Here is a 71,730-nt window from a genome sequence, read left to right on the forward strand (position 1 = left end):
GGCCAGCACAGGGGCGCGCGTGAGGGAAATTGATGGGGCGACATAGGCAGAAGCAACCTTGTCACTTGGGGCGTCCGAGACCACGGGGCCGTCCATGGCGCTAGGCGCTGAGAGGCTTGCCATGGCGCCATGGGGCGCGCCCAAGGGGTCATGGGGCATGGCTGGAAAGCCGCCCATGACAACTTGCGTGTGCGTTTGGGAGCAACACTAATTTAGTGTCATATTTTGAGATTGAAATTTACACCCCTGCAAAAATTTCGAGTGTGCTTTTACTTATTGCAGAATTAGCATTACCATATTGAGTTGTGTATTTCTTGTTGTCAATTTTATTTTAAGGTGTAAAATAGTATTGTTCTGTTATTTTAAGAGGTAATATTATTTGTTTTGTTTTATTTCACTATTTTATGTTTTCTTTTATGTAATTTTGCTGGTGTGTAAAAAATGGCAGTCGCATCCTTCATTATAATTAAGTTGCTACTCATCAATGGAGAACAAGTTGTTTATGAACTCACATTTGTTGTCTTAATTATAGTATCAATTGATATGTAAATGGAGGACCACACTGATTTGCTAAACCAAAATTTGGTATTCTTATCTTATGTGTTGTGCCAAAAAAAAAAATTGTTCTAATTATAATTTTATTGGACCTTTAAATAAATTACTGTTTTATTATGTATAGTATCAACGGTCAAGTACTTAATACCTTATCAGGATTTGACATGCAACGTCGCTAATGTAGTATACTTATCATTTTGAGATTTTGGGGTGAAATGGAAATTTACAATTAACAGTTCCTGGTGAACATGTTATCTTCTTGTATAAAATTTTATTTACTAACATGAATATGTGAGTAGTTTAATTCAAAATTCAAAATTATTTTTACATAAAATTTGGCAGTTTTTATTTTTGTTAGATCGGCCCGACTCAGTCCGGCCCCTTGACACTCTTACTTTACCCTCACCAATGAAAAAAATATTAACACTTGAATTATACCAAGATATACTTAAAAAATAATAAATAGAATTTGGATAATGATTTTTTATTTGCTTATTAGTAATAGGACGATTGCCTTTATCTACAGTTCTACACAATAATAAGATTTACTAATGCAAATAAAAAATTAAAGAATAAAAAGATAAAAGGGTTAAATGTGAACACAAAAAAGTTAAAGGCCGCAGTACTCTTAAGTAATTTCTTCGAATAAAAAGTTGCATATTATGGAAAATCAAAAGCTTACTCATGCAGCTGAATTTTGGAGATTTGACAACTATTACAGTTTACAAATTGCCTTGAACAAAATAATAGTTACTCCCGCAGTATTCCATGTTTGGTTGGAATTTTATTTTCAGTTAAACTATAACTAAGATATTATTTTTGTATCTGAGTAATGTGGATATTAATTTAAGGTATTGGCTGTCCGAGAATAAATAACTAAATGACAAGTATTTTTCTTCAACAATTTTCTCTCGAAATCTTATAAGAAAACACATGCTAAATCAAGAATAATTGTTTTTCGAGTTTAACTATTATGCAACAAAATATGTACGTATTATATCATAGGTATCTTATTTATAATTCAAAGTGAAGAAACAAGCAAGTCAATAAATGAATTCGAATTATTTGTTGTAAAATTTTGCTCAGTATCAGCAACCCTGAAGTATGATTTGATGTTTTATATCGTCTATTACCTCCGTCAATTATTCATCTTTCCAATAGTAAGTATTCATTTCACAACGTTCAAGGCATTGCATATGTGGTTAAATTATGGAGTAAATATTTGATAAGTAAATTACCTGGTCATTGCATGCTACAAAGCTTAAAAATTCACTATCATATTGAATACTTCGAAATTAAATACTACCATTAAATTCATTAAAACAACATAAAAGTAATACTACATAATAAATATTCACTTGCCGAAAAGGAAAAATAGTTCATCAAGAACACTATTTCCAACTTAAAATAACAATGAGACCACTAGGCAAAGGATAAAAACATGGAAAGTTCGCAATAACCGTAAATGACTCATTGTTTGCAGAACTGCACTCCATATATGTAATTGCTTTGATCCTCCAAGCAAGTGCATACCCCTGAAAAATTAAAAAAAGAAAGCTTAAACTTATAATTTAAAAAACAATCAATCTTGAAAGAATAGAAAATTTTGAATTAAAAAGAGTATTACCTGATCTCTAGTAATAAACTGCAAAACAGGGTGGTTAGCCAACCTATCACTCCTTGCATCTACACGTGAGTAGAGACATTTTAAGACAATATTAATAAAAAAACAATACATTTAACTTCAAAATCATTTATTTCAAAAAGAAAATATATGTTTTAAGTATGTAACAATTTTACCAAGCTTTCTCCCAACCAAAATAATAGGATTATCCGGGGCATGATTACTCAAATTTGTAACCCAATGCAATAGAAAAAAATACAAATAAGAATCAAGACCATTATTTACCAAGTTTGTAACCCTGTTAAACATATTCTCATCAATTAGAGAGAAGCACAAGATGATAAACTTAGCCGGTTGAAGGTAGCAAATTGGATAGGAATGTGGTGCATTTGGTGCTTTACTCTCATTTCAATCATATTGAAATCCACAACTCTCTTACTAATGTCCGTCAATTATTCATCTTTCCAATAGTAAGTATTCATTTCACAACGTTCAAGGCATTGCGTATGTGGTTAAATTATGGAGTAAATTGTGGTTAAATTTGGTGCTTTTACTCTCATTATGGACTTCTGGGAGAGAGAGAAAAAATTGTCTCATTTTATCTAGTACTAAAATTATTACGTAACTTTTAACTTTTGGTTTTATTCTTAATGAAAATTCTTACAATCATATAAATATTATGACATGTTACATAAATTTAAACAGACTAAGTAATTTGTCTATTAAGACCTTAATATTACATAACTTTTACCATTATAAGGGTTGAATTCATTAATTATTTAAATTCTAACATTTATTAATGAGAAGTTCTTATAATCATGCAAACATGATATATTTTACGGCTATATATAAGTAATAATAGATCTATAATCATATAAATTTGATGATACTATATTAAGATCATAGTGTTGCGATAAGGTGAAATCTATATCCGAACATGCAAAACGCTCTACTATCGACAAACTGATCAACCGATAAGACAGAACTCCATTTCATTTCATTTCACTTTGCCTTAATCCATATAATTAGATGTGAAGCATAGTACTAAGGGGTAGTTTGGTACGCGAACAAAATTACCCCGATATTATAATTCTAGGATTATAATCCTAGGACTAATTTATCCCATCTAAAAGATGGGATAAAATAACCCCAAGGTTAATGGGATAAGGTGGGATATTCATCTTTAAGTATTGGCTTCATTTTATCCTTTGTTTGGTAGAGGGCAGGATTAATTTATACCTGCAAAATTAATCCCAAAGTTAGTGTTGGATATCCCAGCTTATACCGTGTACCAAACGGCCCCTAAGAGTTTAATTTATCAGAGAATTAAGTCATAGGATATCAATTTCAAGTCTGAAACTCGACCAAGTATGGAAAATGTCAGAAGATAAATTTACAAATAAATTAATTATAATGCTATGAATCTTAGATTGCCCAAAGTGGTAAAATGATCATACTCTCATCATTTAGTCACTTGACGTAATTAATTACTGAGTTGTTTAATATAATAAGTCAATCCACTATACATTTTGTAATTGTTTGATATGGTTACGTATAGGTGAACAATTTAAGGAAGAATCTTAGTGGCTAAATAAACTTTAAATAATTTTACTAACCCTGACTAAAATCTAAGCAACAGACCTTAAAATGGCTATCCGTGCACTTCGCCAAATATTTTACTGGAAAGTTTTATTTCTTAATGGACCGAGCTTAGAACCTGTTTGAATTGCTTTTTTAGGTGGCTTTAAATCAAAATAACTTTTAAGCACTTTTAAGGTGTTTGACTAAAAATAAATTTTTAAGCACTTATTTTTAAATCAAAATAATAAAAATAAATCATAAGTCACAAATAAACTTCTAACATTAAGTTCATTAAACCAACATAAATTAATACACAATAAACTTGCCGAAAAGAAAAATAGTTCACTTAGGAACACTTTTCACAACCGAAAATAACGAGACCTATATGGAAAATACCCAATACCCATTTGGTTAAAACCTTGCTATACAAATAAAATGTTATGTCTTCAATTCTCCTGAGCAGGTTTTCAAGTGTCTCATGGTCTGCAGAACTGCACTCCATAAATGCCAGGGCGTTGATGCTCCAAGCAAGTTCATACCCCTGACAATTTTTTTTTAAAAAAAAAAAAATCTTAAAACTTAGATAATTTTAAAAAACAATCAATCTTAAAAAAATTGAATAAAAATAGTATTACCCGCTCTCTCGTAACAAATGGCAAATATCATCCTCTCATTCCTCGCATCTGCACGTGAGTGGAAACGTATTAAGACAACATTTATAATAAAAAAAAACATTTAAGCTCATAATCATTTTAATATTTCAATATATATATATATATAGTATAACAATTTTACCAAGCTCTCTCCTAACCAAAATAAGGAGTATACGGGGCATGCTCATTCGCATATCTAACCCACTGCAACAACAGAACAAAATAGCCAGCAATATATTAGAGTTAAATTTGAACAAAAAATAAATACAAGAATCAAGACCATAACTTACATTGAGTGTTACCCTGCCACAGCTACCCTCATCAATTAGAGAGAAATACACCTTTATAAACTTAAACGGAGGAAGGTAGTTAACTTGTGGTGCAGTTGGTTCAGTTCTTCTCAATTCTATCAAATTGAAATACACATTTCTCCCATTTACTTCCACTTGAATGCTCCACATGTCAAATGTTTTAGTAGCATTCGGTCCCTACGAGGTAAGAATATTGTTAGAAGAATAATAATACAACAAATATGGAGTGCTGCGTATTACAATAAATATATCTCATTTGGGAAAATCCCTCGCAACAAATCATTAGCTGTTCGTGGAAGAATGGGTTCAACCGGTCTTACAACCAAATTTAATCTTCTAGCAGCCAAATCAGTAGGAGGCAAATTAAAATCACCTAACAATATACAGCTTACGACAGCCGCCGGATCTTTATGTTGGCGAAACGTCATCTTTGTAAAACATGCAATAGCTAAGATTAGAGGAATTATAGAAAAGTCGGTTTTAGAAATCCCGCTGTTGCAATGAGTTATCACGCATGAAGCCCTAAGACCGAACTCTACTACACGAAAGACAAGTTGTAAAACACCACCAGCAACTCTAACTTTATCCACCTTGGTAAAAGCGTGACAGTTATCCAGCAGTTGCTAGCCCAGTCGCTTAAAGCGTTCCTCACCCGCTTACAAAATGACTGTTCTGGATTGACAATAAATTCTCTTTACCTTTAAAAAGATATCGAAATGAATGAAAGGGGCAAATTACCCATTTTTCGGCAAAGGGAATTTATTGTCAATCTAGAACAGTCATTCTGTAAGAGGACGAGGAACACTTTAAGCAACTGGGCTAGCAACTGCTCGATAACTATCATGCTTTTACCCAAGGTGGATAAAGTTAGAGTTGTTGCTGGTGTTTTACGCAAGCAGTTATGGCAGTTACAACAGCGTTTATAAGCATCTCTTTGTTAAAATGTGAAAATTGGGAACTCATGGTACAATAGGCTTCACCGACTAGCGAAGTCTCCAACGTATAATTTTTCCATCTAATGGGCAGACTACAAAGCCAGAAAACCACACCAAAAAGAACACATGGAACACCTGTAAAAAGGAGATAAGCCCACCAAGGCAGAAGTTGATCATTATGAGATTGGGGCGGAGATTGGGACTGCATCTCTGCAAGGAAGCTATCTTGAAGGTATCTCATCTTTTTTTTTTTTGGAGAGCAGAAAGAAAAAAGCAATACAAGAAGAAAAGATATGAGTAATGAAACATGTTGAAAGAAAGCACAATTAATATAGAAGAAGGTAGATGCATTAGATACCAACATTAATCTACTAAAAAACAAGACCAAAATCTGAAATTTCCATTTGAAGAAAGATTTAAAAGCTGACATACCTCTGCAATTGTTATTTTTATCATTTTTCATGAACCACAATCTCTTTCCTCTGAATCATAAAGAGTTAAGCTTACAGAATTCTCTTCGGAAAAAGAAAAGAAATAGAAAATAAAGAAAAACAAAAATATTGAAATAAAATCAAAAGTTTCTTTTCAGCACTTGAATTTTGGTGTCCTTTCTATTAAAAAATGGGTGAAAGTCATTTACATCCCTCAACTTTATTTTAAAAATCAAACTCCCGCTTCAACTTTGAATAATAGTCATTCTTCCCCCATTATTCTAATTAATTTTTTTAAATTCCTATTTTACCCTTACATTATCAACTTTTGTCTTCTTCTTTTTTACTTTTTATTAAAATCAAGATATTCTTCATTTTTTTCAATCAATGTAACAAATTTCCTATAAAAATAAATATTATCTTCTAGGTGGAAAACAAAGTGAGAAATATTAATTGAGTATATAAGTTTATAATATTTTATAATGAAATAATTTAGCAGAATAAAAACAATAAATTTTATTAATAACAATCAAAACTCTAATATCTATTTATACAACTGAAAATAATAGGTAATAATAGCTTTATAAATATATTTTAATGTAACTAATACAAAAAAAAAATACAATAGAGACAAATTCTAAAAAAGAATTATTTATACTGTAAATGAATTTTAAAATTATAATTTAAGAAATATTTCATTAATTACATGGAAAGTTCTTAATAACCATTTGATTAACCCTGCTACATAGTTAAAATGCTACTTCTTCAATTTTTCCGAGCAGGTTAGTAAGTGACTCATTGTTTGCAGATTTGCACTCCATATATGTAATTGCTTTGATCCTCCAAGCAAGTGCATATCCCTGACAAATTAAAAAAAAGAAAGCTTAAACTTGTAATTTAAAAAACAATCAATCTTGAAAGAATAGAAAATTTTGAATTAAAAAAGAGTATTACCTAATCTCCAGTAATAAACTGCAAAACAGGGTGGTTAGCCAACCTATCACTCCTTGCATCTACTCGTGAGTACAGACGTTTTAAGACAATATTAATAATAAAACAATACATTTAAGCTCATTGCCACCCAACCTCAAAATCATTTATTTCAAAAAAAAAATGTTTTAAGTATATAGTATATAACAATTTTACCAAGCTTTCTCCCAACCAAAATAATAGGATTATCCGGGGCATAATTACTCAAATGTGTAACCCAATGCAACAGGAAAAAATAGTCAGTAATGACCATATAAGCCACATGAGAATTAAATTTGAATAAAAAATACAAATAAGATCAAGACCATTACTTACCGTGTTTGTAACCCTGTTAAACCTATTCTGATCAATTAGAGAGAAACACAAGATGATAAACTTAGCTGGATGAAGATAGCGAATTGGATAGGAATGTGGTGCATTTGGTGCTTTTACTCTCATTTCATTCATATTGAAATCCACAACTCTCTTGGTTGTTCTCACTCTATTGTTCCACATGTCAAATGTTTTAGTAGCAAACGGTTCCTGCAAGGTAAGAAAATTGTTAGAATAATTATGATACAACAAATATGGAGTACTAGGTATAAAATTAAATATACCTCACTTGGGAGAGAAATTATCTTTTCCAATAAATCAGTAGTTGGTTATGGAAAAGGACTGGGATCAACCGGTCTCTCAAAATCTCCCAACATTATACAACTTACGACCACCTCATCTTTTGTTAGGGTTTAGGGGTTAAAGAATTAGTACAACCTTTAAAAAAATGAAAGAGAAGAGAGAATTTCAGGAGCAATGGATCTTTACTTTGACTTTCCTCTTTAGCATGCACATCCACCTCCTTTCTCGGATAAAAATGTACAAGGCTGAATTTCGCTCATTCACCTCCTTTTACAAGGCTGAATTTGGCTCATCCACCTCCTTTCTCTGATACAAAAATATACAGGGTTTTGTTGAAACACCAAAAATGGCAACCAAGCTTTATGAAGACTTCTGATTTTTTTTTGCTTTAGCTACATTTCCATTTGAAATAAAAATTATTGACCGAATATGGTGGTCATTCTGAAAAGGGTGGTACTCTATTTTGCAGGTGAATTTAAACTTTTTGGTATATCTTGTAATGAAAATTTTATTTTGTTCTGCTTTCATCATTGATTTTTTATCTTCTTAAGTCCACATTTCCTTCATATCATTTCCTTCACATTTCACTTCCAGATTTTCTTGCCCTCAACCCAAAGATCAGTGTAAAATGAGTCTAAACCATCATGTTCGTTTTAGCTCTCTTCCCCCAACAAAACCCCCTCCTCCAAAGTTGTTTCCCGATCCGGCCCCCGAACCAACCGGATTGTATTTTTGTTAAATCGGACCGGCTCAGTCCGGCCCTTGACACTATTACTTTACCCTAACAAATGAATAAAATATTCAAACTTGAATAATACCAAGATATATTTAAAAAATAATAAATAGAATTTGGAAAATGATTTTTTATCTGCTTATTAGTAATAATACAATTGCCTTTATCTAATGAATAATAAGATTTGCTAATGCAAATAAAAAATTAAAGAATGAAAAGATATATTTAACCTTAATGACCATGTCCATTTGAGTTTTCTCGCCATTAGAGGCTTATTGAATGCAATCGTAGGGGTTGTCATGTTTGTAACATGTATCATATCGTGTACTTGTGGCTCAAGGATCCCTTTCAAGGATGATATCCTTTTTTTGCTATATGTGGGTTGTTTGTGTTATGGTTTACGTTCTTTCCTCCTATTTATAGTTTGCCAGTGTGAATTCCCATGGTTACCTAGATTTATTAGACGTATTTTTGGTATGAAGAACAAATGCAAATATATCCAGCAATAAGCTCCCTACCTAATGATTCCTCAGTTCCTTAATTGGTTTTTTTTCTTTTCTTTTTTTGTCTAATCATAATATAATCTAGAGTTCGAAGTATTTTGATGATTTGTTTCAAGTCTATTCTTGAATTGTCTATTATTCTTGCTGCCGATAATTAGTCTCTTTTTGCCCCGTGCTTAACTCTTGAATATTGCATGACAAATATTTGATAAGTGCATGGTGGAAAACCAGGGGCGGAGCCAGCATAGTAATTGTGGGTTCGGCCGAACCCAGTAACTTTTGTTAAAACTTTATATTTGTCTTGAAATATTTATTGAATATGTATAAATTGTTACTTTAGAACTCGGCAACTTAAACGAATTAGAATCCCGAACCCACAAGCTTCAAATCCTGGTTCCGCCTCTGTGGAAAACCGTCCAATAATTAGCATATATTAAAGAGAATTTAAGTAATATGTATCGTCAGTATCTTACCTGTAGATATCCTTTGAATCACCGGATAATGTAAGAAATTATTTATAATGTCGGTGTACAGAACTTAATTATATTAATATACCAGAAAATAGGTGTAGAATACTATATGGTACGTAGTGGAAGAAATTCTTTAGTCTTGAGTATAGATGAATAGGGAAATTAAAGACCCTATATACGTACGAGTATAATAGAAATGGTTGTTTCCTCAACTCTTTAGGCAGTATCAATTTCATAATGTCTCAGTCAGTGTTTCAATTTTGTCATATTAATGACAACATATATAATCACAATGCCGGCATCTTTGTAGTTTTCCACCGAATAAAATCATATTTCTTTTGTGATGCATTCTGGAAACATACATTAAAATTAACCCAAGAAGATTTTTCCGATCAGCTTTTATAACTCTCAGTGTGCATTTGAAAAAGATCACTACAAGAAAGTAGAGATACGACGACATTTATTTGGTGACATTTATTTGGTGACATTTCAAATAAATGTCGGGAAATAAGAAATTTCTTGACATTTATGAACAAATGTCGTAAAAAGAACGACATTTGATGCCAAATGTCATAAGAAGAACGACATCTGGGGCAAAATGTCATTAAAACAACGACATTTAGTCCCAAGTGTTGCTAAAATAACGACATTTGTTAAAAAATGTCATTATTTTTAACGACATTTAGCTGAAATGTCATTAAAACAATGACATTTGATACAAATGTCGAATAATATTATGACATTTGTTGCAAAATGTCGTTGTTTTTAACAACATTTGGCGAAAATGTCGCTAAATAATGACATTTGATATAAATGTCGAATACATTATGACAATTGTTTTAAATATCATATTATTAGTCACTAATTATCGACATTTACACCTAATGTTGGAAAACTAATTTTTTTAAAATTATCCATCATTCTTTATAGGACAAAGGTCAAAAATTTCCCCCGGACAATACAATTTAGAGAAAATTTTATCTTATGTTATATTTTGGCCATTCCATAAAGTTCAAGGACCTATACGGATCATTTGCAAAGTTCAACGACAAATTCATTTAAAATCTACACCCTAAACAATTTATTTAAATCTCAAGAATGATAATTAAGAAGTCACTATATAATATTGTGAATAATCTTTCAAAGAGGACAAATACATGTTAGAGTACATCAATTTTAATTAATGAAATGTGTGAATTATTTTTTTCTTTAATATATCATCACTTAATTATGATTTTTAATTATTTTCTACATACATTATTTGATTTATCCAAACCAAATTTGAATTTAATTGCTTTGTCAATCTGTAGGAAATCTTATATATAGTTAGGAGAGAAACAAAATGATTTGCCTTTAAACTCCATGAATGATCTAGGTTTATTCTATATACCATCTTTGTATGGTGGCGTGATGTAGCTACGTGAATCCACGTTCGAAGGACATTGTACCAAAGTCATATAATTAGGACCACAATATGCATGGTTTTATTCTATTTATGGCATCGAAGGTTGTGTTCTTTTTTGGGCTTCAAATATAATTCTCATTCCTTTTTGACACCTACGTTAGAGATTGAAGGTATTTGCCCCCCTTGAATTACAAATAATCTAAATTTCTGGCAAAGGATAAAAGTTTAAGTCATCTGTAGAAATATGAAGATTGATAGTAACTCAAAAAACGAGCCTAATTGAGAATATTGCGAGGATGTATATCATTATATTGCGAGGATGTATATCATTGGAACATCCTTTTTAAAACTAGCTATAGACAATCGAAATTTACAACTAGGGATGGGCATGATACGGTATTTAAAGCTTCAGTACGGTAATTTTGATTCTCGATTTCTAAAAATACTATACCATTACCATATATATCAAATTAATTCGGTATGATTCGGTTTAAATATGATTTTGGTATTTTGCGTTACTACGGTAAATCAGTAATCATTTGATCCACTTCAACTTACATATTCATATCGTAGAGAATTATGACGTTCTGCTATTTAAGAAACGTCTCAACTATATCGTACTATAACAATTCACACATGTAAACTAGTACTATTTGAACAATTTTAGTTTTGTAATAGTACTAGTTTATATATTTGTTAGTACAATAATACTAATTTTTATGAACTGTATATGTAACTATACTTCGGTATGATATTCGTTATTTTAGTAGTTTCTTTATAAATACCAAATACCATACCGAATGCCAAAAAAAATTAATTGCATACCAAATACCGTATCAAATACCATAATATCAAAACCGCGATATAATTTTTTCGATTTTGGTATGGAAATAGGTATCTACGCACCCCCATTTACAACTAATATTGGAAATTTCTATACATTTCTTTAATTGTTAAACCATTCTTATTTAATTACCACGAGAACTCAAAATTGGTGAATACATATAATATTAGTTGTATATTCAACCAAAGAGTTGGAACTAAAATATGTGATAAAAATAATATATTTAAGATAAATATATATATGTAAGTCATCCAATAAGTCTTGTAAAAGTTATTAAAAAAAAGGAATTAAACTTAGGATGTGAAGGTGCCACATCATACTACTTAAAAAACAAAAAGAACTATTCAGCAAACATACGAATTGAAGACCCATTTCAACAAAAAGAACTATTCAGCAAACATGCGAATTGAAGACCCATTTCAAAGAGACGGGTCTATACATTTTGGCTCAGTCTTTTCTCAAAAATCAGTCCCATTTTGGTTAAAATTGGTTGAGTCCGCCCACTAATACTTTGTGCTACCGAAAAATATGGAGAATTTCAGATATAGAGCGACATATATGGAAGAAAAAATAAATTGGCGGTAAGATTTTGTTGGGTTTCCCTCCTTTTACTTCTTTTTTGCTTAAGATTTTAGGGCTTCCTCCTGTCAATTCATTTTTCGCTGCCCTTGAGGCAAAGAAAATTGGCGGTAAAATTTTAGGGTTCCCTCCTTTCAATTCCAAATATTGGCAATTTTAATACTTGGTATTTTTTCAAAGCTTGGAAAAAACTTTTGGCCGTGTTTGAGGCGAATCTATTCCTCTAATTTAGATCTTTACTAATTTTAAAATAATCCGAACTAATTATACAGAGATTACTGCTGATTGTTACAGAGATTTGTGCGTTGGAACGAAATTTAGAGTTGTTGAAGTACTTATATTGCGTTCACACATTGTGTAATTTCATATGAATCTCCTTCGCACATTCTACTTATAGTATCAGTTAACAGTTTTTCATCGATTTGCAATTTGAAGAAGACAGGGAAAGGAAGAGAGCGCTATTGGAAGAACATTCACATAGTGTTCAAGACTTTTTTGAGGTGTTTGCAGGTTCTTATCTATCCTCTGTTTTGTTTAATCATATTGAGATCTAATTCTTTGTTATTGTAGTATTTAAAATAATAGTATTTTTGTGTTTTAAAAGTATCTTAAAAGTTTTTTCTTTCCTATCGTCTCTTCATATTTGTTTGTAGTCTAACTAGATGGTATATGTGGTCAATTATCCAGCTTTTAGGGAACAGGGGTATTTGGGATATATGAATCTCATGTACTAGTAGCAGTTAGGGGTAGCTTCAAGCCATATAGAGCTTTTTACTTTCTTTAATGAATTTGTTACCATGCACGTCACCTCGGCAATTGAGGTTTTTACGATTTAGGTGAAAACACACCGGCAATTGAGCATAAGGAAGGCCATATGGAACTGTGGCCTGACCAACAGCTTGATGATACTACATTTGAAAGTGAAGATGATATTGAATGGGTTAGGGAAGGAGTACCAGGGATAGAAGTTGACCCGCAAACTCTGGAAATTAATGAAGCATTTGATGAAGATGACGAAATATCTTAGTTCTTATTTCTATTATAGTTATTGTCATTATTTTAATACAGATGCTTATTGAACAGTAATTTGGTGATTTTTACTATGTTATTCAGTTGTTAAAATCTTGCGTGCCTGCATGTCTTATTATTTGACCTGATAGTTATATATTATTTTGAACTTTTAGATAGTAGAAAATATTTTCAATTTGGCAGGATTCATAGTTTTTGAGAAGCATCGTTGAAATGGCAAGAAAAAGACAGAGAAATTCTAGTCAAGACGGGCTTTTATCTAATTCCTCGGAGCAACAAGGACAACAAGTGGAAAGTGGGGCAATGCCTCAACCACCTCAAAATTGGCCACGAAATGAAAGACAACCTATCCAATCTGGTAATTTGTCTAGAAATGATTCACATGATATAGAAAATCTTCCAGGTATTATACTTTTGTGATAATCTTTTCTTCCTCTATAGTATAAAGTAGTTAGATAAGTGATTTTTATAAATAATTAATTCCCCTTCTTTTTATCTTTGATTATTTGCAGATTATAGTGAGAGTGAAGAACAATCTAAGCGGCCTAGGGGTCCCACTATGATGCACTCAGGATGGGGAAAAGACGGTGACAATTTACATGTTGAATTGAATGATCGTGGACAAGTTATTGGTCCAGAAGCAGCTAGATTACATTCAAAACTTGGTGTGATAGCACGAAATGGCATTTTAGCGCCATTGAATCATAGATATTGGAGGCTTGTTCCTGATATGTACAAGGATATAATATGGAGTGATATTAAGGTTCTTAATATAAGCAAAACCTACATACTAAGATGTTTTTATTTTTATATATTTTTCTTGTATAAATGAGTTGTGTGTTACATATATATATGTAGGAAAATACTGATGCAACTGATGATATGAGACGCATTTTGATGATGTCAGTTGGATCTAAATGGAAAGAGTGGAAGCATGAAGCAAAAAGTAATGGCTATGACCCGTATAATACTGATATTGAGCGCTTAGCTCATCGTCCAAAGAGGGTTGCAGAAGATCAGTGGCGTTCATTAGTTCATTATTGGAGTTCAAAAGAAGCAAAGGTATTCCATTAATATCAATAATCATTTTCTGCTGCTCCTTGACTATTATCTCATATATTATTGTGTTTATCTTTTCTAGGAAAAGAGCGAGAGAAACAAAGAAAGTCGAAAAAAGTTAACTATGACACACACATCAGGAAGAAAAAGTCTTGCTCAAATTATAGATGATGTATGACATAATCACTATCTATTTTCTGCAATTTATGTATTAATTCTTGATTCCTTGCATATTTTACGATAATCTCTTACTATTCAACAGATGACAAAAGAGAATACTGGTGTAAAGCCAACTCGTATTGAGGTGTGGAAAAAAACTCACACTAGAGAGAATAAACAACCAGTAAATGACATAGCCGGTGAAGTTATGGTAAATTCTTGTTCTTTATAAATATTAAGGTACTTTAACTCCATTATAAGATTCTATTAACTTTCCGTCAATTTACCTTTCTTTCAAAAAGAAACAAATGGATGATCTTGCTGAGGTGTATCCCGAGTTAAATGTCCCTGGAAGTGCTCGCAATGATATATATTCACAAGTAATGGGACCAGACACTCATGGGATTGTTAGAACTCTAGGAAAAGGAGCAGCTCCAAGTTTAGTTTATGGCCCAGTATATAAACGATCGCAGTTGGAGCAACGAGATTTTGATGCAAGGGTTGAGATAGAAGTTCAAAAAGCTACCGTAGCAATCCAAATTGATATGGATAAAAAGTTGGCTGAAGCAAAACAAAATATGGAAGCAAAAATGGATGAAAGAATGGATGAAAAGGTGAAGGAAAAAGTGAAGGCTGAGATGCAAGCATACGTACAGAGTATCGGTTTTATGAATGGCTCAAACAGTAAATCAATCAGTTATGAAGAGGCAAACAATTTTGTGCTCGGTACACATTTTTTTTCCTCTTTAAATTAACTTTGTCATTTATTTTTCCTTTTAATTATACTAATCTTCCTCTTTGTGATAGCTTTCCCATAACTCAGTTGAAGACCGCCAACAATCATTATCTCCTGTATCAGTTGTTCCAACAAAAAAGGTGCGTTCGCACATATTGTAATTAGTAAACATTGAAGTTTCGAATGTGATTTTCTCGGTGTTGTCATCTCGTGTTTAAAGCAGAGTATGTGTTCCGCTCTTCTAATTCTCTGTTGACTCTTTGAGTTGGGGTGTTCTATGTAAGATCTTTGTTTGCTGTTTTTCATGATGTTCTGCCTTTTTTAGTTGGGTTATGTGTTCTTTTTACCCTTTTTGTTGTCATGTTCTCTTCTACCAATATGTTCGTGCTGTACGAATGAGGCTTTGAGGTTAGCAACTGGTTATGAGTTTCTGATAGATATGATCTTGAACAACCACTTTTAGATCTTTGCTTTAGATTTCTTTACTCTCTGTTTATGATTTTCAACTTCATGCTTGAATATATAGATTTTGCCTGATAAATTGAAGAAACAAAGGGTCAGTTACAGCAAGCTAATTACCTGCTAATTCTCAGTGTATTTCCTTTTTCCTTTTACTCCTTTTAAAAAATTATTTTAATCTCCTTACTATGTGTGTGCTCAAGAGAAAAATGAACTGTGGGTACTCTGCAAGAGTTAGAATTTGACAAGTTTGACTAGCTGTGGATAATTATGTTGACAATCAGTCCACTGCTGTCTCTGATGTTGAACACTCTATTTTTATTCCTTCTTACTTTTAGCATATTATGGTAAAACGCTGTATTTAGATTCCCTTCTGTCAGCCAGTGGAGCTTACTTTTCTGTTTAAGGAATTGAATCCTTGCTTGATGTAATTTGTGGTATGTTGCCGCTAGCTGTATCTTTGTTCGAATTAAGTCTGCATTTGTAGGATTATGCTGCAGTGCAGTTTGGCATTCCTCCAGCTATGTTTTTGCTTTGTCTGCCTTGATTTCCACCTCATTGAAGTGTCTCTTGTTTATGCTTCGGAGGGTACCTCATTGAAGTGTCTCTTGTTTATGCTTCGGAGGGTACCTTTCAATCCATTTAGTTTCCTCCTCCCCTCCCTACACCTGCTGTACCTAAACCCATTCCTGTTTTGCCCCCGTCTGTTATCTGCTTGTGTACGTCCTGCTGCTTGGCCTGCTGTGGCTCCCTGATTTGGTGCTCTTTACTTTTGTCCGCTGCTACTATTACTTGCTGCTGTTTTTCTGTGTCCCTTTTTTCCCTCATTTTGGTCTTCTATTGGATCAAAGGAGTTCCCTGCTGGTTTGAATTCATTTTGTGGCTGTTTGTTCTTTCTATGTGCAATCAGTGGTGCTTCACCCCTGTCCCTTCCTTGCATTTCGGCTACTGCTTTCCCAACTTTATGTGGTTGTATTGGGGGCTCTTGCCTTTCTCGTTCCCATTTTTGCAATCTCCTACATTGCTCTTTGTTATGGCCAAAACTCTTACAATGCTCGCATAGGATTGGTTGCCATTCATAGTCTATTCGTTGCTCTATAATTTCACCCATCTCATTCTCAAACATCACGAACTCTGGAATGAACTGTAAATTTTCCATCAATTTGTCAGTTAAGATTTGGTTTGGTTTGATTTGAGGAAAGTTTAAATGATGAATAATTTTTTATGCTAATCTTCTCAAACTAATTTTTTACTAACACGAAGCTTAATGGGTTTATAGTCAATGTTAATTTCCTGTAAGCAACCAGCAGAGGAACTAACAACTAAGAAGATACATTAGTCGTTATTCTGAAACTTCGGAGTACGAAGTGCAAAATTTTGGCAATTCCTTTGGCTCTGCAGTTTAGTTTGTGCAGGATTCTTTATTATTTATTTCTGTAGTGAAACTTCAAAGTGCATGTAGCATTTGTTTCCAGTAGTTGTTTCTGCAATTTCTATGTATTTTTATGACTGAAGAAACCAAATGGCCAATTCTGTACACAATAACTTAGGCGAACCAATTATTGGTTAACAAAAACTTATGGGAAATAGTGAGGTGTATCACGGACAAGTATTCCAATGGTACTTTGCTACTTTTAGAACATAGTTTTTGCATATTTGCTTCTGAAACTTTTCTTTTAATTTAGTCCCTTATGAACCACAAAGTTCCAATAATGATTACTCTATATGATTAATTCCCATTAGTTTTTAATAAAAGATGACGTGCACTTGTTTGTTAGCTATTTAAAAATTGATGGGTCTATTTTTGGATGGTGTTTTCTGATTTGCCAGAGAATATTTCTTCGCAGGTTAACTTAATCAAGAACACCACAAATAATGGAGTTGACACACAAAAAAAGAAGTGGGTAAGTTTGGAAAAACATGGAAAACACTTTTAAGTTTTTTCCATTTATTACATGCTTTTAATTCTATTTTTCTGTCTGATTCTTTTGCAGCACTTTTGAAGAGTGTGTGATACCAATTATTGGCAAGTGATGCTCGAATTGTGGAAAGATGAATTCCATTTGTCTTGTTGCAGAATTTATTCTAGAAGTTTAGGGAATTAAAGAGAAAGTTTGGCGTAGTTTCATGTTGAAATCACTTTAGCTTTTATGTTTTAGTTAGAATTTGTTTTATTTGAGATAGAACAACAAGTCCTTTGATTTGACAGCGTCTAACTTGCAATGAGACCTTTCTTTGCTATGTCCTTTGAAATACAATTGATTGACTTTTACTATTTCATAATATTTTGTTACGTTGTGTATAAAGGTTGATCTTTATGATTGTTTGATATAAATATTTTCTTTATGATGAAAGCTAAACAGGTGAATTATTATTAATACTTTTGAATATTTGATACCGACATTAGTCTAAATGTCGGAAATTTTACAAAATAGCAAAGCGACATTTAACAAAGATTGAAAATAAATGTCGTAAATTTTTTGTTGACAATTTCACAAAAATGTCAAAAATAGCAAAGCGACATTTAATAAAGGTTATAAATAAATGTCGTAAATTTTTTATTGACATTTAACAAAAATGTCAAAAATACCAACGCGACATTTAATAAAGGTTATAAATAAATGTCGCAAAAGTTTTACCAACATTAGTTTAAATGTCGGCAATTTTAAGTGACGTTTCCAAAATGTCGTAAATAAATGTCGTAAATTTCTTACCGACATTTGCCTAAATGTCGAAAAATTTCCGACACTGAAATATACGACATTTGACACAAATGTAAATTAAATGTCGGGAAATGAATTTGCGACATTTAAGAAGCGTAATACGACATTTATATAATGTCGTCGTATCTCTACTTTGATTCTCAAAAAGTGAAACGTGACAAGTAAAAGTGAACGGAGGGCGTATTTAGTTTCTTTGCTTATACATTTAAATAAAGGAAACAACATTTTACTAAATTTTTCCAGGAAAATAAAATCATGAAAATAGGAGATAATTAGCGAAAGGTAGAAAGACGTACACAGTAGTCGTAGCAAATCATAAACTTAAATATGGATAGGAGAGATCAAAATAAATCTCATTAAAATAGTACACTCCCTACGTGACAAATTAGTTGTAGCGTTTTGCTTCCTGCAAAGTAATAAAACACTTATATTTATGATTTTAACCAACGCGAAACTGAGAAGTGATAAAACACTTGTATTAATCATTATCACTATTAATCAACAAAGAAAGAAAACGGTACAAACTAAGGCAAGTTTCTAAACTTGTCCTTCTATTGGGTAAACACTTCTCCTCATTCTAGCTAAAATGGGCAGTTTGTCAAATTCATAGTCTATTATGATTATTAAGCAACCACATATGACCATCAAAAATACAAAGAAAAAGGGATGATGAACAAATAACCATACTTAGGTGGAAGATTGCAAACTCCTATCCCTACTACAAACACTGAGACCAAAGCTATCGAACCAAAAACACTCATTAAACACTCAAGGTACACACAATGTTCTCTCGGTCATTAGGAAGCTGACAACGCCGAGAATCGACGTCCCTCAACGGCTCCGCCATGCTTCGGTCCTTTATATAGTATAGTAACAAACTTGCAAAATGGATTTGTTCCACATTCCTGCTTCACCCTTGATTGATATTATTTATTTCTACTTTTTTACCACCATTACTACTATCACTAGTTTCTACGAACGCACCACACACGTTAATACCATGTCAATTATTAGCAAGCGCTTTGAATCAAAAGACGCTTTGTAAAATATCAAAATTATATTAGATAGTAATCTAAAGTGAATTTACATAAACTGACAACTCATTTATAGGAAGTTTTGACCCTTAATATCATTATGCATCATAGCATTTCAATCATACCGTCTATCGAAATTTATTCTTTATGATATTTGGAACTTATAAAGGATCGAAGCATGGCGGAGCCGTTGAGGGACGTCGATTCTCGGTGTTGTCAGCTTCCTAATGACCGAGAGAACATTGTGTGTACCTTGAGTGTTTAATGAGTGTTTTTGGTTGCGTGCTTTGCTATGATGCATAATGATTTTAAGGGTCAAAACTTTCTATAAATGAGTTGTCAGTTTATGTAAATTCACTTTAGATTACTATCTAATATAATTTTGATATTTTATAAAGCGTCTTTTGATTCAAAGCGCTTGCTAATAATTGACATGGTATTAACGTGTTTGGTGCGTTCGTAGAAACTAGTGATAGTAGTAATGGTGGTAAAAAAGTAGGAATAAATAATATCAATCGAGAGTTAACTACTATTTAATATAATCTTCCCACATAAATTAAAGATTGGTAGACATAAATAAACGTTAGTGTAAGTTAATAAGATTGGTAAATGATTGATGGGGTAATTGTTAAAAATATTTACCAACTTATGGGGGTTTTTTACAAAATATTAACTTATGGGTTAAATTTTGTATTTAAAAAAGTTGAAACCATGGTTCCAAACCCAAACCATGTTTTTTTGGATGATTTGGGTTCAAACCATGGTTTCAAACCACGACTTAAAATTGATGGCCAAATGCTGGTTTGAAACCATGGTTTCAAAATTGATGGCCAAACGCCTACCAATTAGGCTTTCCGCATAAGACGAAAAGTGTAAGACTGAAGCATTGTAGTAACAAATGAATGAAAAATTTGCGGAGATAAAACAACTATAGAAGAAGATAAAAAGACATGGACATTGATATGTACTAACTATTCACTTTAATTGGAGATTTAAATAATTAGCACATGAACATGAAATGAGTAAAAAAAACGTTTGAAAGATGAAATAGACATTAATACTAATTCATTGTCCATTTAATTAGATAACAATAATAGTGGATTTTCTAGATATTACCTTCAAATCATAAAAGAGAAAATCTGAAAAATAATGAAAAATGGAAGAGAGAGAAAAAAGCAAACAAGATAATTTGATTTCTTGACTTTTAACTTCTCATTAATTGAAAGAAAATGTTTCAACTTCTCATTTGAAAGAAAACATTTTAACTTCTATATTAAGTGAAACTGCGTGTTTAGCCGTTCCTTTCAGAAGGAAGAAAACAATATTTAACGTGGCAATACGTTTGTAAATACTTGGAAAAGACATGAATAAATATATAGTACTAATAATGAGGAAGGAGAAACTTAAGACTTTAGAGCACCTAATTTTCCAAAGATAAAATAAGAAAAAAATTGAGAAAATAGATAAATAGGAATGGTGGCCATAGAGAGGTGTCACATCACCTTGTCTATACCTAGCTTTATAATATATATAGATATAGATTAGGCATAGACAAGGTGATGTGTCATCTCTCTTTGGCCAAGAAACACATTTATCTTTTTTCTCCTTTTTTTCTATTCTTTCCCCTCATTTATGAACGTATTAAAAGATTAAAAAAATAACTCCTTTAACTCTCTTGATTATGTTAATAATGTGTATTAAACTCATTAATTAGTAAAAGCGAAAAAACTTTACTTTCCTCATGTCTAAGGAGTTATGGTTTGGAGATACTATTACGATGAAACTTCTTAGGGAAATCCATATATTTATCTATTTTTTTATATTTTTGCCCTTTTTCTTCTTTACGTCTCTAAATAAAATTGTCTTATAAATATTTATAGAATTTCAGTTACAAAATTTTTATAATAAGTTTTAAATTCTATACACATAATGCCTTGAGTCTCTTGAGTTTCCTATCTTTATTATAATCTTCAAAGTCTAATTAAAGTCTCATGAGTGATGCTATTTATTCATTCCAAAATTTCATTTGGAAGCTTGTGCAGACCTCATGTTTGTTTGGCATTTTAGTGTGTTGCCCTTTCTACAGTTTTTTGTAGGCATCTTTTTGTTAAAAATCATTTTCATCTATGAAAATTCTTAAAACCATCTTGGCTTCGGATGATTTTCAGCAGAAAGATGATTGATGCCATGTACTTGGGGTCATAATTTTGCTCTCAGTTGGGAAATTATGTTATCGGTGCTTGCCGTTCTTTTTACCTTTTCTCTATCACTGTAATTTTGTTTCTATGTAGGAAATATTATTATGATGATATTACCCCCCATCTTGACCCCATTTCATCTATGTGTTGTGTTATTTTAAGGCGCCCGCGCGCGCTGACATATTTTTTGGTTGTTTCACTTAACTTAGTTCAAAGTTGATGCATCAATTCATTTCTATTGTCTCTTCATTTTCTTTCTTAAACATCAATACATTGCCAACTTAAATAGAATTCTCATTTTGCATTTTCATTTAGAACATCGCAGCAGAAAAGCATCTCTATGCAATGATTGATTTCTAGGTTTTTTATGTGAGCATATTACGCTTGATTTCTAAGTATGATTAAAGAAAAAAGGTAACTTAGCTTCTAATAGACGAGGTCTTTTTAAAAGCAAAACGAAATCACCATATTTGTGTATTTTAATGGAAGATGGGAAAACCATTCTTGCTAGAGGAATTAACGTTTTTAAAGAAAGGGTGTTTACAAAATTAATTTAACAACAATGGAAAAATTAGTCAAACTTTAATATTATACAGGTTAAGAGAATTATTATAAAAATAAAATAAAAAAAAGAAATGTAATTAAGCGTAATATTGTAAATCACACGAGAGATTAACATTATGAAGTCAAACCTAAAGGGACTCTGAAATTATCCCTAGATTCTTTGATATTTTAGATTTTTTTTACTTTTGGCAGTTTAATTTGCCGAAGCTAATTGTGGGATTAGGAAACAAATTGTAGGGCGTCAAATTCGAGTCTTTAATCACAGAATATTTATTACTTCCTATGCTACGTAGCCATTGTCCGTTACAATAGATGTTTTAACTGCCTTTTAAATTTTCTCTTCTAGCATATGCCAATTAGAAGAATTTATATCAGTCGAAAAAGGTTGAAAGAGTTTAAAAGAACAAGAGGGAGGACATATCCCACGTTCAAAGATAAAACTATAGTCTTGCAATATGTACTGTTAATGAACGTTAAAGACTTCTAGAGAAAATAAAAATAAATTTTATAAAGCATATACGTGGATTATTTTTTCACGAGTAGGAGAAGGAGAATGAGACGGATATTAAGGAATTTAAAAGGAAAGAAAAAGGAAGGACAATAAAGAAGAATATAAGTGAAGAAATACATAGCGGATATGAATCTAATGGATGACACTTTATGTATTTTGTTTTATTTTCTTCTGGTTTTTAGTTTCTTTAATTTTCATTTCATGTTTCATTTATTTGACTGGAAAAACCTTTTTAGAAAGTGAACTTTTACTATGTATAGAAAGAAAAAAAAATCAAAAACATAGAAAGTTGTCTATTTAGATTAAGAGAATCATGTATTAATGTCCTACCTCTTGCGTATCTACATAAATTTGATAATATAATCTAAGCTCTAATTCTACTAAAAAAAATTAGAGTTGTGATTTTATCAATATGAAGATAATTTTTTTATATAAATGAATTTTTTAATCTATTCTAACTCCACAAATTTGTTAAAAAAAGAAGTTAAGTTTAAGTTTATTTGATAACATTAACAACTGCGCGAAGCGCAGTCGAATTCACTAGTAATTGTCTAAACTTCAGTTATCAGGAGAAAATACAATTTAAGTTACGGTAATATTGCTCTCTTAGCTACTGTTGCTGTGTAAAACTGGAACTACAACACATCAATATTACCTACGAAAGTTAACAAAATGGCCTTAGAGATATCACGAGACAAGAAACAACTAGAAGGACCACAATAACCAAAGTAATTCATTAAATTTGCCCACAGCTTAGTATTTGTTATCTCTTAAGTTGTTAGATTGGAATCCGTTGAATTCATATGCTATATAAGTGTGGTGGGAGGACTAACATAACTTTGAAATCTTGTACCAAAAGCTTTATAAATTGTACACACAATGAATGCTTATACTAAAAGCTATATAACTTGTATACTTTAACTAACTACTTTTTTATTCCACATGGACATATGTCACAGTACTTAATATTTATTCTCTTCTCATGTATATATGTATACACTTGTTTATTTCCTCCGTGCACTTTTACTTGTTCACTTTTGACTTTTCACGTTCTTTAAGAATTAATAAATCCCACGTAGACATATGTTATAGTACTGAATATTTATCCACTTCTCATGTATAGACGTATGCACTTCAATTTTAATTCTTCCACACATATTTATTTCCTCCGTGCACTTTTACTTGTTCACTTTTGACTTTTCACGTTCTTGCTGAATATTTGTTTTCTTCTCCTGTACACATGTATGTACTTCAATTTTAATTCTCCGTCACATATTTATTTCCTCCGTGCACATTTACATGTTCACTTTAGACTTTTCACGGTCTTTAAGAATTAATAAATGAAGTACTCCCTCTGTCCCATATTCCTTGGCTACATTACTTGACTTTTCACGTTCTTTAAGAATTAATAAATGAAGTACTCTCTTCGTCTCATATTACTTGGCCACATTACTATACTTGACTTTTCACATTCTTTAAGAATTAATTAATAAATGAAGTACTCCTTTCGTCCCATATTACTTGGTCACATTACTATACTTGACTTTTCACATTCTTTAAGAATTAATTAATAAATGAAGTACCCCCTTCGTCCCATATTACTTGGCTACATTACTAAAAATATATGTCTATTTTTCTATTCTATATTTTTCTTTATTATTATATACAAACGCCCAAGGTGGACGAACACAACAACAATAAGTTGCACAAAAAGCAAATGAAATTGTACTCTAAGAAAGAACTAACATGGATACATTTCAAAAGTTCAAAATTAATTCTCCTCTTGTGTGTTTACTTTTTAAGTCCCCACGGGTCTGCAGTGTCTCAATTGTCTTTCCATTTCCTTCATTTGGCATATACTCCCTCTGTATCTCAATTTAAGTGTCTACATTTGACTAGACACGGAGTTTAAGAAATAAAGATAGACTTTTGAATCTTGTGGTTTTAAATTAAAAATGTGTATAATATAATAAAATATCCTTTGAATCTTGTGATTATAAATTTGACATGTAGGATATTTGAATTGTCAACTTACTAAATATAAAAAGAGGCGACTATAACCAAAATAAGATAAATTTTACCAACAATTGAGAAATTAAGGGGAAAAATAAGAGGAAAGGAAAAAAATATAGAGACTCACTAAGGAGAATCGCAAAATCATTTGCAAAATACACAAATCATAAAGACTAACTAAAGTGAGTAACCAAATTAATCATGTTGGACCTCGTGCATTGCACGGGCATAGTTTGCTAGTCATATGCTATGAGGCAATTTGAGTATGTAGTGACTCTGTGTCTTTTTTTTTTTTTTTTTTTTTAACACATTGAACAACTAAACAGAAACGGTTTAATTAACAAGAGTTGTAGTGGGATGAATAAGATTCCTTCACCGTTAATCAGAGATCTCAGGTTTGAGCCCTAGGTATGGGTATAATCCTGTTAGGAAGCGTTTTCCCTTAAATGAGTCTTAGGCGGCGTGAATAGGAATTAGTCGGGTACCAATACGAATACCCAATATCGGACATGCAAGGGGCAGAAACAACAAAAAGAAATACAAATGTTATACATGAAGCAATAAATCTAGCTAGTACTAAAGTTTGATTGTTATACTACTATATTAAACTATCGACCTTCCAATTGAATACACTAAACACAGCAATTGGAGAAAAGTTTGATCAAAATGCGACGATTAATATTTTAACAATCAACCACTATACTATATGCCATATTTTTTCTCTTCGTTTTGTCTTAACTTAATTTTGCAAAGAAAAGCTTGTCTTAGTTAGGAGGTAATGGTTATGAAAGTAGTCCAAATTTATCGCTTTTTTACATAGATAGACTATTTCGGTCAAGAACATGTATTAAGGACGAAAATAAACCAATCCTAATACATCAAAGACCATTTTAACCATTTTCTCTAAACATAGGATATAGCATGGGATAAGTTTAATTTTTATTGTTATAAAATGTCACATGATAGTCACGTGTCATGCGACTATGTGGTTTTTATGGTTTTAGCATTACAAAAGCTTCTTCACTATAAACTACAGCCATAATCGAGTTCCATAATATTATCTGTACTGGAAATTGCTTTTTTTCATTATCAAATCCCTTCTACATTGGCTTTAGGTGATATATGTTTTAAGACATTTACAAAAAGTATACGAATGTAGTTCCAATGCAGCGCAGAAGGTATTTATATAGGCATGTATGCCATTAGGGTATTGTTATTCAGCTGGTGCAAGTAGATTTTCGTTTAGGTGAGACAGTTGTGAGGTTTAGATGTCGTAAAGACGATAGTTCTATTATTTAGGTAAAAATTTAAAGATATGTACTTTACCTTAGGGAGCAAGTATACACTAGGGTGCAAACCGCAAAGTGCGAAGAAATCCGAAATGAGAGTTATCTTCCTTGTCAAGTTAAGCAGTCACCATTTTCATCTTTCCCTCTCAAATAAGCAGTATCTCTCCGATTACACTTCCTTTCCACATTTCTAACGCCATTGACATTGGAGATGTAGTTTAGCTAGCCATTTCACAATTAGCCCTAAATTTTTAGTTATAGAAACCGACGCTAATTGGGGAAGAAAGATAGAAATCAGAAGGAGAAGGAAAATGCTAAAACTAAGGTAAATGCTAAAACTGACGTGTTTCTCAATCTCGATCCAACCCTAATTTGAATGTGCCTCATTCGCTTGATGGTACTCAATGGGGTATTGTGGATTCTATAAAGGACATGTTGTTATGTACAAAGAAGCGATTAATGTACTTGTTGGTATGAATTTTGGTGAAAAATCTGTTAGGACTTCAATTTACTGATCCTCTTGGTCAGGAGGAGGATGTCGTATGTAATGTAGTGATTAGCGTGCACCGGTACCTAACTGGTGAGAAAAAATGAAAGAATTCTGACTCTGGTAGTTTAGATTGGAAGAACTTTGTCGAGAGGGACTTCTCTGTCATACCTTTAGTCCTTGCTTTCGTGACTTGGACAACTAGAGTGGTTGGAAACATGTAAAAGATTGTGAATTCAATGAATATTATGGTCATTGGTGGTGTTAGTGTCTTAAAGCCAATCTTTAATAAGAGGCATTTTTTTTCGTACTTGGTGTTAATAGTGTAGTATCTTTCAACAACATAGAGTCTTTAATTTCACATAATAATATTATTGCTATTATTTATATTATTACTGATTAATTCAAGTTAATAGGATGTTAACCATGTGTTTGCAATATAATCCATTGAATGTTATTGTATAAAATTTTATTTACTAACATGAATATGTGAGTAGTTTAATTCAAAATTCTTTCTACATAAAAGTTGACAGTTTTTTTTCCAAGAATTTTTTACCTTTTTTATTTTTCTATAGACTACAATATTATTTAAGCGAAAATTAAATTAAAAATTTGATAATTAATTTTAAAAAATTGGGGCCTCAAATTGTTCGGAGCCTAAAGCGAAGGCTTCACTTGCCTCTCCCTTTAGTCGCCCCCTGAACATGACCACAACAAGCTGCAGTTTGGTTTCCAAACCTATACACCTTTATTGGATGCATCCTATTCCGGTATGTGTATTGGTTAATTGTTTGTTAATAAGTATCTAATATGAAATTTATTATTGTTTTCACCCATTAACTAATGTTTAATTTTTAGACTTACAATTTTAGAAGTCTTGATCTTGGAGTACCACAGTGATCACAAATATGTGTATCCTTATTACTTGGTTAATTGTTTGTTAAAAGCATTCTATATGAAATTTATTATTGTTTTATCTCATTATGACTTGCAAATGTTTAATTTAAAGACTTACTATCTATTTTTTTTTTATTTTTTTTTTATCTTTGGAGTATCATTTTGGTCATGAATAATAGAGGAAACATAACTGTAAATATGTGGGAAATGAGAGAGAGTCCCCATATTGTCGAGACTAGGGGTGTATAAAGTAAACCGATAATTTTTTTTTTTATCTATTATCATATTGTTTAAGATTAAACTTAGAATTTTGAATGTCAATAAGTTTTATATCCTATGGATATATTAGTAACTCATATAAAGTCCAAACCAAAACCAACTCAACACCAATACTAATAAAAGAAATTCAATTTACCACTAGGAATGACAATAATGTTGGATAGCTATTCTTTGTTTTGCATAATTGGTTTAGAGAGTGAAAATACATAACTTAAGTTTTTTTTCTTATCATGTAATTAATACTTATTAGCCGTACTTATTTTAGCATGACTTAGTGTTTTTATATTATGACCATTTCTTTATGGCTTATTAATTAGCTATATTTATTTTAACCGATTTTATTAACTTTTGTTGAATATTTTAATACAATGTCATCACTCTTCTCACATTTTGTGTTATTTTCTTATGAAACACCTTAATTATATAGTTGTGTCTTACTAGGACTAAAGACATATTTGAAGTAAAAGTTATATATTTCGTACCAAGACTATTCCGGAAAAAAACCCGAATAACCCGAGAAAACCCGAGGTTGGAAAACCCGACGCAATTGGTTTGGTTTGGTGTATAAATTTAAAAACCCTACGCAATTGGTTTGGTTTGATGTTTAAAAAATCCGAACCAACCCGGTTCATGTACATCCCCAGTGGAGACTATGTGGAGGATACCTTTTGGCCTTGTTGAAATTAACTTATTTTAGGGTTTAGCCATCGGTCAATAAAGGGACCAAAATCGTACACTTGATGTAATTGAAGATTAAATACACTTAGTCAAATAAACATGGAATTTAACAATACTTTAGGGACCAAATAATCGATAATTTTGAATTTAGGGACATAAGCTCTTTTAAAGTTGATTTTATAATATTTCGACAAATTTATGTCACGTGATACTCACGTGTGATTCGACTCTGTGGTTTAGGGTTTTAGCATTTACAAGAGCTTCTCTACAATACTATCTGTTGTGGGCGAGAGATTGCTTTTTTCATTATCAAAAAAAAAAAAAAATGGGGAAAAAGAAGTTCATTGACAAGAAGAAAGCAGCTACATACCAATTATTCGCCCGTGATTCTTCGGATCCGGCTTACGAATCCGGGTCAACCGGAACCGACAGGGTATTCGTCAGAGTTGACAACAATACCAACTACTCAATCGCCGGCTTTGATGAACCCGACCCGGATGACGACCCGAATTCGATATTCGCGGATGCTCCGGAAGAGGGCTGGGCCGGGTTTGATTCGGGTAATGGAAATCAAATACCAGAGGATGTTAGAAAGGAGATATTGGAATTAGGTTTTCCAGATGATGGGTATAATTATTTAGAGCATTTAAGGGAGATTAAGAATACTGGTGGTGGTTCTGCTTATTATGAAAATCCTAAAGCTAAGCTTAATGAACTTCCTCATGATGTTAAGGTCAGTTAATTGTTGAACTATGTTAATACTTGCTTGGGAGTTAATATTTGGGTTTTGCTGTTACCTAAAAATGTTAACTTTGGTGGGATTATTCTTAATCTGTGGATTAGTATTATTTGTATTATAGGTGAACTAAGGTTCCTGGTGATGTTAAGGTTTGTTAATTCTATGAATTAATGTTCAGCTGTACTATGTTAGCACTTGCTTGGGAGTTAATATTTGGGTTTTGGTTTTTGTTGTTAAAGTTTTGCTTTACTTTTTGTAACTAAAAATGTTGGCTTTGGTTGAGTTGGTGTTATTCTGTGTTATATAATTATATCCAGTCAGTAGTATTTGTGTTATAGATGAGTTTATATGGACTAACATGGCTAGTGAGGATTAATATAGCCGACCCCAACTTGTTTGAGAGTTGTTAAAGCTTTGTTTTTATCTTTTCTGCCTAAAAATGTTGGCTTTGGTCGAATTGGTGTTATTCTGTGTTATATAGAATAGTATTATTTGTATTATAGATGAGTTTAAATGGAAAAACATGGCTAGTGAGGATTAATATAGCCAACCTTGACTTGATTGAGATTGAGGCGTAGTCGTTGTAGTAGTATTGTTTGTGTTATGTAATTAGTATTAAGATGTCAGCTTTGGTTGAATTAGTGTAATTATACAATCAACTACGCCTTAATCCCCATTTTGTTGGCGTTTGGCTTTATAAAACCTTTATAAGTATCCATTCTGGTCTAATTTGAGGTTCAGTGAATAATATACTCATCATAAGAATTACCTTAGCTCAGCCTTTTGGCTTGGATCCGGTGTAGTATACGTTCTTATCAGTAGACTTATTGAAAAAAAGGGAAAACAAAGATTTGATTAATGATTTTTACAGACTGTAGCTCTGTGGCTTTTCTTTTCCAGTTAAAGAATTTTTATGGTTTTGGTAGGCATATGATGCTTCAAAAGTGGAGGTTGCGAAAGTGAATGATGATTCCAATGAGAAGTATGTATACAATGTGGCAGCCAAGACGGTAGGGGTAAGAGTTCAGAAGGCAGTGGATCCTGAAGTAGCTGCTTTGCTAGATGACAGTGATTTGTCACATTTTGGGTCTGATGTGGAGGATTTAGAGTTAGAAGAAGATTTTGTGATTAAGGCAAACCTGCATGATGGGGCAGTTAATGTGGAACTTGACAAGAATGTAAGCTTGCCAGAGAAAGTGGACTCTGACAAAGTGGAAACCTATGATACGGCTGGGAATGTGCAGAGAAATGAGGCTAAATTTGCAACTTTTGAAGAGCAACCACGAGCACGCCGCCCTCTGGATGAACAGTTTGATCTGGTAAGCGGTTTGTTCTCCTATATTTTCCTTTTTTTTTTTCCGTACAAATCTAAAATTATCTTCACGTGAGGTTTTTCTTACTAGCCTGATCAGAACTGACAAGAGAGAAATTACTGCAAAAAAAAAATAAAACTAGCTAAAGAGACCATAAGTATGTTATACAAGGACCTCCGTCCGTGTTAAATGAATTGGTATAAGTTGCCGTTTTTCTGATAATGCGGTTCTGGTCCACCTGTTGCGCACCTCAATTAATTCATTGGGTTACTTTCTACCTCGCACTAGCACAAGTATTGAGAAGCTCTTCCCACCATGTCTTAGGTAGGTGGGAAGAATTTACCCAGTCATGGTGGGATGCTGCAGGGCGTTGTAGAATAGTGGAGGTGTGCGCAAGTGACTCGGCACCACGAAAAGGAAAAAGATTGCCTAGAATTGCCTCTGTTGGGTTCTCAAGCTCTGAACCCCAATTCTTTGACCTGTAAATTTGCAATATCTGCCTTAAAATCATATTTCCAATTTCTTTTCAAAGTTCTTTTTCTGCATTGATCTTGTTGCTTGTTAATAGAGGGAATCTAAGCCACCTTTTCTGTCTTATAGTGGTAATTGCTTGTAGAAATATTAGTGTTATCCTTTATCAGCGTCACCTGATACCAACTTCAGATACATGTACAAATGAGTTAAAATAATTTCTTTTTGATAAGGTAAAGGCTAGCTAAGATTGAGTTTATATTAGCCTTTGTGTTTATAAGTATTAAGTATTTCCACTGATATCTTTTTCCCTCAAAATGACTTCTAATTAATGCGTCCTGGTAAGGTTTAAACTATTACTATTTGAAAGACTATTGGGATTTTCATGCAGTTTATGTTTGCTTGCACTGTTGTTTTTCTGCAAGCTGTTAGACTCGTTCCTTGACCATTTTTGTTCTGATGACTGGTTTCATACCACGGTGTGTCTGATCATCGGGCTAGAAAAAAATTATAAATCGTTATGGGCTGAATGAGGAAAATATTTCTTTTTTACATCATTGAAGCCATAAGCATGTGTTAATTTATAAGTTTAGGTTTATTTTTTATATTCAGTTCTTAGTTGCTTCTTGGTTTTAGGGTATTTGGTTAAGCTTATAATATGTTTAGTAGTTTGGTAATTTTCTATTTTTGTAGTAATATTCGTTAAGTTTTATGGCATTTGCCTTTAGGTAGAAGAATAAGAAAGTCTGCTTGAAGTAGCTGTCCTTGTAAATAGTACCAGTTTCAAAAAACAAACAAAAAAAAGTAGCTCTCCTTGTAAATTTAATTCAAGTCTTGAGAGTCCCTAAGTCTTGTATTTTTTTATTCACTAGAGATATTTTGACGTTCATTGTTTCTTCATGATAATGTCTGCCTATTTTAAGATAATTTTTGTGCTTCTTTTCTGATATTTTTGATTGATAGTTGTCTTGTCACTGTCTTGCATCCTTTATTTTCAGCTTGAACTTGAAGAGTATGGCTCTGAAACCGAAGATGAATATGATGTTGATATGATGGAGGAAAATGAGTGTCCCGAATCCCTTGCTGAAAAGCTTAATCATGCATTTAAGGAGCGTGCCGTTGATGGCTTGGGACTTGTTAATAATGGACCAGATAATGGAGAATTGCTTGAACCTGAAGCTGATGTCATAAACCGGTGCAAAGAATATGCTGAGAAGTATGAAAATGAAATTCAAGGGGAAGAGGTGGCTCTTTTTGAGGAAAGCAGCAGTGACTCAGAAGTATGGGATTGTGAAACTATAGTGTCAACGTATTCAAATCTTGATAACCACCCTGGAAAAATTGTAGCTCCTGAAGGCAGGAGAAAAAAGCTGCTCCCTGCTATTTCTGAAGCTTCGCCTATAATATCCCTAAAGGGAAAAGAGAAGCTTCCTGTCGACTATTTGCCTAGCAAGGGAAAGCATGCTTTGAAAAAGGAGGATAAGAAAAAGCAAGGTTCAGAAAAGGAGGAAAAGGAGAACTCAAACACAGAGCAACTCAAAAGAAAGCAACATGGTCAAGAGTCAAAGGAGGAAAAGAAAGAAAGAAAGGTTTATGTTTATATATCAATGTTAATTATTGTGGAATCTCATTGCTCAACATATATCTCTCTGCTGAGCTCGTTCTTCACTTTTCTTGCTACTTTTGGATTTATTTTTTCCTCTTTTGTGCATAACACGTATGATATACTGTTCTAACGTTGAGGTTCTACCTTTGCAGGCTGCTGTGAAGGAAGAACGGCGTGAGGCACGTCGTATGAAAAAAGAGACAAAGGTGCTATATAAGTGTGAAGCACATCGTGCTCAGAAGGTTGCTGCTTTTACTGGACCATCTGCCATACATCTCATGTGAGTATCCCTTCAGAATTTGTGTTTCAAGTTCTGGCAACGCACACATGCCTATACACTTTTGTAAGTCAGAATTCAAGGAGAATTTATGTGCCTCCGTAGTTTTGTATATCAATGATGGAAAAGAATCAGTAGATTACTAGGACCTTGGGTGAGTTTTGGTTGGACTTAGGGTGCAATTAGTAGAGTCCGATATCCAATTCTTAGACAACTCTTCCTTCTTTCTCCCATTAAGTTCTAACGTCTTTCTAATCATTTTCTTCTACATCATCCTTGCTGAAATTATATCCTTCTGACAACAAAATTGCTGTCCCTGAGGTGTTCACAACCCCTTCTCGTATCAGGGCTTATATTTTTGAAATTTCGTTTGGACTTTGGTGTGAAGCTCATTGTCTTTACCCCAGTTGCAAAAAGATGCTCCTCAGCCTAGTTCAAGAATTCCAAATGCTCCGGCCTTCCCTGTTTACTGGGTCTAAGCTAGTGAAACTTTAATTCACTACAGCATTGCAGTTCCTCTGTCGACAAACAAAAAGACCATGAAGTTTCAAATGCTCTATGTTAAGAACCATGAAAACCAGACATTAACCTTAGGCACTTTTGAGATAACTTGACAGCTAGCTAGATGTCAACATTTAAAAAAGATTTCATCTAGCAATCCAATTCTCAGTGACAATCATCAATTTTGTTATGTTGCAATAATGACTTTCTTGCCCTCTACCCTCAAAGTAATAATTAAACAAGGAGGTACTAGATGTAACTGTTAGTTGGCCTCAAAATTTAAAATTTCATGATGGCAATTTACTTGGGAAATATTTAATCGTGTTTCAAATATAACAATGGAGTAAAAAACTGATAGAATCTTTGGTCTGTTATTCTCTCACAGGTGACATCGTTTTGGTTATGTGTACTTTAAAGTCGAGCAATTGTCGATCCTCTTTTGTGCGCCCGAAGTGGGACCTCTTGATTGACACGTCCTCTTCAATTAAAAAGACGATGTTCGAAAGCTTTTCTCCTCTTAGATGGTATATAATACATGATAGTTCCTCAAGACAGTTCTCAGCTTCGTAAACGGATGTGCGTGGTCAAGCAGAGTTGCAGCTTGATGCATTTTTGTTTAATTAATTGGTGGAATGCAGAGTGTTGACATGCTATATAGCTTGCTTACAGTTTATGATGTTATTGGAGTTTTAACATTCTCATTAGCTTTTTTAACAGTTCGCAAAATGTCCTGCATTTAATTTTGAATGAGTTTCATTCCTCTGAAGTTTATCATTGTGGATTGGAATTGGATCCTTGGAATTCCTCTGTTCTTCTAGTGCTCAGCTATATTTGCAATATGTTTATTCATTATAAAAATTTGAAGTATCTGCTCACAAGTAAAACCTGTATATGGGATCATTTCATTTATGGCTTTTGTTGAATGTTTTTCGGTTACAAGGGATAATTTGTACATGAGCTATTGTGAACATAAACTTGTATGCATTTATTTGGTATCATTACATAGCCCGGAATCTGAATCAAGCAGATTACAACACTCTTAGTTACATCATGGCCTCATATCTTGTACTATGCTTTATAACCCCAGTAAGGTGGCATAAATGTAAGTGTACCTAAACAATGATTGCTGTTACTGACTACTTGTATGAATTGGAGATTAATAACTGCTTTCAGATCACTTTGCTCTTGGCTCCTTTGGATTGTGGCCTTTCTCATGAGGAATGGGAGCTGGGTCACCTCCGCTGAAATATGGTGCAGGATCCCAGAAGCCATAATCTTGAAACTCTTGTTCTGTACGAAATTGAGATTCAACTTTCAACTTGTTTAGTTGTTCTTCCTGGAGTTGAAATATCACCGATGCTGGTGAAGTTGATGGCGACAATGGTGATTTTGCAGCCAGGGACAGCGCTATAACGACCAACATGCACATAATGTGCATGAGTGACCTAACAGTAAATATTAACATGAGGAACTGATGTATAGATGCTTAAACTGCGCCTTGTTTTGATTATATGTGTTTATATTTGCAAAATTTTTGTATGAGTTTTGTCAATTTATAGAAATAAGAGGTTTCTTTTTCTTTTCAACGGAAAATAAGAGGATTTTAAGGAAAAAAATGCGACGCTGTTTTGATGTTTAAGCTGAACTTGTATACAAGTATTTTTGTTTCATGCATGGGGGATGACATAATCATGGTTCTTGCATGCTCAATTTTGGGAAACAGCTCATGTCGTCACAGATCCAACTTCTTTCTAATGCTAGTGTTCTCGTTTGTCTACTAGACTACTACATACTATCATCTAATTAATGGAAATAGTTTTTTTTTTTCAAATTAAAAAAAAAAAAAAAACCTTTTAAACGCGTGAAAGACTTGGTGATACCACAGAGACAGACCTAGCTTTGAAGTTACAGGTTCACATGAATTTAGGAATTTTTCCCCCAAACCCGATATATATATATTTAGAAATTACTTAATACTTAGATATATTAGATTGTGAACCCAATTATGTTGTATAACTTGAAATCTTCATAGGAAATTATAAACTCCTTTATGCGAAGTTCATCATGTAGGATCCTCATTCTCGCGTCTCCTTACGCTTTCACTGGCAAAAACACATTAACTTCATGACCACTTATATTTATTGAAAACCTCTTTTTCACATTTCAGAAGCACAAATTGCATAATTATCATTTACTAGTGAAGCATCTATATTGATTAGAGACGAGGAAAATTCACCATCGCAAATTTCTGGTCCAAAACTAGTTCATCTAAGTGACTTCCGATATATTACTTACTAGTTTGAGAGTAGGTGAGGAGAAAGTTAGAGAAATCTTTAAACAGACAAATATACATTTAGCTTAAAAGATGAATTGTTCATCTATATTACAGTTATTCCGTTGCCGGGACTTGAACCCGGGTCTCTCGGGTGAGAGCCGAGTATCCTAACCAACTAGACTACAACGGAGTTGTGTTTTGAAAGGGCCACATTTTATCATCTAACTTCTATGTTAAACTTTCGAGTAATATTTTTCTCATTATTATGAAAAAGTCTTGTTTTTTCTAACAAAGATCTAACCTAAGAATAATTTTCTAAACTAACAAAAGTTGAAGGGGGAAAGTTGGATTTTTTTTCTCGAAGAATTTGGATACGTGGAGTCCAGCCATTTCGCAGAGCTCCATTAATGACAAGACCAAAACAAGACATTTATTAACGTCAAGGATATGAATGGATCAAAATTATAAGAGGCCGAAATTAAACAATTTTAAATAATAAAGTAGCAAATTTATACATTTTCCCTATTTAATACCTTTTGGTTGTTAGCCTTAAAGTAAAGGCAAATGACAAAGAAGATCATGAACTATGATGATTCATAATGAGAATGAGGCCCCTCGCGAGTTATATACTTATTATTATGCCTATATTATTTGTAATTATTCCACTATAATATACTAGAACTACTTTAAATGGCAGGAAAGCTCATTTTAACGTATAAACATAGATGTTCCAGCCAATTAAAAGTCAAATACACTTTCGCTAGCCACACTAATCAAGTAATCATTAATGTAAATAGTAACCATTGCCTTTGCATGTCCTTTTCTAGCCGTTTTCTTTTTAATTACGTAGAAAAATAGTCTTGGTTTCCACTATCGCATCCAGTGTTTATACAAATCAAGTAGTTTGGTTTTGACCAGCAAAAATTAAAGTGAAAATATATATCATAGTTAAGTGATAAATTCATGTATAAAAAACTAAATGTTTGCATTCATTGTTTGATGTAAATATGGCATGGGGTAAAGTTTTATCTTGATACCAATTGGATTTTCCAGCTACGGTATCACGAGATAATCAAAGGAATAATAAATGAATAAAGACATGTAAATAAACCATTTGCTTTTATACTCTAATCTAATAAACAATGTGCCTAGTGATTGGGTCAATACAATTTGCCATTTGTGCATCTGCTTCATCATTGTCTGATTGATTAATTATTGTTGCTTCAGAGACACCAATTCTTTAATTCCAAGATTCTCTTTTTTCACATGATTTGTGCAGTCCAGACCGGCTAAACACTTCACCAACATTCCCTTTTTAACTATTTACATGATGGCTTGCTATATACACTTGTCAGCAGTGGCAGAACACATTGACCAAAGATTGATTAATTGAATCACCTTTGAAAAAAATTACAGTTTGTACAAGTGATTTTTTTTCTCTTATGTATATATGTTATATTGGTCGTTGATTCTCATTGACACAAGGAAAGCTTCTAGCAGAGTAACAAAGGAAGTTGAAAACTATTTTAGATTAGGAAGTACTACTGTTTATCAAGCATTTGCTTGTTAATCTTATACTGAACAACCTGGCATTTGCTTGCTAATATTATATACCCATTGTCCATTCATCTGAATTTATTCCTTTAACTGACATACAAAGTCAAAAAAAGCTTCCACGCAAAAATGCGAATTATTCTCGGAATAGCTTTTATCCTAAATTAATTTAGTTCAAGCTTGAATGCCCATTTGATTTCTTATCGATTCCCAACCCAGTTTTGAGAATAGATGACTCACTATGAGTCTTTTTTTATATCACCTCTGTCCTCCGAATGAGATGTGAACATAGCACTATTCTTGATATCATAAACTACTCTGAAGCAAAGACATGCTTTGTAAATTTAGTGCAAGTGCCTTTAGCTTAATTTAGACTTAGATACAGACACTAAAGAAATATATGAACAGATAACTCTTGTGCTAATAAGTGGAATCAATAGTTGGATAAATGCAATGAACTCCATCCACAGCCACATCCAATACTACAAAGTGAAAAATTAAGGGAGAAAACATAGAACTTTACACTGATGAACTTGCAGGAGATACAATCCCTTAAAGGAGTCATAATTATGAAGGCACCCACAAAGAACTACAAATCCCTACAATACTGCCTTTTAAACAAAGAATTGATGGTCACAACTTGAAAGGATTATTGTACAAGAGGAACATGTTTCATAAGCTAGATATAATTCACACCCTGAACATCAGAAAACATACACTCATTTTCCAAACCAAATGCACTTATCTTTCACTGCCTCGGCTTCACTAGCATATTCTTTAAATCTGTACTCTTCTAGCTTGCTGGTTGGAGGAACTTTTCCTTCACTGTAACACAGACTGCACAAACTAAAATGTGATTTCATCTCCTTAAAGCGAGACCCAATGATTGGGTAACGACAAGTTGCACAAACATGGCTACCGTGACGATTCCTATCCCCAAATTCAAGCTTCAGCAAAGTGGACATTATACCAAAACCCCAATCAGGATCATCAAACATAGCAGTGAATTCTGCTAAAGACACCAATGACGTGTCCATCTCCCCATGAAGTTCCAGCATTTCACTTGCTCCATGAAAAGGAATATAAATAGCTCTAAGCAGTTTGATGTACCTCTGAGCATCAGTTTTTCTAATCTGGTTGCTACCCTCATTCACAGGACGCCACGAAAGCGCCTCATATGCAATGCGTTTTCTTTTGTCTGGTGATCCTCCACAGACAGGAGCAAGAACGGCGAAAAACATGCCCAGATCAAGCCGACCCGATTCTGACTCGTCTAAAACCGAGAGAACTTTCTGGTTAATGGCTTTAACAGCTCCTATAAAGGTCTCTGCTTTCAAGAATTTAAGCAATCTGCGAAGAATCTCCTCCAGTGACGCCTTGCGTATTGACTTTTCAGGTACACCACCAGAATAAGACATTGGTACATCAGTTTCATTTATTTCCTTCTTTATCTGATCAACATCACAACGATTAAGACGAGTAATCCTCTGAAAACTTCTAATATCAAGAGCAGTAGATAAATCCGCTCTCAATGTGGTTTTCTCACCCACAGTCTTGAACTTTGAAGGTTCAACAATGATAAACGCCTCCTCCCCGTTGCCATTTCCATTCCCCTTCAACTTCTTTTTCTGAAGCTGTTTCAAATGTGCTACTGCATCATGCAATTCCACTCTGTTCGTCATCTTCAGAGCTTCTTTCAAGGCTTTCTTAGCTTCCTCAGTTTCCCCAGCACCCAATAAAGCCACAGCTTTATTGAGCTGTGCTCTCCAATGATTCGGCCAAACACTTAGTACCCTGGTGTACATCTCCGAAGCACGTTGGTACCTACCCATATCCATGTAAAGTCCACCTAAGTTATACAAAGCATCAACATGACCAGGTTTCAAGTCAATAGCTCTCTGAAACTCCTTAATTGCATTATCATCATCACCCATCGCGTGCAATGCAGAAGCAAGGTCACAATGTGCATCAGCATAATCACTCTTCATATAAATAGCTTCTTCTAATGCCTTAACAGCTGCCTTATACTCACCCACACCAAAAAGTGCACTACCCAATAATTTCAAAGCTCTAAAATGAGTTGGACACAAAATAGCAGCTTCTCTATAATGTTCACAAGCACTAATAACCATACCTTCACCTTCTTGAGCAATTCCCAAATTCACATGAATTTGGGGAAGCAAATAAGCCCACTGACTCCCGCCAGCTTCAGCCGCCTCCAACGCCAGCAAAAACTCCTCTTTCGACTCACTATGTCTTGCGAGCACATATAAACAATTGCCAGCCCTAAAATGTGGCCTAACATCAGCAGGCTGCAACTCACAAGCTCTCTTAAAACTCACCAATGCTTCCTTAAACAAATGTTGATCATACAAAACCCTACCAATCGCCATATGACCATCAAATGCTTCTTCCCTTGACCTCGACCCATCAGCCCTCGACCTCAACACACCCAACTCCTTCACAAAAACACCATAATCATGTCCAGTCTCCTCCCAAGCAACCCTTTTATCCGTAAGCTCAGTACTTGGCCCTAATTCTCTCGACCAACCTTCCGAATACACATCCGAATTATCATTCTTAACCTTCCCATCTTTCGATTGCTTGGACTTAAGCCTCTTGATCAATATCTCAAGATCATCAACAAGCTTCCACGTGTCATCAAACACAATCCCGTGATTCGGTGAAGCTGCCCAAGCTGCAGTCCTCTGCTTCTTATGTGGCTCCATTACTCTCTCATCAACAATAGACGACGAAGACGCCACGTCAGCAGCAATGGAAGTTCCAGCATTGTCCTCAGGCTTCATTAACTCGAGACCTAGCGCGTCGAAATCACGGTCCACGTCACCTGCCCCGTCATCATAGGTACGTAAAAGACCATCATAAGTTAACCCTTTTTCGCTATCGATAAATTCACTGTATGTACGGAAAACCTCGTCGAGTATGGCGTTGATTTGCTCGTCGCTAAATTTGACTCTAGGGTTTACAGCGACCACTAATGCTGCCATTTCTTCACGGTTAAGACCGCCGTCGCGGTTAAGGTCAAATTGCTGGAAAATTCTTTTTACTTTTTCCGATCTGCTTCCCCTCGTAGCCATTTTGCAAAATTGACCACAAAACTTCAATCAAAATGGAATCTTGGTGAATTGAGGGTATATTAGGGTTTCAAAAAAGAGAATTTGTGTACAAATTCCAAGGTGAAGAGAATTTGGGTGTTGAAAACTTCAATCAAAAATGGAATCTTGGTGAATTGGGGGTAGAGAATCTGTAAAATTAGGGCTTCAAAAAGATAATTTAAGTACAAATTGTAAGGTTTCTTGAAATTGGGTGTCGAAAACCTCAATAAAGATTCAAACTTGGTGTAGAGAATTGGAAAAATTAGGGTTTTATAGTGAGAGCACAACAGGGGGATTTTCTTAGGGTTAGGGTTTCAGTTTATGAAATTAGGGAAATGAGAGAGAGAGAGAAATGGGTTTTGGAGAAAGATGATTTTTTTTTTGGTAGCATTGGATCTAGGGAATAGATGAAGGGGAAGAAGAAGACAACTGTTTTTTGTGTTTACATTTTTTCCTGTTTTTTCTTCTTTCTTCTTTTGGTTGTGATGATGATTGGGAGTAGTGGTGGGGGGTAGAGTGACTCTGGAAAATTTCAAAGATCTTAGACTTTTTTTTTTCTCCTTCAATTTGGCTAAAATTAGAAGAAGTTCCAACTGTCAAGATTAGAAAAGAAGGTAATTTGTTAAAAAGGAAGAAAAGGAAAGAGTGCATTTTGAGATTTTACATTTCGATTGATAGATGAGAACATGTGAGTTAATCATACACATGTCAATGTCATTCATCATTCGTGTTTTGGGTAAAAGTTTATCCACATTCAATACTAAGTCATAAATTAGATTGAAAAGTGTGTTACTAATAACTAGTACGCCGTTAATTCATTTTTACTTATTCACTTTAGATTTTTCACGTTATTTAAGAAATAATAAATAAAGTACGTAATTTACTAATATATTTATATTAATTGATGCATATTTTTATTAGATTTGAAATGAGTATTTAATATTATAGGTAAAACAGAAAAAAATAAATTGTCTTTTCTTGATATGCTGAAAGTGATAAGTAAAAGTGAAAATCTATTTTTAGAATACTGGACAAGTAAAAGTGAACAAATGGAGTAGTATGATTTAATGGTAATCATACATGTGAAGACCTATGTCACACTCTATGCAGGCAAATGCGAATTTAAGATTTCTGGAATATGGGTTCATCACTAAAAAAAATATATACTTACTCCGTTCCAATTTAAGTGTCTTACTTTTCTTTTTGATCTATACTAAAAAGAGTGTCTTTTTCTAAATTTACTAAGTTTTTCAATCCAACATTCGACATGGCAAGTTTAAAACCACAAGATTTAAGTACTACACACATCTTTAATTAAAGATTACAAGATTCAAAAATCTTTCTTTATTTCTTAAACTTAGTATCAGGTCAAACTAAGACATTTAAAATGGGACAGAGAGAGTATTAATGGAAATTAATCCCTAGTCATCTAGGTAAATAACTCATCTTCAATCAAGTGCACGATTTAACCTTTTTATAGCATGAGTTTCAACAGATAGTATCATATTAATTTAAAAAAAATATATACATAAAATACCTAATTTTACAAAGAGACTATGAATTCACATGCCCCAAATTTAATACCTAAAATCGCTCCTGATGTAGGTAACTTTTTACCGTCTTGGTGCACACATTAACTCATACTAGTATTTTTTACTTCTTTCTAGTTAGATGCTTCACGAATCATAATTAATTTCAACTTATTTCATTGCACTTTTAACATCATTTTCATATTCATGGTACTTTTGTACGCTCGTGAAGAAATGCGTCACTTCGATACCTTTAACGTCAAATATGCAATTGTTTTTTCTTTATTTTTATAATAATGACTAGATTTACTGTTACCTCGTTCATAGATTGGATATAATAGAACAAATAATGGTATATCAAAAAATATAGTCATGATACTAGGAATTCATTTGATTAATTCAGCTTCATTATTGAAAATTTAAAGGTCACTCACATTTGTTATTTCGATAAGACTGGGTATATTAAATAAATCTATCAAATCCAAAACACAGGGCTTAACTATGAAAATATTTTTTCTTCTAAACTTCTTGACTGCCACCATCCTATTTCTATTTTCTATTCTAATTTTTAGTCATTCTTCATAAAACACTTTGTCGGTATTTTAAAACTCCTATCATAGTGTAACTTAGATAAGCCAACTGAAAATAAAACTTCAAATTATACATGTGAAACCCAAGGTACTATATAAATCATCAATCAAAAGTAAAAGAATCAATCAGGCGTAATAAGCTCTAAAATTATTAGTTTGGTGGAAATAAGGGCGAAAGGAAAGAAAACAATCACTCTTACTTACCCGAAATTGTTCAATCACACATTTAATTTCGGCTTTTAATTGACTTTTTCATCGAGAGATTTCACAAGGGGTCCTTCTTAGGTGTGGTGTTTAATTTTTGGTCCTCCTCAGGCGAATTCGCCCAAGTCGCCACAGCGCCGCCTTCAAATTCGTCCACCTTCTGTCCAGTTTCGTCCTGATTTAACCACTGGGGTTTGTTCCCCATGTCTTGATCTACCTCCCGTAAAAATTTGGGAGCTTTTTGTCGGTGACAATTCTGGCGAAGTAGTGTTGGACGACGGCGACGGAGCTCCGGTGGATTTATCGGAGCAAAACCAACACCAAAGGGGGCGCCACCTCATTGCGCATCCAACCAGCCCAAAAGCCCCAATTTTTAACAGTCAAAACTCCACGAATTTACAATTAAAATGAGTTGGCACAATTTAATTGAGTTGACACAATTTAAATGAGCCGGCACAATTTAATTGACCACTTAATCCACATTTTACAATATATATGTTGTATAACGTGGATCCACGTTATACAATATATATATAATTTAATTGAGTTGGCACAATTTAATTGGCCACTCAATCCACGTTATACAATGTATATATATATATATATATATATTGTAAATCGAGGAAGTTGAAACATGCAGCCTAAACATTTCTGCGCAAAAATATTCTTTTCTTGCTTCACACTAGTAACACTATTTTATCCACTTAAAACACACAATACCAGATAAATTCAGAACGAAACAAAGTAACTTATGAAGTCAAGTAGAAACGGCTTACCCATAAGCAGGAAACCATCTCAGAGCACTATGGTAGAAGAACCTGGATTGCACAAAGAGAAAGTGCTCTTAGACAATAAGAATTAGAACCTAATGATTTTTGTTTTTCCCACAATCGATCATTTTTTTCTGGAAAACTTTAAGGTTTAGCTGAGATGAATAGATGATGCCACATAAGATTACAGTTGAATCAGGATGGACCAACTTGACTGAACAGTTCAAAATACTGTCCCCATTCCGAATTAAACAACATCAGTAAGATTATGAGTTATCTCATAATATAGTCTCCGGAAAATTAACTGAACAACAAAAGCATTCACAAGCAATCAAGATCTAAAAGTTCTAACATACTTGCCGACATCTATAAGAATGTTACAGTTGCCAGAGGGCCTAGTATGGCGAACAAGGATGCCAGTGTTCATTCTCCTATTTCTATTACCCGGTTCAGTAGCTTTAGTGCACACCTATAACTGGACATTAAAAGAATTCCATATAGTTTAATCAATTATTTTAATCGAAAGTACTCTTAACAATTAATACAAATAAGGATGCAGCATTTAGGTTTCTCAGGCTTACAGGACAAGTCTTCAAGGGGTTAGTGAGGCAGCTCACTCGTGGAATTCCTTCACTTGTACCGGTTCCGATAAATATTATCTCAGATTGGTGGACAGCCCACAATTTACAATATATATATATATATATATATATATATATATATATATATATATTGTATAACGTGGATCAGTCCACGTTATACCATTATTTTTTTTTTTGGTCTGACAATTCAAAAAAAAATAAAAAATTGGGGTATAACATTGGCCCCTCCACGTTATACCCCTTTTGGTATATAGTGGAAGGCAGCCCCTTTTGGTTTATTTTGTGTATTTTTGTGTCCTTTAGGCTCCGGACTTTGTTCTTTGGTATAAGGTGTGTAGTGTAACTCATACAATCAGTTGAATGTTTCTGCGAGTTAATACAGTTTCTTCCTATGCAAAAGAAATTAAGTTGATTCCTAACTAGGAGGTTAACAATAGAATTAATTAAACATTTATGCAAATATGATGTAGGGGATAGAGCCCTATGGTATAAGTTGTCTTATTTTATTAGAATTGGACCTTAGCCTTGTAGAGACTAATAAAGGGGGAAAATACGATGTAAAAAAATGAAAGAGAAAGTGAGAAAAACATATTACCATCTTCGTCTGGAAAAGTTAAAAAGACATCGCCATAGATTTTGCTTGAAATTTGTAGACCATGGGGGTAAAGTTATGTACTCTTTTTGTTTTTTAATAATGGTGTTGTCGGATCAATTTACACACACCTCGATGAATTTTATAGGGTATAGGATATGTTATTGTTGTATTACTACCTCCCACCAATACAAATATCATATAACTCTATTGACCAAGGCTTATAAACTTACGGTACTTTGTTTTGCTCTTATGAGTAGTTTTTTCCTTTTGGTAATTCAATTAAAACATTCCTTCCATTTCATGTCACTTACCAAAAGTGTCGTTAACTTATTGTCTTAAAGATGAATGACAGTTTTGAGATTATAAGAGCATCTCATTAAGAGTAAATATAATTTTAAAATAAAAAAACTTTAAATATTAAAAAAATAACATTTTAACAGTCTAAAAGAAAAAATGTCATGTAAATGATATTGGAGGAATGCTATCTGACGAATAAACAAAAATGACAGAATAAAAATGAGAAAAATGATCAAACTGGCCCTTATAATGTATGGGGTTCAACTATTATAGTCCTTTATATATACCATGTTACTGAAATAGTCTTTAATGTATGAGAAAAGTGATTAATGACGAATACATTAAGGACTATTTCGTTTCATGGTATACATTAAGGACTAAAAAATGATTACTTTTCACATACATTAAGGATTAATTATTTCTATTATGTGGTATATATTAAGGACCATTTTGATCATTTTCTCGAGTAAAAATGAAAAGAAAAGAAAAAAAAGTTCAAAAAGGGTAAAAATGTAAGTTTTTCTTTTCTAACGGTGCATATTAAATTCCATGCAAATTCGGTTGATCGTTGGTATTATTAGCGGTAGCTGTTTATTTCAAACTTCCTTACAAACCGCTAAGAATGGAAGAGATAGTACTAACAATGAGTGTTGCACATAATTTCTCTGCTCAAATTTGTTGCAATTTTGTCCACCATAAATCTCAAATTCCGAGTTTTCAGCTCACCCCATTTTCTCTACAACCGCAACTATTATCATCTTCCCCTCTCCCAAAAACATTCATCAAATTTTCTTCTTTTTTTTGCATAACCACACAAATTTTTAATTAGCTGTCCTTTGGTTTGCCAAAGCAAATTTTCAAATACCACTACCAGCACAAAGGTGAGCCAAGGTGAGAGTTGCAATAATTATTTTTTTAAAAAAAAAAAAAAAACTTTCTGCAAATAGCTTTGATTTCAGTTTTGTGGGGTTGAGTTGTTTGATAAAATGCATCAAAGAATTGCATGTCTATGAGCTAAAGAACCCAATTTTAGGTGCTTTCCATTATTGTTTTTCTCAGTTTTTGGGGTTGAGTTGCTTGGCAGCATGCAATCAAGAATTGCATGTTTATGAGCTAAAGAAACCATTTTTAGGTGCTTTTTGTTACTGTTTTTTTCAGTTTTGGGGTTGAGGTGTTTGATAGAATGCATCCAAGGATTGCACGTTTATGAGCTAAAGAACCCATTTTTAGGTGCTTTCCTTCTATGTTGCAAAGACTTTCCAAAAATGCTGACGCACTTGTGTCGGATCCTTAAAAGATGCACTACTTTTGGAGGATCCGAGACGCTCCCGGCAACATTTTTGTAGAGTCCGAGCTGCATAGCTTTCCATTACACTTTTTTTCAGTTTGTGGGGTTGAGTTGTTTGGCAGAATGCATCCAAGAATTTCATATTTATGAGCGAAAGAACCTATTTTTAGGTTCTCTACATTATATTTTGCTCAAGTTTTTTTTTGGCAGATAAGAAGATTATATACAAGGTTTCGCAAATTAAGCATATACAGAGGGTAGGGAGGTGTTATAAGTCAGTTCCTCTCTTTTTAACATAAAGAGAGGGACCATATGAAGATTTGTAATTCATTGATATAAGCTCTTTGCTGGTCCTCTTCGAGTGCATTGATTCAGCGATACAAAGAGGGTGCTAAAAATGAGCTCAGTATATGGGGAGGAGGCATCTCAATGTGGAGCATCTCAATGTGGTGACGATCATGGATCAGGTGCACATGAAGAGAAAGAGAAGATCTTTGTTGCAGTTAGATTGAGGCCTTTGAATGACAGGGAAATTTCAAACAACGATGTCTCGGATTGGGAGTGCATCAATAACACCACAATTCTGTATAAAAATACTCTATCGGAACGTTCATTGTTTCCAACTGCTTGTGTATATGGTAAGCTTTGCACATTTTCATTTTCCTTTGCGTCGTCTTTTTATTTTTGAATTGAAAAGATTGCTGCATTATTGCCGACATGCATGAAAAAGGGTTTCAATCAATCAAGAATTTACTCAAATATCAATGTTTTAATAGCAAGGATAAATCCTCTAGCACCAGGAAAAGAGGCTAGCTATGTAATTTTTTTGAGAAATATTCTTTCTGGGCCCTTTCTTGAAACTTCTAAGTTTTTTTAACCAGTCTCTATCATAAGTTTTTCGCAATTGTTTCTTCCTTTCTATTCATCTTCCATGTGTTTTCCTCCTTAAAAATCGGTTTATGCGATGGAACAGACAGAGTATTTGGGTATGACTGCTCCACAAGGCAGGTGTATGAGGAAGCCGCCAAAGGAGTTGCTCTTTCAGTTCTTGGTGGTATTAATTGTAAGTACTAGCCGTTGTTCATGGTCTATTTTCTGCTCTAAGTAATGATGTTACAGTATAATTGGTGAACTGCCGTTGCAGCAAGTATTTTCGCATATGGGCAGACAAGTAGTGGAAAAACGTATACTATGTCTGGAATCACCGAATACACATTAGCAGATATATATGATCATATAACCAGGGTGTGTAAAACTTTCCTATTCTCCTATGTAATTCGTAAATTTTGTATGGAACTCAAGAGTGTCTAATGCTTAAGGTGCCTTTTTCTTTTAAATTTTTTTAGAATGATGACCGAGAATTTACACTTAAATTCTCTGCCATGGAGATATACAATGAAGTTGTTAGAGACCTTTTAACATCGGAAGATACTCCACTTAGACTCCTCGATGATCCAGAGGTGAATATATGTTTTAAGTATGATCAAGTTTTGTATTATTCACAGACGATATTTTATGCAAGTAATTGTACTCTTTTCTTTCGCAGAGAGGGACTGTAGTTGAAAAACTTACAGAGGTAACATTGAAGGACTGGAACCATCTAAAGGAACTGCTCTCAGTATGTGAAGGTAAAAGGCTGAGACTGCTATATTTGTAGTGTTCCTGAAAGATAACATATGATATAACTTCGATTGTTACCATTTTTGCAGCTCAAAGGAAAATAGGAGAAACTGCTCTCAACGAAGTGAGCTCAAGATCTCACCAGATTCTGCGTTTGGTGAGTGCTTTGTTACAAGATTGCTTATGCATCATAAAATAAAGGAAATATATCATTTTCTTGACTTGACCAATTAATGATCCTTTTTGCAGACAGTTGAAAGTACCGCTAAGAAAATTGTTGGCATTCACAATTCAAGCACTCTAACAGCTGCAGTGGTGAGGAAAATTACCTCTTCACAGACATCACTTGGAAGGATCATTAAATAAGTGATGGAAAGTATTTTGTTTTCTTTCCTGCAGAATTTTGTTGATCTTGCAGGAAGTGAGCGTGCTTCTCAAACCTTATCTGCAAATGTCAGACTGAAAGAAGGCAGCCATATTAATCGCAGTTTGCTGACCCTTGGAACAGTTATTCGCAAATTAAGGTTGCCACATAACTACAATTTGCTGAGCTTCAACTTTATGTTTGATTTGGCTTTTTCTGTAAACGCTAAAAGGCTGTTTGTTCATTAATATATTTTTGTACTTTCATCAGCAAAAAAGGAAATGGACATGTTCCTTTCAGAGACTCAAAGCTGACACGCATACTACAGAATTCCTTGGGAGGCAATGCCAGAACAGCCATCATTTGCACCATGAGTCCTGCACATAGCCATGTTGAGCAATCGAGGAACACTCTATTGTTTGCAACATGTGCCAAGAATGTCATTACTAATGCAAAAGTTAACGTGGTAATGTCAGAGAAGGCACTGGTGAAACAATTACGAAAAGAACTAGCTAGACTGGAGGCTGAACTAAGGAATTTATCAGCACTTGCTGCCGCAGGTGGATCTGCAGAGGCACTGAAAGAAAAGGAAGCTCTTATAGAAAAGGTAGCAATTGTGACTAACCTTCACAAATATCTAATATTCTGGGAAGATCCTACAATATCTTTTTCATGCATTGTTCTTCAACCTAGTTTTTAGCTCTTACGGATTCTCCATCATGCCTGTAAGACACGGCAAGACAAGTATTGTTCCAAAGCTTAACATCTTAATGATGATTTATCTTTTGGTTTGCGTGATTGAGGCATTGATGGATCTCAAATCATACAGTTAGGCGCAGGACTTTAGTATTTGTCATGGATGCCAATTGAGATTCAGTGTATCTCATTGATTAAATATTTATCTAACTTCAATTTCTTGAACTTCGAACTAAGTATAGTGGCTTTCGTTCAAGACAAAACATCCATAACCTAGTCCCTTTTTGTATGATGATACAGATGAGCAGAGAAATAAGGGAGTTAACCGAGCAGCGTGATCTTGCTCAATCTCGTGTTCACAATTTGGCAAGTTCAGGTTCATGGGTATGTAGTTGGTCTTGAAAGAGCTCATAAACTATTCAACTAATAATATATCAGAGATCTTAATCTATTCTCTTTCTCCTGTAGACTGAACTGAGTAGTGTTTCATCTCCTGATAAAGCCCAATGGCTGGATGACTATGCACCATCAGAAGTATCAGAATGTATATATCCTTTTCGTCCTGATGGTATATCCGAAGGCCTTAATTCTAACAAGCTAGGTGAACAGATTCCTGAACCTCCAGAAGATCAGTATCTCTGTGATGACACCTCCCCGAGGCTGTTTATCGAGAAGTATTTCGGACCAGATCCATGTAAGGGATGGGAAAACATTGCTCAAAGAACTGTTCAGAATTTAGAAGATAACTGCAAGGAAGTTCAATGCGTTGAAGTGGATTCTAACGCGAAGAGTACAAGCTCTGATAAAAATTCATCACCTCGAAAGGGAGATCAGGAGTCAGGTTTCGTTGACATCAATCATAATGATGAAGAACCAAAGCAGACTAGCAATGAACAATCTTCTTCTTCCGACACAGATTCTTCTTCTGACTCAAATAACTTACCAAGGAGGAGCAGAAGCGGTGAAGCAATACTGATTAACATGCCAGTACTGAAAGAGTCTGAAGTAGCAAAGGAAAATGGGGACATATCAAGTGAATCTGAGGAAGAGTTATCTATTAAAAAGATTGATCTTGAGGAGAAGCCTGAGTTCTCTATTAAAAAGATTGATCTTGAGGAGAAGCCTTCTCAGCCGGAGCTTTCTGCTAATAGTGTTAAGGTATTAACAAAAGAACCCAGCAACCATTGTTTTACGATCGAAGTGAAACTCAAAATGTCAGGTGAAGATAGTGAGAAGATTTGTGCTGAGGAAATCAAGAAGTCAGGTGAAGATAGCGAAAAAATTCCTGCTGAAGGTGAGGTTGCCAAAATCGTGCCTGAGAAGCAATCAGGGGATAATTTGGTAAGTATCTAACTTGCTGCTTGAGATTAATAGCTAGAATTGCACATCCTCCTTAACGCAAAACATTCTTAAATTAATACCTGATCAATACATACTTTGATAGGTTTGTAAAGAGATCATAATTAATCACTCCCTCCATCTCAAATTATTTGTCGTGATTTCTAAAAATAGTTGTCTCAAATTACTTTCCATTTTAAAAGTTCAAGATAAGTTTTTTCCCTATTTTACCCTTAGTAGTAATTGTTCTTGAAGACTACAAACACCTTAAGATGGCACATAAATGAGTAAGTATTTGATGAAGAGAGATTATATCTTAAGACATAAATAAGGCTAAAAGAGTAGAAAAACCTCCTAAGTAATTTTTTCTTAAGGGGCGTGTAAAAGAGAAACACGACAAATAATTTGAGACAGAGGGAGTAGAATAAGTTTAAGACGGTCAAAGTTAACTGCAAACTGTTCAGGTCGGGTTAATTCTTTCAACATCAACTTGCATTCTTCACTTATTAAACAACTAATTTTCTCTTGCTAGGTCCAGGATAATGAGCCAACCTCCAAGGATTTGAGTAACTTTATTGGTGATTCCTTGAATTCAGAAAATGAATCAGAGCTATCTCCTTCCAGGCAGTCAACAGAATTTGAAAAACAAAGGCAAGAGATAATAGAACTATGGGATGCATGCAATGTGCCCCTGGTTCACAGAACATATTTTTTCCTACTCTTCAAAGGGGATCCAACCGACGCAGTTTACATGGAGGTGGAGCTTAGAAGGCTTTCCTACCTGAAAAATGCATTCTCTCTTGGAGCTAAAGTGGTGAAAGACGGTCAAATTTTCTCACAAGCAGCAAGGTACTCGTTATACCTTTTTATTTCCTGCAGTTTTTGGAGATTTCTTGCATGGGCTGCTATGTCTTGAGTTCCTATCCCACTTTCACAAGCAATAAGACAGCATAATTACTCATTTAATATAGGGAAAAGGGTCATTGTCTTCTACTACCAGAAATATCTTAATTTTACTCTCTTTTATACTTTGGGATCATTCATACCTTTCCTTAGCACTTTGTCTCGTATTTGCCCTTGATGATAACAGAGCTCCAACGTGGAGTGTAAAAGTAGAGGGGTAAATTTGGACCTTTTTCCCAAGTATTTTGACACGTGGAGTCCACCCAGTCCACGCTCTGTAAAGTCAAGGGCAAATACGAGACAATTTGCTAACGGAAAGGATGTGAATGATCCAAAACTATAATGGAGAGTAAAGTTAAGATATTTCGTGTAGTAGAAGGGTTGATTTGGACGTTTTCCCTTTAATATATTGCAACCATGTAAATTTCCTCTATATGAAAGTGATGAAAATTACTTATCCCTTTGAACAGTTTAAGTGCTCTGAATCGCGAGAAGGAGATGCTGAGCAAGCTGCTTCTTAAGAAGTTTTCCTCAAAGGAGAGAGACAACTTATATGAGAAATGGGGCATCGGTCTAAAAACTAAAAGGAGAAGACTCCAACTTTGCCATAAGTTATGGAAAGATACCAAAGACATGGATCACATTAAGGAAAGTGCAGCACTCATCTCAAAATTAGTTGGATTCGAAGCACAAAACGAAGTCCCAAAAGAGATGTTTGAACTTAACTTCTCACCAGGGCCAAAAAATCTCAGGTCTTTCAGCTGGAAACCAAGAAAAGCCTAATGTGATCTAAAGCAAAAGATTATTAAGGATTATTTGAGGCATTGTAGTAGCTTCAAAATGAATTGACTCCCCTAATTCATGTAAATGTTAGAAGTTTAACCTCCCCCTAGTATCTAAATATACACAAAAGGTGTCCCATACTTGCACTTAATACACCTCTCCTACTCGTTGCACGAGTTTTATCAATGTACATTATGTAAATTCAATCCACAACCTCGAGATCTCAAGTTCAGACAGTCATCCTTGTATTATATAGATATAAGTGGAAGATATATTACAGCTTATATGTATGTAAAATAAGAGACTCAAAATCATTGGGACAGCATAGGAAAATTGTCTTCAAAAGGCATCATATCTGCAGTTTTTTGTTCTGGTTGGAATATAAACCCACATAACCTTCTTTTCCTTTTCTCCCTTATTTGTTTGATTTTCTGTACTCCTCAGCATATTATAATTTTAACTGACTAACATATTTGTTATTACTTATAAAATGTGTGGTTCAATAACTAAAAATCTAGTGAAGTAAAATATTATGTCATACATAATGCCTAGTTTTTATTACGTCGCATATTGCCTAGTTTTTATTACGTCGCATATAAGGCCTAGTTTTAATCAACCTTTTTGTACTTTTTCTTTTGAACGTCAGCATTTCTCCATGAATTTTAATATTTTAGTCCATTATAAGTGTTGTTTCTTTATATTTAAAAATAAAAATATTAAACAGTAAAAAATTGTGAGGCTTAAGCCCCGTGAATAGGAGCTTATGCTAACTCCATGATTTAAGAAAAAACGTTCTACACTTCTGCTTCTAAGAGAAGCGGACAAAATAGGAACTTATACTTCACCACTAATCTGGCAACCCCTTGGGTTTCAGTATAGCATTCAACTCAAGACAAATCCTGGTCATTTTTGTGACTACAATTGGAAACTCTATGATCCAAACAAGGTACATTACATTAGCCAAAACTAACCATTTACCCAACTTTGACAGTAAAGCAAAATAAACAAAAAAGTTGCACTTTACACGAAACTTTTGTCAACATATACATCCATTATCGTGATTTAAGAACAGCTCCTTCCACAATTTTCCAACCGGAGTTTGCCCAGGACATGTCGTACCTAGTTGTATATGTAGTACTGTATGAGTCATTGTGCTCCGGATGGGCTACATCGGTTAAACTTGCTGATTCCTCAAGAGTAGCTTCCACAGTAGCACGTCGGCCATCAGCTGAAACAGTCACACTATCAATGGACAGGTTTAAAAGCTTGTACTCCCAAAACCAACCATGCTGGGCAATTTCTGTTGCACGGTCTGTCCAAATCTTCAGCATCTGACCATCCAAAACCTGGCATTTTGAATAATATTGTCAGGCAAAATGCAAAGACGACACGAGAAATTGCAAAGAGAACTGCATTTGGACGACAGTAAACAACAAAAAAGATGCTGGGTAGTTCCTCATGGAGTCACTAAATAATTATTTGTCTGCTAAGAAAACTTTCACTTGCACTGCAAAATAACTCCTGTGAAACAGCTAAATTCTACCAGAAATCATTTGGCTCTCACAAATAGTTGTGCTTATGGTATTTGTTAAAAAGATAATATCATAACATTGTATGGAAACTGAAGTAGAGCAGCTAACACACAATCCTATCCCTTCCTTTGGCAGGAAGTACAGTCCATTCAGAATTATGTCCTTAATTTTGGTGCATTAGATATTTCAAGATGCTTCGATTTGATTTCAGTGGCAATATAGTTTCGACGTGAACAAAACTTAGAATAATTCTGGGAATCTAGTCTAGTGCTAAACTGTAAGCACAACAATTGCAGATCTTTTTTGATAGTGACCAACCCCAATTCTAAGCTATATGTTGCTTCAACGAAAAACGAACATATCCATGTTCGACCCATAGAGGTTAGTGGTAGAGGTAGGAACCACTGATCGTTGACGCCAATTTATAGACTGCGCATCCCAGTGATAAAGGTCTAAAACAAGGAGATCTATAAGAGAAGATTCTTGAGCCAGATTATGGCCAAATGGAGTTCAGAACAAACTCAATCAGATGCACATACTACTTGGCGTGCCAAACCATAACTCATCGTTTCTCTCTCTCTTTTTTTTTTCCTCGAAAAAGAGAAAAGACGAGTTATAGTTTGGCATGCCAAATAGTATCTCAATTTCTTCTAACATTTGGAGACTCATAATTCTTTTGCACAGCAAAAGGCATTACTTCCTATTAGAGTTTTTCTGAAGAGAAAATTCAGTCCTTTTAACAGACATTTTAGGAGGGAGGCCGCAATACTAAATATAGGCATTTGTGTTGTACTTGTTCTCTCATTTAGTAATTGATCTTCTGAAGGTTTTTCCTACTCTTCATTTTGGATGGTTTTTTATATGTCCCGTGATATTATTCACAAATATAACTTTGGGGTAACCTATGAGTAATATTTAGAATTGTACTAATTGTGTGTTCCTATACATGTTATCCTCTAGTTTGCAGACTCCCCCATCTCTCCTACGATGCTATAGTTGGTGCATGTGTCACTTAGCAGTCGCAACTTGTATAGACAATGTCATAGATTGCTGGACTCCTTCTTGCTGAGTTCTCAGCGAGGAATCTGTTCAGCTTATTGGCTAAAGTAGATTGGGATTTCAGGAAAAGCCCAAGACAGATGGAAAGAAAGATGGTAAAGTTTGATTAAGGCAGGAGTGGCGAACTATGTTTTTCAGTGAGCAGTATCTAATGGAGTGTGGCTACTGTCAAGTGGTTCTCAAGGCTTTCAGGTCTTAGTGTCCTTTCATGTCATACTAGTGAAATGTAAGTCAACACTATAAAAAGAATAGGCATTACATATTCATACCTCTGACAATTTGTTGAGACAGTGATCAGTTCCAAGAGACTGGGATTTGATATTCTGCCACTTCCTAACTATACTTTCTGCAAGCCTTGCATCCATTCTAGGAACGTCAAGAGGGTTTTCAACTAGTGAGGCATCTGCAGTTGGAGATGAAAATTTTGATATCCAGAAAAAAGGGAAGGTTGTAGGAAGAAAGCAGAACTGAGCCCCCTTACTCAAAAATTTAAAAGAAGTCCACCATTAAGAAGTTATAATAATAACATGACAATAGAAGAAGATAATTTTTATTTTTATTATATAGCTTTACAGCAACCACTTATAACAAATTACAAAGAAGATATTTTCCCTCGAGTCCAGGTTGTTGACTGAAGCAGCAGAGAGAAAAGAAAGGGAGAATGGCATCATGGGTCATATTTGGCCAATGGATCAGTGAGTCGTACCCACATTGATGACATCCGAGGCAATGGCTGAATTAGTAGCATTATGTTGAACTGACGACCCATGTCTAACGGAAGAAAGCTTCAACCCAACCAAAGTCAAGAATCCGACTGCCACTCCGGCACACATAATCTTCACACTTGCATCTTTTATTTTGTCGGTTATCGAATATTGCTCCTGATATTCAGAACTGATTCTACCAGGATCCTCAACTGACATGATGAAATTATTTTGATCGCGAAGCTCTCCAGGATCCTCAAATGGCTTAGCCATATCAAATCCGTTCATCTCATTATCGCCATATCGTCTTACACTGCCTTCCCCATCACCAGCAGGAAAAACTTTCTGTAATGCCTGAATTGCACTAGCCTTAACACTATCAAGCACAGCTGTAGCTTCAGCTCCAATCCTTGCAATAGCTGCAGCAGCAGCTAAAGGTGAAGCACCACCACCTTCCAGCCTTTCCAAATATCTTAAAACAGTAGGGTCATCATAATAGTCTCCGAGCCTGAAAGTGATATCTTCTGTCTCTCTAAATCTGGGAAAGACCACTTCCATCAACCAGGTCTCCAAAAGCTTACATAGTCCAGGGAGCAGATCACTTTCATTGTCATCCTTCGAGTGTTCTGCAACAAAAGTCACAATTGATGGATCTCTATAGGGCGAGTTCTCACTGTCTAGGCCCAACCATGAGCGACATTCATCGACTTCTCCAACGAGCAGTGAACAAAGGCCCCTCTCCAAAGCAAAGTCTATTTCACGGTTTTCTCTAACAGTGTAGACAGACACAGAACTGCCGTAAGCTGTTACTTTGGTCTGCTGAAGCTGCTGAAAAAGGTTATCAGCATCTTGGATGAGATGAGGTTTTTTTCCAACAAAAGCTTGAGCAACAAGTGCAAGCGCCACTCCATAAACTTCAAAGCTTTCAGCAGGAATGTTACTTGGCGTTGCGACGAAGAGGTCCACCTTTCAATAAAAAAGGGAAATGAAGAAAAGGAGTTAAGAGAACAGTTACAAAGAAATCAAAATATTTGAAATAAAGTTAAGCCAACCTGCTCAGCAGCTGTCATCCGTAGGAAGGCCTCATTCATGAAATCTTCTCGTGTGAACCCCCCAGAAATTGCAGCTGCTCCTCCTCCTCCAACAGCCCACAAAATATTGCGCACACCTTGAAGACCCTCAGCTCTTTTCATTCGGTATTCATCACCAAGAGGAAAAGCTAGAATTTCAAGTACATAGCGTGGATTTATCTCTTCTAATGTCTCATCTATCTGGGATTGAAGATCAAGGGCAAGATTGCTTGCACCTTCTTCCTGGAAAATTGGGGCAGAAAGTTCCTCATTATTTGCTCCACTGTCAGCGTACAATTCGCCACAGAAAAGGCATGCATCAAAGCAGACGAGAGGAAAAGAAAAACAAACACACACACACCCCACAGACAAACATTACAAAACAAACAAACAGAGATGTAATCTTAAGTGCTTGCCCATGAATCAAATCTACGACTATGGAATAATGGATGACCAAGAAGAACATTAGATTCATTTTTAGGTAAATCAGAATGAAGAGTGAGGAATCAGTACAACAGTGAAACCTCCTCCACCACTAACAGTACAAACCTCAAACAAATTTCTTCGCTATAGGGCATAAATTATAGAAAACAGCTATTGCCATGTGCGTTCCCTTTTATATAGAATTTCAGATATACCATGACATTCACTTTAACTGAGTCATATCATCAGAAGTCACTATACCTGCAACAGTTTAAGCGCTCTTTCAAGCAGTTCACAACCTTTAACAAAATCAGGAGGTGAAAGTGCCATGGCATCTCGCGAATGATCAACATATGCGAGTGCCATAGCCAAGACCACATCTTGCTTGAATGACTTCGGCAACCTCTCTTTCAGCAAGCTTTCTCCAACCTGAAGAACTACTTCAGTCTCACCAGCTTCTTGCAAAACACACAATGCTCCAGGAATCTGTAAAAGCCATAACATTCTTTTAAATTCTTTGCATCCCACTAAAACTTTTGTAGTGTTTAACTTTATGACCAACCCAGGTACAAATTTTATTACAGTACCAGTTAGTTAACAAGTAATTGCCAGTAGTAAGTGTAGATTGGTAATCCGGAAGATAGGTAAGCAACAAGCTACAACAGGTTAAATTACACTACTGTACAAAATCTTTTTCTTTCACTTATATAACTCAAACAAAAACTTTAAAAATTACCTCTACCTATATTAAGTGTGGACTGGTAATCTGGAAAATAAGGTAAGCAACAAGCTATATCCGATTAAACTGCATTGATCATGTTGCTCTCACTGATATAATTTTATGACCGAGAAATTTGTTTGGGTCCAACCTGTAAGACCAACCGCAAACTTTCAAAACTCAGGGATACTGAGCCCATCCCTCTACCCTTCTTCACTATTATACTAAGCTTAGTTCACATGCATATTGCTTGAATCTGTGACCTAAGTCACAAGTCCCTCAACCTTTGCCACTTGAACTAAGCCTTGGGGCACTCTCACTGTAGAAGTGTAGATAACTTAAAACTGCAGACTTTTACAATTTATCTACTGCTACTTGCATTGGTAATCTGGAAAATAAGATAAGTAACATGCTACAATTTTTAGCTAAATTATACTAATAGTGTAAAATGACTTTACAATGTCGGTGTATATAATTAAACCCAAGCACCTAAGATTAACCTATGTATATAACTTAAAAGTGTATATAACTTAAACTCAAGCATCTATAAGATTAACCTGACTTACTTGGCAAGCCTAAGTTAACACAATAAACTAAATACCAAACCTAAGTCCAAGTCAACCACAAATGAAAGCATCACAAATCAAACTCATATAGCAGTTTTCAATTAGCTATAAGACTATTCAATTAACAATGTGAATAGTAACACAAATAAGTAATTGAAGGGGAAATGATACTTTATCCCAGGGGACAGGTGTTAGAATAGTATCGAACTCATGCTGAGCGAGGCCTTGATTGTACTCTCTACGAGAGGTAGAGTCAGCGAGGGTTTCACAAGCAGCTTGAAGAATCTGTCGTCGCCCAATCAATGCCTCCTGACTGTAGCCGTACTGCGGCGGCTTTGTAATTCTAGCATCATAGGATCTTCTGATACCTGTTATGATTTTTTGCAAACAGCAAGGTAAAAAATATGATGAAAAAATTGTCTCTTGTGAATTTCATTAATCATACGCCTTTATATAAACACATAAACAAGGTAGTACACTCCTCCTACAGCAAAAATATCAGACTCTAACTAAGGCCCCGTTTGGCAATAGATAGTTTTCACTTTTTTCCGAAATATTCCAGCAAACTGTTTGGACGTAGAATTGTTACAGTTTTTTGGAATTCAACTTCAGAATTTTCCGGAATTCAAAAAACTCCAAAAAACTAATTTTCCACAAATTTCACTCCAAATCACTCATAAAAATTAAAAAACAACTCCAATTTGTATTCTATCTCCAATCACAACTCCAAATTCCAAATATCATTTTTCAACTTGAAAACAAATACGTACTACTTCTTATGTCCAAAAGAAACTGAATATATTCTACTAAATCAACTAGTATTAGACTTGTCCTACAACTAAACAAGTAATTATTTTAGAAAACTGTAGCAGTAACAGATACAAAATCATAGGCCTTTATACAGACACATAAACAAAGTAAAGTATTCGACTCTTACTAAAACTGAATATATTCTACTAAATCAAGTATTAGAACTTGTCGTACAACTAAACGACTAATTATTCTAGTAAACAGTAGCAATAACAAATGCAAAAACCTACCGTCAGCGAGGAAGTGAACTTCAGCACCGAGCACTTTATAAAAGTCTATCGGCATTGACACGTGGCGGTCTGGAGGAGATAGCTGAGGTGGAGGAATAGTAGTTGAATTTTGGAAATCCGATGAGTCATTATTGGAAGGAAGGAATTGGAAGTCGGCGAGGAGACGATCCGCCCATTTGCTGGCGGAGAAATTAGTTGCTCCGCCGCTAACGGCATTGACTCTAGGCGGTGGCTTCTTATTAACGCCGCTGGGTGGTTGAAGGCAGAAGCTTAGCTGTGTTAATGCTGCCTCCATTGTTAACGACTAAGGAGTCAGTACAAACTTCAAAATGTGCTCATAATTGATTGCTCTTTCAGATATTTTTTCTTCTTTACTCTTTAAGCCTTAAGCCTGCGTATGGGCGGATTCTTTTAATCTCCGCTAGGCATTTTTTGTTGGGCTTCAGAGCTGGATATCCTTATTCGGGGGTGCTCTTTAATTTTTGTCCCTCAAATTGCTGGTCTTTAATTTTTTGTCCTTTGCTTAAAATATCTGAAGGTTCTGCGTTCGAACTCAGCTCAGTTAAAAAAAAAAATCGCAAGACAGAGTTTCGTTGTAAAATTAGGCCTATTCGGGTAAAATTTAGTCAAGGTCTAGCTTTTGTAGAATTCCAATAGAGTTAAAAAAAAAAATGCAAACCTCTCTCTTAAGGTTAAGGTAAATTCTGTCTTATAAGGCAGACTTTTCGCGAAGGCTTACCTTGGAAATTTTTTTATTTTTTTATTGAGCGGGGATTTGAACCCAGAACCTAGAGATATTTTCAGCTACTTTTTAAGCGAAGGACTAAAAATTAAAGACGAGCGCCTTTGAAGGACAATCCGTGCAAAAAATGGGATCTTATGGCTGGATAGGCCCGTCTCATTTAAATGATCATATGGGTCTAAGTCTCCAAATCAACAACCTCTGAATTTATCAACGACTTTTATGTAAAAAAAATTACGTATATCCTATTTGGATATCACTATTTAACATGTTCCTAAGTTTTAATTTTCTTGCACATTTACCTACTTCAAACAATTTCAGACAGGTAGTATTTGAAGTTATATATGGCTCATAAAGTTTAGGAATAAATGACTGAATTTCAGCAATATGTGCCTGAACTTCAATCACATGAAATTTCAGACACAAGTGTGAAGTTATTCCAAAGTAGATAGACATGCAGATTTTAGGCACCTTAAGTATGGCTTAAATAGTAGTCTCAGATGGGATATATGTGTAATTCGGCCAGAATTGTGCATTAGAGTTTATACTGTCAGCCCATATCAGGTATGCACCGAGCTAGTAATTTGCCATCATATATAAGTATTGCCTAATTCTGGATAATTGTGATTATTGCAATGGTTTATTTTGGGAGGGTTAATTAGGTTTGCAATAACTAAATTAAAATTCTAAGATATATTGGATGCGACTGGTAAGGAGAAAAATGTGTTTATGAAAAAACGTGTTTTACGACTTCTACCTTGAGTAAGTGACATATATAATAAATACTAGATGGCCTATGCCCGTGCTGCGCACGGGCCCAACACTTCGGATTATAGTGTATCTATGTATATGTAGTTATGTTTAGATAGTGATTATATATATATATATATATATATATATATATATATATATATATATATATATATATATATATATATATACACTATGTTCCAAATACGATTAATATAACATTGTAGTTTGTGCTCCGTATCTAAAACTTTATTATATTCGTGTTTGCTACGAAAATTTATTAATACTTTTTAAAAGAGAAGACTTGTTTAAAAGAAAACTATTTTCCTCTCTTTGAGATAAAATAATAGCAATATTTAAGCATCAGTTGATACTTTCAATTTTAATTCGATTAATTTAAAGATGTAAAATACTTATTGTTTTTTATTGACTTTTGATTTGGATAATTTTAATTCAAATTATTAAATTAATTTTACATGTTTAAAACGAAACAAAGTAGAAATTGATTTTCTATTTAAACGAAGAAATGCTATTTTTTAATTTCTGGTAAATATTCTCGGTTTAGCTTATTTTACTTGTCATGTTGTCTTTTGCATGGTTTTTAAGGAAATGTGAATTAGAATTACTCATTTGATACTAATCTCTTTTCACATTTATTAGAGTAAAAATAAAAATAAAAAAGTAATTAAATTATATTTTAAGTATATTTAGTTTAGTAAACATAACAAATAAATGACATGGCGGAATAGCAAATACAGCAATTAAATATTTTGAAGATACTTTGGGAATTACATGATTCGGAAACAGCCGTCCTACCTTGGTAGGAGTCAGGTCTGCGTACACTCGACCCTCCCCAGACCCTACGATGTGGGAATTCACTGGGTTGTTGTTGTTGTTTTGGAAATTACATGAATATTATTTGATTTTTTAATATATGGGGTGCACGTTCCTTTTTTTTTTTTTTTTTTTTTGACGTTGCCTTTTTTTTTTAAATATGGGGTCCACTTTTTTTAATGAGTTCGGAGAGGGTGGGGTCCACCCTCCCTTTTTTTTTTAAGAGTGACTGACGACGAAGCATGGGTAAATCGATGCTTCTATATAGTAGAAAAATAGAAATAGAAATATAATAAAGTATTTCTATCTACTTTTTAGAAGAGTTGGTAATATAAAGTATAAAAAGTCATTTTTTTGTCCTTAAATAAAAAAGTGAGTGGGACCACAAAGGATTTTTTTGCCGTTAAATAAAAAAGTAGGACCGAACACGGACGACGATCTTGCCTCTATAAACCGACTCTTCTATATAGTAGTAATAGTAAAGTAATACATATAATTTTTTTATCAAATTTTGATTTGGATAATTCTAATTCAAATTATTATATTAATTTTACATGTTTAAAATGAAACAAAATAGAAATTGTAAATATTTTTGTTTAACTCATTTTACTTGTCATGTTATTTTTCACACAATTTTTTAAGGAAACGTCAATTAGAATTATAATTTCACTAATTTATCTTATTAATTATTTGATCTCCATTTAATATTATTTTTTCTTTTATGACATTAATCTCTTTTCAAATTTATTAGAGTAAGGAAAAAATGAAAAAATAATTAAATTCTATTTTATTTTAATATATAAGTATTTTAAATATGTTGTTGTACAATAATTTCATTTGCTCCCACTAATGGGTTGATACGCATGTGGCAATGAATCCATCATTATTGATTTAATTGTTTGATTTTCTAAGCACTTTTTTTTAACATTATTTGTTCTTTTTAATATGGGTTTCACTTTTTTTTTTAATATTGCTTGATTTTTTTAGTATGGGGTCTACTTTTTTTTTTCATGTGAGTTTGGATGTGGTGGGTTCCACTTTTTTTTGCTCTTTGTTGTTTTTTTTTTAATACTTGTTGGTGTTTAATATGGGGTCATGAAGAACTTCTATTTTTTAATTTTTATTAAATATTTTTTGTTTAACTCATTTTACTTGTCACGTTATTTTTTACACGATTTTTTAAGGAAACGTCAATTAGAATTATATTTTCACTAATTTACCTTATTAATTATTTGATCTCCATGTAATATTTATTTTTCTTTTATGACATTAATCTCTTTTCACATTTATTAGAGTAAGGAAAAAATGAAAAAGTAATTAAAATCTATCTTATTTTAATATATAAGTATTTTAAGTGTGTTGTTGTACAATAATTTCATTTGCTCCCACTAATGGGTTGATACGCATGTGGCAATGAATCCATCATTATTGATTTAATTGTTTGATTTTCTAGGCACTTTTTTTTTTACATTGTTTTTTTTCTTAATATGGGATTCACTTTTTTTTTTTTTAATATTGCTTGATTTTGTTAGTATGGGGTCCACTTTTTTTTGTGGCCTTTTTTGTTTAACTCATTTTACTTGTCATGTTGTTTTTTACCCGATTTTTTTAAGGAAACGTCAATTAGAATTATAATTTTATTAATTTACCTTATTAATTATTTGATCTTCATTTAATATTATTTTTTCTTTTATGACATTAATCTCTTTTCATATTTATTAGAGTAAGGAAAAAATGAAAAAGTAATTAAATTCTATCTTATTTTAATATATAAGTATTTTAAGTATGTTGTTGTACAATAATTTCATTTGCTCCTACTAATGGATTGATACGCATGTGGCAATAAATCTATCATTATTGATTTAATTGTTTGATTTTCTAAGCACTTTTGTATTTTAAATATGTTGTTGTATAATAATTTCATTTGCTCCCTCTAATGGGTTAATATGCATGTGGCAATGAATCAATCATTATTGATTTAATTGTTTGATTTTCTAAGCACTTTTTTCTTTTTAACATTGTTTGTTTTTTTAATATGGGATTCACTTTTTTTTTTTTTTTTAATATTGCTTGATTTTGTTAATATGGGATCCACTTTTTTTTTTCTCGTGAGTTTGGATGTGGTGGATTCCACTTTTTTTTTAATTACTATTTGGTGTTTAATATGGGGTCCAATTTTTTTTTTAATATTAATTGTTGTTTAATATATATGGGGCTCACAATTTTTTTGGGGCCCACAATTTTTTATTTTTGAAACGGACGATACACGGTTTTTTAATGAAACGTCAATTAGAATTATAATTTCACTAATTTACCTTATTAATTATTTGATCTCCATTTAATATTATTTTTTCTTTTATGACATTAATCTATTTTCACATTTATTAGAGTAAGGAAAAAATGAAAAAGTAATTAAATTCTACCTTATTTTAATATATAAGTATTTTAAGTATGTTGTTGTATCCTGTATAATAATTTCATTTGCTCCCACTAATAGGTTGATACGCATGTGGCAATAAATCCATCATTATTGATTTAATTGTTTGATTTTCTAAGCACTTAATTTTTTAACATTGTTTATTTTTTTAATATGGGATTCACTTTTTTTTTTTAATATTGCTTGGTTTTGTTAATATGAGATCCACTTTTTTTTTAATTACTGGTTGGTGTTTAATATGGGGCCCAATTTCTTTTTTTAATATTAGTTATTGTTTAATATATATGGGGTATTGTTTTTTTAATTATTAGTTGTTGTTTAAAATAATAATATATATGGGGCCCACAATTTTTTTGGGGCCCTCAATTTTTTATTACTGACGACGAAAAATGATCCCACTCGTGCTTCTATATAGTGTAAATAAATGTAAATATACACACTGTGAAACGTAGAGTACTGTGATGGTACGGTTTTCAATGATATTTTTTAGGATTAAAAATTGACGATTATAACGTCTAAAAAATTCGTTGAGACTTGAAATAAGGATGTGGAGTAATTTTTGTTATATTTGCAAAAGAAAAAAAAATCATCAGTCAGTGAAGGTCGTAGTCATTTCTGTCACTTAATTTCAATGGAAAAGCATTTTCTTTGATTTTTTTTAATCTAACCAGACATTATAAAATGATTCCATTATTTTGAAAATACTAATGGCTCGAATTGTGTCATATCAAAAGCACCCATTGCAAGAGTTAAACAAGGAGTCCGCGACTTTTCTAGCACAAAAAAAAAAAGTTAAACCAAACTAGTACAAAAAAAAACACATTAATAGGTTTCACGCACGAATTTCGCGCATGAAAGGACCAAACTGCAAAAATGCAGTTTGGGCCTTTCACGCACGAACTTCGTGCGTGAAAGGACCAACTTGCAAAAATGCAACCTGGGCCTTTCACGCACGAATTCAGGAGGCCTAACATCTTAAAGTGTCAGGAAAATTAACCTTTCACGCACAGAAACTGTGCGCGAAAGGCTTTTATCCTTTCACGTACTAATTTCGTGCGTGAAAAGGCCTCCCTCCCCCAACACCTTGATTTGACAATGCATTATTTGACCGTTTTAACACGACTTGTATTGCACACCATTTTAATGCGGAATGTAACACCACGCATGACAATTCAGGAATCTATGACACATAAAGCCTTGATTTGATAATATGTTGCTGCATTGTTTGACCGTTTTAACACGACTTGTATTGCGCATCATTTTAATGTGCATTGTAAGTATGGGTTTGACAACACACCACGCATGACAATTTCAGGAATCTATGACACATAAAGCCTTGATTTGACAATACGTTGCTACATTATTTGACCATTTTAACACGACTTGTATTGCGCACCATTTTAATGCGCAATGTAACACCACGCATGACAATTTCAGGAATCTATGACACATAAAGCCTTGATTTGACAATACATTGCTGCATTATTTGACCGTTTTAACACGACTTGTATTGCGCACCATTTTAATGCGCAATCTAAGTGTTGATTTGACAACACACCACGCATTACAATTTTGAGTGGTCTATTTAACTTGAAGGCTTGACGAGTGAAAAACTCATCAACTTCATAAGTCTAAGTCTTACAAGTCATTAAAAAAAAATCAAACTTCATAGAAAAAATGTCTCAAAATGCTTCAACTGTTAAGGTTTCACTATTTTGGGATGGAGATATCGTCGAGGACAATTACTCCATTCGTTATAGTATCAAACCAAAAGCCCATGTTAAATTTTCAACAACTTTAAATTATGAAACACTAGTCAGTTACATGCACAATAGAATGAAAACTACACCCACTGAGTTTGGAATCTCAATAACTGGCAGATATAGTGCGTTATGGCATGCACAATATCAACAATAATGAATCTTTGAGTGATTATTTGGGATCGCCGGAAGAATATCGTGATTTAGTATTCATTAATGTTCTTGAGATGTATGTTGAAAAAATACCTCGAGAAGAAGTCCCTCAAGTCCAGCCTATTCATGGTAACACTTATGGGGACTTTAGTTCTTATGGAGACATTTTGAGTGGTCAAGTGTCGCTGGAAAATCTAAGCCAGCAATTTAATCAAGCTTATAATGAAAATTGGTAAATATGGATTTTTCATATTATTATGTGTAATAGCACGTGTTTGTTGTATGAATTGGTAAATGACCAGTTTTCAAATCTTTATAGGAACTATTCTCAAAACTCGCCAGTGGTACCAAATATGGATGTTGGTCAATCCTCTCAGTTCGGTGGAGTTGATCATTCTCCACACCATGACAGTGCTTATGAACGACAGTAAGTTCATCACCTTGATATTAAATTATATATATATATATATATATATATATATATATATATATATATATATATATATATATATATATATGATGTTGGTATTTAAAATATGTTACTTTTCGTGTAGGAGGATGAATGCACTTGATAATGAAGATTTTCCTAATTATTATGAGTCATCATCAAGTGATGACGATGAAATAGCTAATAATGCAGAGGTAACTGATGATGAAGATGATGATGATGATGTTCAAGTTGGTGTGACCAACAATATTCCTCAAAGCCAAAACCAACAAGAATCAATGCACCACCACGTACCACCACCGATGGCTGAAAACCCAACTTCTGAAAGCCCAGTTCAGTGGCATTCTAACAATATCCCTTATCTTGACAGCCTGCAGGGTCGTGATGATGCATTTGTCTTCACAAGAGAAGATGATGATAGTCGCCAAAAAACCTGGATTGAACCAAAGGATCTCAACAAAGATCGAACCCGTATATGTTTGGTTGATGAAGCTCGAAGTTGAAAAATGGACGCTTCATGCTGATGGAGGCAAAAGATGGGGCATGCTCACAACAAACAGCTCAAAGTCTTTCAATGGCTTGCTGAAATCTGCTCGAGGACTACCTATCACCGCAATGGTGAGTGATGTGGCGTGATTTTACACCACAATCGATGCTTTTTAACTATAAGTTTTACTTGTTTTTAAGCAAGTCTATGTCATTTTACGTAGTTTTTGTCATGTTTCAGGTAATACGAGGTCCCTAGAGCCTAAGTGTGGAAAACAAGCAAAAAAGTTGCAAAACTGGAATCAACTGGAAGTTCTGGAAAAGAGCCGTGGAAAAATACTCTACACGATCGCGCAGAGTACCCACGCGATCGCGCCCACGCGGGAATTGTACTCCACGCGATCGCGCTGGAATGTAACGCGATCGCGCCTACGCGCGTTGTTAATTCCACGCGGTCGCGCAGGATCTACACGCGATCGCGATTAAGGGAGCAGGGGAAGCTGACGCCATCCACGCGATCGCGCATACACATGGCGCGATCGCGATGAAGGATTTTCGGCAATTTTCAACCAGAACTCGGATTTTGACGATGCCTTCCATCCCAGTTCATATAAATAGAAAACTAGGGCAAAATATCAGATTATCTTTGGCAGCTCCCACAAGTTGGAAGCTAGGGTTCCTACACAAATTGTTTTTTCTTCTTTTTAATCCTTGTTGATGGAAATCTCTTGGTGACAATTAAGATTGACACTCTTGTTGTGCTTAGTTATTCATTTGCATTGTTCTTAATCAAGTAAGTTTTTGTTATTTTAATTATTCTTGTTCATGAATGTTTTCAAGGGATTAGCTAACCTTTCAACTCGCCCATTTACTTTGTTTGAAACTCGAAAGAGGAAAAACGGAGTTGGGATAGGATAATTAACATGAATTTGGGGCGTTAACCCTCATCTAATGGAAGTTGACCTACGAATAGGCAATACCACTTGTAGCCATATTCGGGTGTTCTTAATGCTCCTAATTGCTTGAGGGATCTTCAATTGGGTAGTCTAGTTAATCTTCGGAAGAAGTTAATTTAGAGTCATTATCCGAGGCTAAATAACATAAACTTGCTATTATTTACAATTCGTGAAATAGATTGGATCGTTACTTGAGAAGTAGTTTCCCTCCTTCCATTCTTGTTGCCATTGATCAATTTACTTGCTTTCTAGATTAGAATTTATATTTCCGTATTTTATCAAAACCTTATAAAAAAAAAACCACCATTGATGCGTTCGGGCATAGCTATTGTTAGTGATAATTCCTAATCTGCTTAAATCACCTACATATTGTTCTCTGTGGGATTCGACCCCGACTCATAGTTGGGTAAATTATATTTGCATACGACCGTGCCCATTCTAATTAATAGGGTGGATTTGGACGTTATCAAAAATGGCGCCGTTGCCGGGGAACAATTGGTGTATTTTGGCTAATCTAGGAAATAAGCTAACTTGCTTTGATCCGAACCCGTAAATATTTGTGTTGTTGTTTTCTGTGTTTTATTTTATATAAAAAAAAATGGCATCTTTCCATGAAAACTTGTTTAGTAATGACTTTTATTGTGAGCATGGCCAAATTGGTGAGTTCAAATTCATGATGGAGTGTCTACTAGGTGAGGGTAATGAAAACCAAAAAGCTTTTGAAGAGTACTTGGAAACTAGTCTCCAACTTGGTTTGATGAAAGAAGAAGAAAATCCTCCACGGGCAAATCATTATGAACTACCCAATGCTCAAGATAAAAGGGTAAATCATGAAGATGAGTTTATTGGGAATGCCAAAGAAAAAAATGAATGGGAGTCAACCATTGTTCTGAACAATATGGTTGGTGTTGACCCCAATCCGGGGGAAAAAGAGGATGTCATAGTTCAAAAAGTTCAAGAGCCTTATATTCTGCAATTTGAAAATTCAACAAGGCAAAATGACATTCCTCACTTGAAAGCCAAGAAGCGTAGAATGAACAATATTTTACTTGGCGTGATCAGATATTTACCACCCCCCACTGCTCGTGGTCACAAACTTGATTCCAAGTTAGGTGCCCAATTCATAAGCTCCAAATGGCGAGAAAAGCGGTAAAGTTGGTATCCGTCGTGCCGCGACGTTAACTTAAGCGCTTGGTGGGAGGCAACCCATCGTTTTTAAATTTTTTTAATCATTTTTGAAATTTGATTTTTTAGAATTGTTTAGTTTATGATTTGTGACTAATCTGCAAAATTTCACAATTTTTGGAGTTGTTTTGAATAGGTGGATTTTTCAGAACAGCCACAAATCAGTAGCTGCTGGTTTCTGTAATTTGTTAGACTGGTTTCTGTGCTTATTTTCTGAATCTGAAAAAATTTGGGCGAATTTTACTCTTCGCGATCGCGCAAAGAACCCACGCGATCGCGGTAAAAAAAAAAAAAAAAAAAAGAAAAAAGAAGAGAAATTACTCTACGCGATCGCGCCACATCACCACGCGATCGCGCAGAGGCGCGTTTTCAGTTTTCAAAACAGAGTAAAGAAAGGCAAAACGGTAGAAACCCATCATTTCCTTCACTTTTTCTCAAAAAATCTCTCAATTTTCTCTCAAATTCAACTTCAATTTTTAAGAAGAATTCTTCAACTTGCAACCACAAGGTATGTGATTCTTTCATTGTCTTGATCCTAGGGTTGTTTTTATCATCTTTCCATGTTAGAAATTGTGAAAGAAAAATTTTGTTCCACTTGTTTAAGCATGAATATATGATAAAATTGTTGAATTTCTTGTTATATAAATGGTTGTTTGTTGTTGAGTGATGTGAGTTGAGAGATGGGTGTTGATATGAAGAAAAAAATGGGGCAAAATACAAGCTTAAAATCGTTGAATCGAAGCCCCAAAAATCATGCACGCCACATGTTTGTCAAAATGTTTCTGAGAATCTGAAATGACTCAGCGCGATCGCGCTGATAATAGACGCGATCGCGCTGAATAAATGCCTCAAATTTGCGCGATCGCGCCAGTTCCTTGCGCGATCGCGCTAAAGGAATATCTCAAAGTGGCGCGATCGCGCTGAAGGAAAAATGGCAGTGCCCAAACAGAATGCTCGCGCAGAGCTGCTAAAAACTTGGGGACCAATTTCCTTAACCCAACTCCTCATTATACATCATTGTAGGTGTTCATATGCATTGTGTTTGTTTTGTAGGTACTTAAACTTTAAAAAATGGCTTCATCATCCAGTGCTGCCCAAGTACCCTTGATTGAATATTATGACACCACCACCTTCCAGTCAGCAAAATGTTCGAAGCTGTATGATAGGCTGCTGGGAAAGAGCTTCATTGAAGAGAGGGGCTTTGTAACAGAAAATCTGGAAGAAAGGATGCCCGAGTTCTATGGAAGGTTGGTAACAAGTGGCTGGATACGCTTTGCAGATGAACCAATCAGGGCAAACCATACCCTTGTGCGGGAATTCTACGCAAATGCTGCAGAGGCAGACATTACACATAGGGCAATTGTCAAAGTCAGAGATGTGGATGTCCTGTGCAATGCCTCAAGAATAAATGCCTATTACAATCTGCAGGATGGTGACAACAGCGAGATGACACAGATGTATGAACAACTGCGGCAACAATGGTTTGTGACCCACCTCCACGGTGGGGAGCAACCAAAGTGGCTGACAACAATGCAGAGAAAGATTGACTCTGCAGAGTTCACTGCTCAGGCCAAAACTTGGCTTGATATTGTCGCATCCAGGGTGTTGCCTTCCAAACATGAGTCAGACGTTCCCATTGAGAGGGCCAAATTAATTTGTGCTGTGATGGAAGGGTTGCCTGTCGACGTGGGGAGGCTCATTATGCAAGAAATCCGGGAGGTGGTGCTTGAACGGACTAAGAGTCTATTCTTCCCGTCATTGATCACTTACCTGTGCTCCACTGATGGAGTGCCCACAAGGCCAGGTGACAAAGAAAAGGGGCCTGGGGGACCAATTCATCCTTTGAAAAAGAAAGGGTCTGTTGCTATACAAAAGAAAAAGAAGATTGATATAGCAGGCTCGTCATTTGGGCAGTTTACATCTACTGCATCAGATTCTACTGGTGGGGCATCTGCTCCTCCTATGGCTATACCAATCCTGCCACCAATACAAGAAGCAGCCAAGCCTTTTCAATATATCTCCACCCAGGTCCATGGGATGGACAATCGGCTTCAGCAGCTAGTGGCTAGTCTCCCTGCGGGCCCACATGGAGAAGGCACATCTACAGCTCCCTCTGTTCCTATTGGTCCAACATTAGCAGGTATTGTGGAGGACATGAAACATATCAAAGAAAAGCAGGGAAAAATAGAGAGGAGGCAGAAAAAGGCAAGGGAGCACGCCAAGAAGCAAAGCAAATTCCTGAACAAAATGATGAGCATTCTGAGGAGTGTATGCGGCGCACAACATGAAGAGGAGGAAAATGAGGACGATTTTGTCCTGCTAGAGCCCAGCAGCTCCAGTTCAGAGGGTGAGCAGAGATGACCATAGCACGCAGTGCTAGGAGGTATGAAAAAAAAAAAATCTGTGTTGATGTACTGCAGTGAGGACACTGCAAGTTTTTTGGTTAGGGGTAGGAACCTCCTCGGATTTTCTTTGCCAGAGTTCTTTTCCTGAGGGAGGTTTTATTTTGTTGAAACTGGCATGTTTAGGATGTTTACTTAGGTTGAATAGAGTAATTTTGTTTTATTTGGTACTACTGGCAACTAATGGCATGTATTGTGTTTTGTTGAAATTTTTGGACCCCTCGAAATTTTCAAAAATGCATACTTAGAACAGTTATTGTCTGACATGATTGATTCTTTATATGACATTGTGATTATTGGGGTGTTGTGTGTGATGAATTACTACTTAGGAAGTCACAAGTGTAAAAATTATTGTCCTTATGCCGATGTGTGTGTGAAGTATTAGTTTGATTCTGTTTATGCATGTATAATCTAGAACCTGCCCGGTTGGTCTTGTTTGAAATGCGAAAGTTAGTTTGGTTGTGAAATGATCTTAGGCTTTCTTTGTTGAAATAGTCACTTTGCCTAAATAATCCTTACCAAAAGTGTTAAATACCCTTAGTTTCCCTTTTGAGCCTTTTTGACCTTTTTCTTGGCTAGCAAATTATGAAACCTTACCCTTTGTGAAATTAATCCATCTTCGCACCCGTTCCCTCCTTGATGCTACTAGTTAGAGGAGGCAAAATGCCTAAGTTGGGGTGAATTAAATGT

At 34.2% G+C, this 71,730-nt stretch overlaps 5 protein-coding genes and 1 non-coding gene across 12 annotated transcripts; 3 read left to right on the forward strand and 3 right to left on the reverse strand.

The window, feature by feature from the left end:
- Positions 1 to 12,037: 12,037 nt before the first annotated feature.
- On the forward strand, positions 12,038 to 17,945 carry LOC132623741 (uncharacterized). 6 transcript variants are annotated; one of them, XM_060338554.1, is made up of 11 exons: positions 12,038 to 12,231; positions 12,672 to 12,739; positions 13,442 to 13,661; positions 13,771 to 14,021; positions 14,117 to 14,320; positions 14,400 to 14,489; positions 14,580 to 14,687; positions 14,779 to 15,202; positions 15,284 to 15,352; positions 17,519 to 17,575; positions 17,666 to 17,945. In XM_060338554.1, the coding sequence occupies exons 3-9, from the start codon at positions 13,472 to 13,474 to the stop codon at positions 15,292 to 15,294; spliced, it is 1,278 nt and encodes a 425-aa protein (XP_060194537.1). In that variant the 5' UTR covers positions 12,038 to 12,231; positions 12,672 to 12,739; positions 13,442 to 13,471; the 3' UTR covers positions 15,295 to 15,352; positions 17,519 to 17,575; positions 17,666 to 17,945. The 6 variants fall into 6 exon arrangements, with proteins under 6 accessions (XP_060194537.1, XP_060194553.1, XP_060194560.1 ...); XM_060338570.1 differs by having other exon boundaries at positions 12,672 to 12,729; XM_060338577.1 differs by lacking the exon at positions 12,038 to 12,231 and having other exon boundaries at positions 12,338 to 12,739; positions 13,442 to 13,616.
- A 10,659-nt stretch (positions 17,946 to 28,604) lies between these two features.
- On the forward strand, positions 28,605 to 34,160 carry LOC132628086 (uncharacterized). Its single transcript, XM_060343790.1, has 5 exons — positions 28,605 to 29,077; positions 30,010 to 30,402; positions 31,866 to 32,456; positions 32,626 to 32,753; positions 33,637 to 34,160. Exons 1-5 carry the CDS (start codon positions 28,670 to 28,672, stop codon positions 33,638 to 33,640), a joined length of 1,524 nt encoding a protein of 507 aa, XP_060199773.1. The 5' UTR covers positions 28,605 to 28,669; the 3' UTR covers positions 33,641 to 34,160.
- A 1,483-nt stretch (positions 34,161 to 35,643) lies between these two features.
- On the reverse strand, positions 35,644 to 35,716 carry TRNAE-CUC (transfer RNA glutamic acid (anticodon CUC)). Its single transcript has one exon. It is a non-coding gene; the product is annotated as a tRNA-Glu (tRNA).
- A 1,788-nt stretch (positions 35,717 to 37,504) lies between these two features.
- LOC132628085 (uncharacterized TPR repeat-containing protein At1g05150-like) lies at positions 37,505 to 40,805 on the reverse strand. The gene has a single exon (XM_060343789.1). The coding sequence runs from the start codon at positions 40,176 to 40,178 to the stop codon at positions 37,800 to 37,802; it is 2,379 nt and encodes a 792-aa protein (XP_060199772.1). The 5' UTR covers positions 40,179 to 40,805; the 3' UTR covers positions 37,505 to 37,799.
- Positions 40,806 to 45,274: 4,469 nt separating this feature from the next.
- Positions 45,275 to 52,200, forward strand: LOC132628087 (kinesin-like protein KIN-7G). Of its 2 annotated transcripts, none has more exons than XM_060343793.1 (14): positions 45,275 to 45,674; positions 46,282 to 46,709; positions 47,045 to 47,134; positions 47,216 to 47,316; positions 47,418 to 47,531; positions 47,618 to 47,699; positions 47,781 to 47,848; positions 47,941 to 48,006; positions 48,091 to 48,215; positions 48,326 to 48,662; positions 49,052 to 49,135; positions 49,220 to 50,092; positions 50,622 to 50,938; positions 51,463 to 52,200. In XM_060343793.1, exons 2-14 carry the CDS (start codon positions 46,469 to 46,471, stop codon positions 51,773 to 51,775), a joined length of 2,811 nt encoding a protein of 936 aa, XP_060199776.1. In that variant the 5' UTR covers positions 45,275 to 45,674; positions 46,282 to 46,468; the 3' UTR covers positions 51,776 to 52,200. The 2 variants fall into 2 exon arrangements, with proteins under 2 accessions (XP_060199776.1, XP_060199775.1); XM_060343792.1 differs by having other exon boundaries at positions 45,275 to 45,664.
- A 415-nt stretch (positions 52,201 to 52,615) lies between these two features.
- On the reverse strand, positions 52,616 to 59,278 carry LOC132628088 (protein ACCUMULATION AND REPLICATION OF CHLOROPLASTS 6, chloroplastic). The gene is made up of 7 exons (XM_060343794.1): positions 58,888 to 59,278; positions 58,019 to 58,215; positions 56,825 to 57,049; positions 56,123 to 56,383; positions 55,073 to 56,036; positions 54,636 to 54,769; positions 52,616 to 53,121 (listed from the first exon to the last, which is right to left on the reverse strand). Exons 1-7 carry the CDS (start codon positions 59,180 to 59,182, stop codon positions 52,828 to 52,830), a joined length of 2,370 nt encoding a protein of 789 aa, XP_060199777.1. The 5' UTR covers positions 59,183 to 59,278; the 3' UTR covers positions 52,616 to 52,827.
- Positions 59,279 to 71,730: the final 12,452 nt, after the last annotated feature.

This window comes from Lycium barbarum, chromosome 2 (assembly GCF_019175385.1).
Source record: "Lycium barbarum isolate Lr01 chromosome 2, ASM1917538v2, whole genome shotgun sequence".
Taxonomy (NCBI): Eukaryota; Viridiplantae; Streptophyta; class Magnoliopsida; order Solanales; family Solanaceae; genus Lycium; species Lycium barbarum.

Coding starts and splice junctions, on each gene's coding strand:
- LOC132628086 (XM_060343790.1), top strand. CDS start 28,670: ATGGGGAAAAAGAAGTTCATTGACAAGAAGAAAGCAGCTACATACCAA. Junction 29,078..30,009: donor AACTTCCTCATGATGTTAAG/GTCAGTTAATTG, acceptor TGGTTTTGGTAG/GCATATGATGCTTCAAAAGT. Junction 30,403..31,865: donor TGGATGAACAGTTTGATCTG/GTAAGCGGTTTG, acceptor CTTTATTTTCAG/CTTGAACTTGAAGAGTATGG.
- LOC132628087 (XM_060343793.1), top strand. CDS start 46,469: ATGAGCTCAGTATATGGGGAGGAGGCATCTCAATGTGGAGCATCTCAA. Junction 48,216..48,325: donor ACAGTTATTCGCAAATTAAG/GTTGCCACATAA, acceptor TACTTTCATCAG/CAAAAAAGGAAATGGACATG. Junction 48,663..49,051: donor AGGAAGCTCTTATAGAAAAG/GTAGCAATTGTG, acceptor ATGATGATACAG/ATGAGCAGAGAAATAAGGGA.
- LOC132623741 (XM_060338554.1), top strand. CDS start 13,472: ATGGCAAGAAAAAGACAGAGAAATTCTAGTCAAGACGGGCTTTTATCT. Junction 13,662..13,770: donor TGATATAGAAAATCTTCCAG/GTATTATACTTT, acceptor GATTATTTGCAG/ATTATAGTGAGAGTGAAGAA. Junction 14,321..14,399: donor GGAGTTCAAAAGAAGCAAAG/GTATTCCATTAA, acceptor TATCTTTTCTAG/GAAAAGAGCGAGAGAAACAA.
- LOC132628088 (XM_060343794.1), bottom strand. CDS start 59,182: ATGGAGGCAGCATTAACACAGCTAAGCTTCTGCCTTCAACCACCCAGC. Junction 57,050..58,018: donor CACCTGTCCCCTGGGATAAA/GTATCATTTCCC, acceptor TGGCTTTTACAG/ATTCCTGGAGCATTGTGTGT. Junction 53,122..54,635: donor GTCTCAACAAATTGTCAGAG/GTATGAATATGT, acceptor TCAAAATGCCAG/GTTTTGGATGGTCAGATGCT.
- LOC132628085 (XM_060343789.1), bottom strand. CDS start 40,178: ATGGCTACGAGGGGAAGCAGATCGGAAAAAGTAAAAAGAATTTTCCAG.